Here is a 67088-nt window from a genome sequence, read left to right on the forward strand (position 1 = left end):
CTATATCTACGTAGTCCTTTTAATATTAATTCCTAGTTCTTTTTAAAATTATCGGTTACTAGTAGCTATTAGTCTATTAATTTTTATCTATACTATTAATATAAATATCTATATTATATCGTATACTATATCGTCGAGTCGCTACGCCTAGGTATCCTAAAATACCTTTAATATAATAAGTTATTAGTATCTATATATTTAATTTATATCGATTAATAAGTTTAAAGGGAAAAAGAAGCTATCGTAAGGTCGGTTAAGGTATAATTACTATTAGCCTTTATCCGCCCTTAGTATTAATAAGGAAGTAGCGGGTCGTATAGGTTATCGCAATTTATATTAAGGCGCTCGTACGTCCTTTATATAGTAGGTAGATAATTATAAGGGGGCTATCCTAATCGCTGCGAGCTTTGTTTACTCGTACGAAATATACTATATTATTAGCGGTTCGAGGGAGCGGTTAATATCGAGGGTTAAATACTATCTCTAGTAGCGGTAGTATTACGACGATAGTTTCCTAGGCTTACGGGTACCTTCCTATAGGTAGGTAAATAACGATACGAAGGATATCCTAATCGGTATAAACGCGGTTTAGTCGTCGTATTATATCGTAGTATCGATAGCTTATTAGCGTTATAAGTATTAAGGGCTAGGTAGCATCCTAACGACTATAGTATCGTAGTAAAGGTTCCCGGGCTTATACGTATCTCCCTATAGTAAATAAATAACCATAAGGCGGGATACTTTATTTAACGTAAAACGCGGGTTACTTCGCGGGTTAAATAGCGGCGCCGACGGCGATCGGTATCCTTTAAATCTTAATAGCGTAATAAAAACTCCGTAAATTAAAGGTTAACGGGTCGAAAAAGTTATAAGGTAGTCGCTATTAAGGAGGAATAAAGCATACGCGATACTAAAGACCCGGATAGGTTTACTCGAAAGTATATTCTATCGAAGACTATAGTACGTACGATAGTCTAAGATAAATAAAACTAATATCGCTATATTAATCGAAAGATAAGGAATTTAATGTAGTTATCGTATCTTAGCTATGCCCCTTAGTCGTAAAGATATAGTAGTCGCTAGCCCGAAGGTATAAGAAGTAATGGGAGAAAAGGAGTAAAACGCAAAAGTTACTTATTCGGTTATAACGGTACGACGAAGTAACTTAAGCGCCTATAACTAAAATAAATATACTAATCGGAAAACGACGAATCTAATAGCGAAAACGAATCTTTAATTAAGGTAAAAATAATAAAGATAGTAATCTGGCTAGGTAATGATTTAAATAATAAGCATGGCATATCCCGTACTTACGGGAGCTATGGTTATTATATATAGGCATAAGGCCTATCGTAGCGTGTTACGTAATGCATTAAGAGGGCATGTTTTACCGTACTACTATAGTACTTATATTTTCATTAGCTAGACTTAGACCTATAGATATTACGACCTATAGCTATTTACTCGTTTCTTGCTATACCTTTCTAGCTATCCTCGTCTTTGCCTTTCTAGTCTTCTCTTTCCTAGCTGCCGTTTTTAGCTGGCCGATTAACCGATTATAGCTATTTATAGCTGTAATCTTAGTTGATCGGTACTGGGCTAGTTGTTGGCAGTTAGGCAGTCCTTGTTTCGTGCCTCCGTTAGCGTGCCTACGCTGCTTCTGTTTACTATATACGTTAATTCGAGTAACCCCTTCGGAAGGAGATTTCCTCGCGTAACTAAGCGCGATTTATATTTATCGAAATAATTATCTTTATCGAATTTATAATCGAAAACCTACTTTAACGGTATTAGTTTAATTTAAACTTAGTCGCGATTAATAACTTTCCAAACCCTAACGCTTAGGAAAGTATCTATTTCCGACTTAGCGTTTTCTTTAAAACGATCCCTTAAAGGGTAGTTATTAAGCTCTTTTTACGTTTTTAAGAGCTTAATTAGTTTATCGCGATAGATTATTATCTTACCGGGCGTTACGCCTAATCGCTCGGCTTATATTTATATAAAGGTAGTTATAATAACTAAATATAGCGTAATAAAAGATTAATCGTCTTACGTTCCGTCGAATTAATTAAGTAAGAATATAGAAGTAAATTCGTATTAGTTACGGTCGCTCGTTAGGTTAATTAGCCTATTCGAAGCTATACCCGATATAAAGGCGCCGGTATTAGCCTATCTTTTATTTAATTCCTTTCCTTCGGGACTTTTTCTTCGCTTCCTCCGGCTATAGCGCGTAGCTAGGAGATATACTTTACGGTTATATTTCCTCCGTTCTTTTTTAGATAATAAGGATAGACTTAATAGCTCGCTAAGCTCGGATTAAGCAGATTACTTTCGATTCCGAAGGATACTAAGCTCTTTATTAGCCGTCGCTCCGTTAAGATAATATATTATCCGATCGGTATTAGTTTCTACGCGATTCTTCGTTACGATGTCTCGCTTTAGTCGCGAAGGGCTTCCCGTAGGAGTCCTTTAGCCGCTAAACGGTCCCGAAAAAGACTCTAGTATTAACCGAAGGCTTAAAAGCTTACTAGGTTAATCCGAATTTTCCTTACTCCCCCGCTTCGTTAGCTCTAAGGTTTAGAATTCCGCCTCTAGTTATTCTTATATCTCTTTTTCCTAATCGAATAATTCCGGGGATTCCTTTATAGATTAAATCGGAGTATTTAAAGGCGTTTACGATCGATCGTTTAAAAGTTAATCGTTTATAAATCTAACTTTCTTCTGGATTAAAGTAACGGATTCTCCTTCTTCTGGAGCTTTCTCCGGTTTAGGTTGACCTACCCCCGAGTTCGGGTTAATAAACTAAGTTATATCTAAACTATCGCTCGGAATAAGCTCGTTACTCCCGAGTTAGAGTAATTCGTTAATAGACTCTATAATAAAGGAAGCTTACGAATCTTAGATATCTAAAGCTTCGATAATAGCTTCCGTTATATTATTAATAACTTTACCCGTAAGGTCGATTCGGTCTAGCTTCTCTTAAGTAAGCTTTTCGGTTTATAGCTCTTCGGATTTATCGTAAAACGTTTCTTTATTAAAAACGACGTCTTTAATTAGTATTACTCTCCTTAGTTTAGGAACCTATACTCGGTATAAGTTAAATATATAATATCTAACTAAATAACCGACGTAAGCTCTCGGTTTAACTTTAAACCCTCTTTTATTAAGATCTTAAACGCGTTCTCCTAATAAAGGGTACGCGCGATACCCGTACGTATAAATTCCGTATTAATCTAGCCTTAGGTCGCTCGTTAGCTCCCTTATAAGCGTAGGTATATATTATTTAAAGTAAACAATAAACTAGGTATTAAATAATTTATAAGACGAGCGAAGATAGTATGCATAGCTCGGGCTTATATTTATTAGGTATGCCGTAGCCTTTACGTACTTAGGCTATAGCTTTTTTAAGAGCTTTATTCCTATCCTTATTTTAATCGATTTAACGATAATAAATTATCTAGTTCTCTTACTCCTACTAATTAGCTCTTTAATATTCGCCGATAATAGCTCGAGATTAATGCCTTCTTCTTAAGCCTAGATTTTATATCCGGTTAAGCCTTTAATCCCGATTATTACTCGTTCGTTATCGTATCGGAGCTTATAGATCGAGAAGCGGAACTATCGTCGTATCTATCTTTTAAAGAATCGAATAGTCTTCGTAACTAAGTAACCTTATTTACTTTTAAGGGTTTTTACTTAAAGTATTCCGTTATATTTATTTCTAATAACGAGTATTTATTTAAAGCCGTCGTATTCTTCCAGAAAGTTGAATAAATCCTAATATATGCGTTAAAAAAAACGTAGTAAGCGATATAATAATAGTCGGCGTAAGATTACTCTCTTACTTATCGTAAGCCTATAATATTCGTACTTAAGCGTAAGTATACCGTTAATTTCGATATTCTAGGTATGCTTTACGAATACTCTAAGCGCCTCCGGGCCTAGGTACCTAGCTCTAAGGTACTAGAGTTATTCGGAGCCTTTTCTCGGTTTTATTTAATTTCTCGATTTTCTTTATCGGGTTTCTCTTCCTTTAATCGTCGGAATAATAACGAGCGATATTACGCTATATGGAATTATTATAGGCGTACGTAGCGGTATTACAAGAAGAACTTACGAATAAACGAAAGACTACTTAAATTTAAAGAATATTAAGTTATAACGACGTTCGAGCTTTCTTATAATAAACTAGTTCTTAATTAATCCTCGGCGAAGAGAATAATTAAGACTATAATACTAGATATTAATAGCAAAAAGCTTTACTTCGGAAATAATATTAATATAGAAATCTTTAATAAAAATAACGTCTTTAAGCGTAAGGTCGATCGTAAGCTTACCCGATTTATTCTAAAGGTAGTTCTTAATAATGCGTATACTAATACCGGTAATAGGAAAGCTCGTAATATTAGCTTCGATAATCTACCCGTTTCTAGCGGGAGCGAAGGAGCCTTCGACTAATAGATCCCGGTTATTAATAAGGTAGATAGCTCCGTAGTTATTAAAGATAGTACTTTCAGAAAGGGGATATCGTACTAAATTTATAATAGAAAATACCCCTACGCTAGAGGTTATATAAATAATACGTAGGTCGATTACCGTTACGTTAATATTATCGGACTACTTATTATTTTTATTACGCTTATTCCGACGTAGGTTAATTCCGGAGGAGCTACTTTAATTAAGAGCGGTAACTTTCTATTCGTCGCTCTTAATAAGAGCTCGGAATAAGATAAAGTCGCTTAAGTTATACCGTTATTTAATAGTTAGTTTTACGTCGTCGGGTATATATAAGATTTATCGTAGCGTTTTACCGGTAATAACGAATTATAGGTTAACGTATACCTCCGGAACCTAACGGTATTATTTATTATATAGATACTTATTAGCTTTAGCGTTATTAGTCGAGCTATTAAAACTACTAAAGCTATTAACGTTAATCGCTCCGGCTTTATATCCTACAGTAACTCTTTAATACGTAATTAAGATATAAAGGCCTGATTTACCTATCTTCTTATCCTCGGAAATAAAAGCTCTAAGTATTTTACCTAGCTTTATAAGGGAAAGTAGCTATCGTTTAAGCCGATCCGCCGTAATTAATTTAATAATCGCGCGTATAGCTTAATTTAAAGCGATCTTAGCTGTAATAGTTTCGAGGAAGTCCTTCGCTCCGAATACGCCTCGGATCTCGTTAATGTCGTAAGCGAAAGCTCGGTAGTAAGCGTTATTTTAAGCAGTAAAGAATTACTCGCCGTAAAGGATACCCGCCTTTACCTTTTATAGGACCTCGCGGTACTCCTAACGAACGAACGTTTAGGTAATAATAAAAGTAAGAGCGAAGTAGTCGCGAAATAGTCTTACGGTATTTTAAACGTTCGGCTTAAATCCCTAAGCTTTAAGTTATATACCGACGAGTTCGAGGTAGTTTATAAAGACCGAGGATATAATCTAATAATAAAAAGCTCGGTAACTTTTACCGGCGATAGTAGCTTAAGACTCCTAAGAGCGACTTTATTCGAATAATTACTTATATTCTTCGATAAAGAGATAGCGCGGGTTTTCGGTTAAAGCTTTTCGGTTCCTCCTTACGAGTTTTAAGATCTTTCTTAACCTATTCGTAAAGAGCTTATAGGTACTCCTTCCTTACTCGCTTTTTTTCCTAAGTAATAAATTCTTCGAGCGATAGAAGTATCGCCGAGCTTAGCTTATAGTCGTTCGTATTAGGATTAATATCCTTTTAAATATCGAATTACTCGGCGTAATTCTAGAAAGTAATAAACTATCGTAAATATTCGTCGAAGTTACGTAGGTTAATATTAATAGGTAGCTTCTTAATAAAGAAGTTTCCGTTAGTACCTATTATTGCTATAGATATATTACTCGAGAGGAAGACGAAAGTAATATTTAAGAGAAAACGATTAATCGAGAGATTAAAGAAATAGAAATAAATAATAAGATTACTCGGAAGCTTATATGTTAAGACCTTAATTAACTTAGCTCCTTAGAAGGGCTATTAGGCTTATAATTAATACGTAGATCGGGAGAGCTACGTAGGTATTAAGGTTGCTTCTTAAGAGGAATAAAAAGTAGGAAGAAGAAGGTAAATTAACTAACTATTTAAAAAGGAAGGAGATTAATAAAGGAAATACGAGCTACCTATATATAGACGATAAGGAGCTACGAGCTATATTATATAAGCGAGCTAGGGGTTATGTTAGGTAAGCGAGTAACTCGAGAAGGAATAGGGAGCCATATATAGGTGGCTCTTTATGTGATATCTTATCTATGCTATTAATATTAATATCTATATTATATCGTATACTATATCGTCGAATCGCTACGCCTAGGTATCCTAAAATACCTCTAGCATAATAAGTTATTAATATCTATATATTTAATCTATATCGATTAATAGGTTTAGAGGGAAAAAGAAGTTATCGTAAGGTCGGTTAAAGCATAGTTATTATTAGCCTTTATCCGTTCTTAGTGTTAATAAGGAAGTAGCGGGTCGTATAAGTTATCGTAATTTATACTAAGGCGTTCGTACGTCCTTTATATAGTAAATAAATAACTATAAGGAGGCTGCCTTAATCGCTATAAGCTTTATTTAATCGCACGAGATATACTATGTTATTAGCGGTTCGGGAAAGCGGTTAATATCGAAGGTTAAGTACTATCCCTAGTAGCGGTAGTATTACGACGAAAGTTGTCCCGGGTTTTACGGGTTCCTCCGTATAATAAATAAATAACTATACGAGGGATGTCCTAATCGGTATAAACGCGGTTTAATCGTCGTATTATATCGTAGTATCGATAGCTTAATAGCGTTATAAGTATTAAGGGCTAGGGAGTATCCTAGTAGCTATAATATCGTAAAAGTTCCTAGGCTTATACGTACCTCCTTATAGTAAATAAATAACTATAAGGCGGAATACCTTATTTAACGTAAAACGTAGACTACTTCGCGGGTTAAATAACGGCGCCGACGGCGATTAATATCCTTTAAATCTTAATAGCGTAATAAAAACTACGTAAACTAAAGGTTAAAAAGTCGAAAAAGTTATAGGATAATCGCTACTAAGAAGGAGTAAAGCGTACGCGATACTAAAAACCCGGATAAGTTTACTCAAAAGTATACTCTATCGAAGATTATAATACGTACGATATTCTAAGATAAGTAGAATTAATACTACTATATTAATCGAGAGGCAAGGAATCTAATGTAGTTATCGTATCTTAGCTATGCCCCTTAGTCGTAGAGATATAATAGTCGCTAACCCGAAGGCATAAGAAATAAGGGGAGAAAAGGGGTAAAACGCAAAAGTTACTTATTCGGCTATAGCGGTACGACGAAATAACTTAAGCGCCTATAATTAAAATAAATATATTAATCGGAAAACGACGAATCTAATAATAAAAACGAATCTTTAATTAAGGTAAAAATAATAAAGATAGTAATCTAGCTAAGTAATAAACTAAATAATAAGCATAGTATAGCCCGTACTTACGGGAGCTATAGTTACTCTATATAGGCATAAGGCCTATCGTAACGTATTACGTAATGTATTAAGAAGGCATGTCTTACCGTACTACTATAATAGTTATAACTTAAGCCTTAATTATTATTTATTAAGAGACGAGCTTATTATACGTAGCCGTTTATTACTTTCGAATTCGTACCTTAAGCTTTAATAGCTAATCTCCTCGGTCTTTGGTTAGGGTTAACGCCTACTGAGGAGGAGTAGAGCGTACGCGATACTAGAGACCCGGATAGGTTTACTCGTAAGTATACTCTATCGAAGACTATAATACGTACGATAGTCCAAGATAGATGAAATTAATATCGCTATATTAATCGAGAGGCAAGGAATTTAATGTAGTTATCGTATCTTAGTTATATCCCTTAGTCGTAGAGATATAGTAGTCGCTAGCCCGAAGGTATAAGAGGTAAGGAGAGAAAAGGGGTAAAACGTAAAAGTTACTTATTCGGCTATAGCGGTACGACGAAGTAACTTAAGCGCTTATAACTAAGATAAATGCATTAATCGGAGAACGACGAATCTAATGGTAAAAACGAATCTTTAATTAAGGTAAAAATAATAAAGATAGTAATCTAACTAAGTCGTAAACGGGACAATAGGTATAGTATATCCCGTACTTACGGGAGCTATGGTTACTCTATATAGGTATAAGGCCTATCGTAGCGTATTACGTAATATATTAAGAGAGTATATCTTATCGTATTATTATAGCCTCCTTAGTTTAATTATACCGTAAGGGATAATTAAATTAAAAAGGGTAGTACGGTATATGCCGATTAATATCTCCCCTTAAAAACTACCGCGAAACTTTATTTTATCGGCTATTATTTAATTATTACCGTCGTGCCTTTAGCTTTTCGTTTAATATTATAAGGGGGCCCTTTTATTACTTTACGGCTAACTTAACCCGGTTTACCTTCGCCGATCTAGCTCGATCGGCGTTCTCCTTCTTTATTTCGTCTACATTCTTCTTAGTTTCGTCCTAACCCTCCTAATTAAGAGGATAGTAGGAAAGCGGGCGCGTCCCGAGGATTAACTAGGTATTTTCCCTTTATTTATACGGTATAAAGGTCTCCCCCGACTAGAAAGCCTTAATCCTTTCTAGTTTAAAGGAAGGAAGGAAACGCGTTATAACCTTAACGAGGTTATTATAACGGAGGTTTACGTCCGCCGATACGAAGGAGTAAGGGGGATTTAGTACTAAAGCTATAAAGAAACGACGGACTTCGGCTTATGCGATAAACCGAACGGAGGATTTACGGTTAGGGGGCTAGCCGATCGGCGTACTTTAGGCGGATATTATAGCGTTAATAAGGTTAATTCGCTTTTAGTAATCTACGGCTTACCGAAGGCGCTTAATAATACTTATCCTTTCCTTTAAAACTCGAACGTTATAAAATTACTCTATTACTTCGGCGTATTTTCTTATGGTATTAAAGGAATCGAGCCCCTTATTTTCTTAGGCCTAACGCGCGACTTCGATCGGTCGTTTAAAGATAAGATCCGGTAAAATGCTATTTTAAAAACCGTAACTAAAGTTATTTTATTAATTTATTAGCGCGACGTAATAAGTAGATTAAGGGGTTATATTAAGCTCGAGATTATCGTTTTTCTATACTTACCGTAGCTAACCGAACGCGTACGCCGCCCGATCGAAGGCGCCGTCTTTAACTATATTAAAGCTAAATAATCTTCGGAGCTTAGGGAGGTATAATAGTACGGCGAAGTAGGCTTAGGAGAACTTTAAGGGGTCGGTAATAATTCGTTCGGGATTTATTAGATCCGTATGGATCGTAAAAACCAAAGTAAAGATAAGGTTATCGAAGAGGTATTAGCGGGTTAGGAAGTTAAACGATTCTACCGATCGGTAGCTTATTATTTAATACGGGTTTACTTCGAAGGCCGCCTTTCGGCTTTCGGGGTCGTAGCTAATTATGGTATAGAAAGCGCGGATATCTTCGTTAGTAAAGTAGTTATAACGGGCGAGGCATACGAAAGAGTTAGCTAGGGTTACTTTCGTTTATTCCTATAGCTATTAGTTTATGGTTCGGGGTCGATTAATAAATAGCCGGAAGGCCTAGGTTATATCGGATCCTAGCTCGATCGGACCCTTTCCCGAATCGTAATTATTTAGAATATTAAATTAATACTTCTTTATATTACTTTAGTTATCTTTACTACCGTAAATCTTCCGTAGGAGTTTAATTAAGTCGGCTAAATCGGCGCGACGTACGTCTTTATAAACGGAGGGAAGGGAAAAGGAGGAGGGAATTCCGGCGGAGCGGGGGAAAGATATAATAAAAATAAAAAAAAAGAATTAAGGAAAGGGAAAGAAAAGATAATAAGTTAAAGGTAAAAATAAGAATTTAAATTAATAATAAGAAAGGTAGGCTAGAGATTAATAAGAATATAATAATTATAGAAGGGGAGTTTTTAAAATAAGATACCTAAAAAGGAAAAAGAAAGGGAGGAAGGGAGACGTATTAACGATATAGTTAGATATACCTTTACGGTTAACGCTTTAGGAAAGCGCGTTCCCCCGTATACGTATAGAGTTATAATAGAAAACGCGTTAGCTTATAACTTCCTATTATATATTCTTAGTAAAGTAATAAGTACGTACGTTCGTAAACTCGTAATTAAACGTAGGCTAGGATAGGTATTATCGAGACTCTCCTAAGTACGGTACTTACGACCTAAGTAACGTATTCGACTCTCTCGTTCTCGTCCGACCTTTCCTCTTATTTCTCGTTATTTTACGGTTCCGATTTACTTCCTTTCTTCCATTCCTTAAGTCCTTTATTTTCGTTTTAATTCGTTTTTCGATTTTTCTTAATTCTAGATTTATAATTTCGTCGTTCCTATCTCTCTTTCTCTTATATATATATATATAATAAACCCTACTATCTAGAAATAACTCCTTAAATTAAACCGGGCGACCGTCCTTAAGTTACTCGAGTAATTAAAGGCTACGGGGATTACCGACGAAGAGATTACCGGGGCGTTTAAAAAGGCTAAGAAGGATAAGAAGAAGGCCGTAACGCATTAACGGATTAAGTCGATACCGCCGCCGGTAAACTTAATAAATAAATAGCCCGACGAATCCTTTCGCCGCTTATCCTTTACCGAGAAGTTCCGGAACGTTAATCGGTTAATCCCTAAGCCTTAGTAGATACCGTACGCCCCGTACTTCCGCCCGCTAGACTAAAGCCCGAAAGTAATCATCGGCCGGTAGCTCCGAAATATCGAAAGGATTCGGGTAATAAATTAATAACGTTAAGTATATAGCTCTTAATATTAATAGGATCTATTAATCGAAGGCTATATTAATTAATGGTAAGATAATTTATAACGTCCGGTTTTATTTTCTAGATAGGCCGGCGGCCGGCCGGTATATCGCATAGAAGATTATAAGTAAGGACTTTTAAGAGGTTACTTATTTCTAGAGCTATATTATATCCTTTACTTATTACGTTTAATCCTTTCGCCGCCGGACGTTATTTATAAAGATTAATAATAAGGGCCCGGTTAGCGAGTATTTCCGTCGGCTAGGAACGGATCTTCGTTACGTCGTTAATTTATTCGTTTAATAATATAAGGTACTTAATGAAATACCTTATTAATATTACGAACGCCGGCTTACCTCTTCCGATACCGCTAAATACGCGGGTATATAGCCCTTCTTTTCCTACCGATCCTTAGTTCCCGATCGTATCTTTAGGTACTCTTACGATATCTACCTCTTTTCTATTAATAAGGTACGTTATAAATTTCGGGACGAGCGGTTTACCTACCTACGGGCGAGGATAGATCGTAACCCTCCTCTAGTAAAGGATCTAAGCTAAGCCGTATGCCCGCTTATGATACGGGTAACGAAGGAGGAGTTATTATTTATAATAAACTCGAAGATCGCTACTTTCCGGGGGTCGGGAAGTAAGTAAGTTTTTAGTTTTCTTAGTAACTAATAAGTAAAGGATAAGGTAAGAGGGCAAAGAGAAAAAGAGAGGTATTAATCGGCGGGTATACGTTACTTCTGGTTTATTTTAAAACGCGTATTCCTTTCCTTTCCTTTTCTTTTTCTTTTACTTTTATTAATATAAATTACTTTCCTTACTTTCCCTTTAAATATTAAAATATACCTATGTTAAAATGTAATAGTTACGTAATATTAGGATATTAATATCCCGGATTCTTAACGATAAACGCAAAGGATAACTTATTTAAGTATAGGAACGCGTTAATCGGCGTTAATAATCTATGGAAACATACTTTCTTTTAAGGTAAGAAATAGGGGAGGGCGTATTTATTAGTATTATAATTTAAGGTATTAATTTCGTATATAGGCTATCGGTTTAATAATTATATAGTAATAACTTCTTTCCTCTCTTACTTAAGAGAGCGACTATATGTTAATCTCCTAGGCTTTATTACTCTTCGATCGGTATAGGTAGGTTATTTTAAGGTACTATAGCCTTATCGCATTATGGTAGGAGGGTTATTTATTAAGTCGGGTCGATCTTTTTAGTCCGGGTTTATCGTTAGGTATAACTTCGTATCCTTTAAGCTTCTTATTTAGTATTTTTACTATAATTCGTACCTTATCGTTCGGGGCTAATTATTCTTTTTCTTCGTCGTCGATTACCGAGGGTATAGGCTCTAAGCCCTCTTTAGCTTAGGGGTCGTTAGTAATCGTCGATTCTTAGTCCTTATATTTAATCGGTAGTAGGCGTATAATTCATTCGTCTTCTTTCGGGTTTTCTAGTTCTTAAAACCCGTTAGTATCTTAGATAAATTTCCGTAGTTTTTAGCTTAAAACTAGGTATAATAGCGTAACTTTATCCGGTTCTTTAAGCTTATAACGACTATAGCCTAGATCTTCGGCGATTAGGTACGGTTCCTTTTAGTAGTACTTTAGTTTTACGGCTATCGACTTATCTATATATCGTAACGTATCGTATAATAGTACGAGGTCGTCGGCTTTTAGGGGCTCTTTCCGTATCCGGTAAGCGTTCTTTTCGTCCTAGTACCGGGTAGCTTCCTTATATTTAATCGCTAGAACCTTAACTACGGCTAATATATCTTCCTAGCGTCTTTCGATTAATCGTACGCGTATAGCTAAAAGCGATTCTCGGTCCGGGATATTCTTTTAGTTTATAATACGCTAGGTTAGGATAACGGTTTCTATCGGGATAATAGCCTTACGCTTATATATTAATTCGTATAGCGATATTTCGTATAAGCGCGTCGAGGTCTTATTTACTTATATAATTATCTTTAATAGATTCGTTTATCCCCGATCGCTACCGTTTATACCTTTTATAAGGCCTCCGCGAATTACTTTATGCCTAACCTCGATTATACCTTAGGATTACGGGAAATAAGTAATACAGACTTTAACTCTAGTACCGACTCGCTTTATTACTTTACGGACCTTCTTTTTATTTTCGGAATTATTATTATACTTAATTACTAGGGGTACGCCGTACTATAGGAATATCTACTCTTAGAGGAACTTAGCGATCGTCTTAGAATTTATCTTTTTAATAACTCGGGCTTCGAGGAAACCGGATAATTCGTTTCGTACTTCGATTATTACGATAAATCCGTTATTTATTAGTATATTAATACGTAGATTAGGAGAGTTACGTAGGTACTGAGGTTATTTCTTAGGAGTAACGGAAGGTAGGAAGAAGAAGGTAAATTAACCGACCATTTAAGAAGGAAGGAGATTAATAAAGGAGATACGAGCTACCTATATATAAACGATAGGGAGCTACGAGCTATATTACATACGCGAGTTAAGAGCTATGTTAGGTAAGCGAGTAACTCGAGAAGGAGTAGGGAGCTATATATAAGTAGCTTTTTATATAATATATCCCCTAGCTAGGCTTACGATAGCGAGCTTAGCTAAATAATAATAGTAGCTTAGCCGAAGGGCTCGCGATAGTTAGCTTAGCTATCCTCTTAATTAAAGTCTTAGGTTAGCTCGAGCCTTACTCGCCTTATTAGCTTTCCGGGGTAATATATTCGTCGCTTTAATTACTTACGCCTTCATTTAATACTCCTAATAGCTTAAAGTATCCTTCTAATTAGCTATTATATTAGCTCTTCTTAATATCCTAATAAAAGAGATATATCGTAGCTCTTAATTAAGTATATCTACCGTATTCGTTATACGCTCGCGAAGGCTCCTATTACTTCGCTTTATATTATTATTATCGTATGCGAACCCTCTCGTAGCTTTACTAGGTTAGTACCCGGTAACGCTCCTCCCTATACTTAAGCTCTTATACTATAAGAGAAAAATCTCCTACTCTTTCGTAATAGCTTTCTCTTTCTCCTCTTTTCTTTTATAAAGGCATATCTAAAGCTAATCCGATACGCTTCTTTTTAATTCCTTATCGCTTTCGGTTACGTATATAACCTATATATTATTTTATTCGCGCGTATTTCATTTAAGTAAGTTATTTCTTAATTACGGTACTCCTTTACTATCGCTCGTTATCGTAACGAGCTTATGATAGTATATTAACGTAAGATATATATTAATATAATAGGCGCGAGGAATAAAATAAGCTTACGCTTTAGTAATATTAATACGGGTATAAGTAATTAAAAGCTAATAGTTCGATACAATATCCGATCGTCCTAGCTTTTACGAAATCCTTACTAGTATCGATGGCGCGGCTAAGATATTAAGCGATGGAATAAATTAATTCCGTAACTACGCTTAAATATTCGTCGAGGAACGAGCTTAAGGCCTCGTTATATCCGACTAAGGTCCGGCCGAATACGTAGAGCTAGTTACTTAATTTACCGTAGTAAAGGAAGCTACCGTTATTCTAGATATTCCCGCGGCTATTAAAACTACTTTAGTTATTATTTCTAGCGCCGCCGAAGAGCGACGTAATATATTTCTCGACGTTACTATCGATCGCTTAAATAGCTTTACCTACGATATCGCGGTTAATATATATATCTCGGTAGTTATTATAAGTAGCTTTCCTTTTAATACCGGTATTAATAATCTCTTTATATACCGCGATAAAGGAGAGTAATTTATTTACCGATATATAAGTTAATTCTTATATTATAATTACTATAAGTTATAAGCCTTTAATTAATTATTTACTTTAGATTTCCGACCGAGGTTTAGTTATAGTATAAAATATTATAGAACTACGCTCCCTCGAGCGTCGTATAACCCGCCGTATTCCTTCGTTCCCTAGAGCCCTCCTTATTATACTAAAGCCTAAAGCCGTATCTCGTAAGCGGGCTCGTAAGGATAATAGCTTTAAAGGTAAGGCCCGTAAATAACGAGCCCGTTATATTAAACGGAAATAAGTACGTAAAAATCTAAAGCGAGAAAAGGTCCGTCGCGTTATTCGTAAGTACGGAGCTATAGAGTTAAATAATAATAGTAATACTTCCGAGTTTATACCTCGGGACGTAGAAACTACGAATAGCTTTATAAAAGGCGACTCCGGAAGCGATTTAAAGGTAGTTATTTAAGCTATCCCGGGATCTCGTTAAGCGCTTATTATTATAACCGAATAAAAGCTAGTAATCGCTTTTATTTCGAAAGCTTAAGCCGCCGTCGTATTAATAACTTCTAAGGGAATTATCGGCGAATACCGAATACTTATTAAGCCGTCGCTATATATACTAGGTATTTTTACGGAAGCTCGGGGCGGGAAGGATAATTCCCCTGCTATTATTACCGCCATCGCGCCGACGCTTATTCGCTTAACGAAAGCCGGCGGCCTCCTTTTTCTTCTAAGTTACGGATAGCTTAATAATCGCTCGTTTATCGTTAACGATATTATACCGAGTCTAAGGAAGCGCTATCGCGCTAACGCTACCGCCGTTTTTATTCTTATTCCTAGCTCGGTTCCTTTTTCTATATTCGCGCTTAAAAAATAAGCTTCTAGTAAAGGTAACTCTTTTAAATTCGAAACGGCTTTTATCGTTACTCCTATTATTATCCGTTAATTAATCGAGCTAAGCTTTATTCTTATTACTCGCGTTCCTCGAAAGCTTTTAATACGATTTAGCTCCTAGGAAGCTACCGAATTATCGCTTACGTTTAAAGGAATCGATCGAGCTACCCGAATTAATAATAATATAGCCTCGTTATTTCCCGCTATTACCGAGGAGTACGGCCCGCGTAACGATATCCCTTATTATCGGTATATTAATAGCGCTATATAATATCGCTCGACGGGAGAATATTTTTAATCTTTAGCTTTTATTAATCGTTACTTACGTTATTCGCGTAGTTACTTTTACGTAGCTTTATAAGTATCCCTTAAAGCTATATAAGGTTTCGTCGAAAGCTAATTAATTATAGTTACCCTCGCGTTATACGTCTTACTTAACGGCTTATCGCCGCCTAAATAACCGACCTTAATACTAAGGTAGTAAGTTCCGAACTTCCTTTATCGTAAATTACTTTTTTAATTATATTATTCTAAACTACCGCTCTTCGCGAAGAAATTAAAGAGCTACTTCGTTAATATTATCCTAAATAATAACGTTAGCCTATATTACCGCTTATTACCGAATCGTTACGCGGATAAGTAACTACGGATACTTTCGCTTAGGACGATAGCTCTCCTACTAAACGTAAATAAGTCTTAACTCCGACCCGTTCCCCTCGTAGCTTTCGTACTCGCGATAGTCGCGTCCGTAATAAGGTTAGCCGATAACGCGCTACCCGTACTCCTCGCCGGTTCGCTCGTCTCCGTTAAAATATATAAGTTAGTATTAAACGAAGAACTACTTCCGCCTAGAGCGTTATTTCCGTTACTACTAACCCGGATATTATTAGATTAAGTTTCGAATAATTATATACGGTTTAATAATAATAAAACTAATAATATCCTAGCTCCGGCTAGGTTAAGTAATCTAAAAAATAAATATAACCTTAAAGTAGGTACTAGAGCCGGTAGCTCTAAAGGTCGTTAGGTTTTCGGGAGCTTTAAAAGTATTATACTAGCTTTATTACATAAGTTAACTCTTTCGTTAAAGGGAGAAGTCTTATTACGCGTAGATTCTTTTTAGATTAATACCCCTACGTCGCTCTTCGAATAAAGTATATTATTTTAAGTTAGTTCTTCTTATAGTTAAATTAAAATCCTACGTTACTTTCGCATTATTTAAAAGCTTTAATATCGTTATCTCTCCTCTTATATCTTAAAGATTAAATAACGATTTAAAATATTCGAATAATTAACGAAGAAGAGCTTTAGTTAATTCATCCGCCGGTATTTACCTTATAAGTAAATAAAGTACCTCGAAGGAGCCCTTTTATCGCTTTTATCGGAGCTATAAGTATTATATATCTATATAACGAAGCCTTATATTAACTCTTTCCTTATCTTCTACGATTAGTTTAATGGTTTATTAATTATCGCTATAGATTATCTATAGCTCTTCTAGATTTAAGGTAATATCCTTAAAGAAGCGTTTAAGAGCTATCGTTTCCTTAACTATATATTCTAATCCTAAGAGCTTAGCTTCGGTTATCGACGTCGAGACTATAGCTTAGCGAGCTACCTTCTATATTATCGGGCCTCTAAAGAGCGATATAATATAGCCTTATAACGATTTTCTAATTTTTAGATCGTCTACGAAAGAAGCGTCGCTAGCGATTAATAGCGCATATATATCATTACTCTTATCCTTATACCTAATATTAAAGTAACGCGTAATATAAAGGTATTTAATCGCTTAGTTAACGGCTTTTATATATTAAGGTTCCGGATTAATAAGGAAGTAGGAAAGTTATAACGTAGTAAAGGCTACGTCCGGGCGGATTATAATTACGCTATAGAATAACGACCCTACTTTTTCCTAATATTCTTTGATTTATTACTTCGACGCGACGCCTATAAATTTTATAAGCTCGATAATCGGTAGTAATATTATAGGGAATTAACTATTATTCGTTAAGTTAAAGCGACCTACGATCTTCTCGACGTAGGCGTCGTATATTAAGGTTATCGTCCGGTTTTCGCGATTACGTATTACCTAAATTCCTAAATATTAGCTTACTAATCCTAGCTCTTTTATTATATAGGTAGTTTTTAATCCTTAAGCTACCTTTTAAGCTATGGAATCGTTACTTTTATCGTATATAAGTAATAAGTCGTCGACGTATATTAGTACGAATACTTCCCTGATTAATATATAAAATATATATAGCTCTTCCGGAGAGCTCTAGAGTCCTAGACGGGTAAGGGTACTTTCGAGTTCCCTAAACTAAAGTAGAGGTAAGTCTCGGAATCCGTATACTACTCTTATAGTAAGCGCGTATTTCCCCTTTTATTTAAATCCGTTTAATAGTTCGATTAATATTAAGTCGTCTTCCGGTCGAGCTACGTTAAGAAAAGCGTTTTTAATATTAAATTAATCTACCTTAAGATTAAAATAAGCCGCGACTACTATTATTATTCGGAAAGATTTTATTACGAGTATTACTATATACGTTAATTCGAATAACCCCTTCGGAAGGAAATCTCCTCGCGTAACTAAGCGCGATTTATATTTATCGAAATAATTATCTTTATCGAATTTATAATCGAAAACCTATTTTAACGGTATTAATTTAATTTAAGCTTAGTCGCGATTAATAACTTTCTAAATCCTAACGCTTAGGAAAGTATTTATTTCCGACCTAGCGTTTTCCTTAAAACGATTCCCTAAGGGATAACTATTAAGCTCTTTTTACGTTTTTAAAAGCTTAGTTAGTTTATCGCGATAGATTATTATCTTACCGGGCGTTACGCCTAATCGCTCGGCTTATACCTATTTAAAGGTAGCTATAATAATTAAATATAACGTAATAAAAGATTAATCGTTTTACGTTCCGTCGAGCTAATTAGGTAAGAGTATAAAAGTAAATTCGTATTAGTTACGGTCGCTCGATAGGTTAATTAACTTACTCGAAGCTATACCCGATATAAAGGCGCCGGTACTAGCCTATCCTTTATTTAAGCCCTTTCCTTCGGGACTTTTTCTTCGTTTCCTCCGGCTATAGCGCGTAACTAGGGAATATATTTTACTATTATATTTCCTCCGCTCTTTTCTAGATAATAAGGATAGACTTATTAACTCGTTAAGCTCGGATTAAGCGGATTACTTTCGATTCCGAGGGATACTAAGCTCTTTATTAATCGTCGCTCCGTTAGGATAATATATTACCCGATCGGTATTAGTTTCTACGCGATTCTTCGTTACGATACCTCGCATTAGTCGCGAAAGGCTTCCCGTAAAAGCCCTCTAACCTTTAAACGGTCCCGAAGGAGACTTTAATATTAACTTAAGACTTAAGAGCCTACTAGGTTAATCCGATTTCTCCTTACTCCCCCGCTTCGTTAGGTCTAAGGCTTAGGATTCCGCCTTTAATTATTCTTATATCTCTTTTTCCTAATCGAATGATTCTAAGGATTCCTCTATGGATTAAATCGAAGCGTCTAAAGGCATTTACGGTCGATCGTTTAAAGGTTAATCGTTTATAAATTTAACTTTCTTTTGGATTAAAGTAACGGATTCTCCTTCTTCTGGAGCTTTCTCCGGTTTAGGTTTACCTATCCCCGAATTCGGATTAATAAACTAAGTTATATCTAAACTATCGCTCGGGATAAGCTCGTTACCCCTAAGTTAAGGTAACTCGTTAATGGACTTTATAATAAAGGAAGCTTACGAATCCTAAATATTTAAAGCTTTAATAATAGCTTCCGTTACATTATTAATAACTTTACCCGTAAGGTCGATTTAATCTAGCTCTTCTTAAGCGAGCTCTTCGGTTTATAGCTCTTCGGACTTATCGTAAAATGTTTCTTTATTAAAAACGACGTCTTTAGTTAGCATTACTTTCCTTAGTTTAAGAACCTATACTCGGTATAGGTTAAATATATAATATCTAACTAGATAACCGACGTAAGCTCTCGGTTTAACTTTAAACCCTCTTCTATCGAGATCTTAAGCGCGTTTTTCTAATAAAGGATACGCGCGATACCCGTACGTATAAATTCCGTACTAGTCTAGCCTTAGGTCGCTCGTTAGCTCCCTATTAAGCGTAGGTATATACCATTTAAAGTAAACGATAAACTAGGTATTAAGTAATTTATAAAGCGAGCGAAGATAATATGCATAGCTCGGGCTTATATTTATTAGGTATACCGTAGCCTTTACGTATTTAGGCCATAGCTTTTCTAGAAGCCCTATTCCTATCTTTATTTTAATCGATTTAACGATAATAAACTATCTAGCTCTCTTACCTTTACTAGTTAGCTCTTTAATATTCGCCGGTAATAACTCGAGATTAATGCCTTCTTCCCGAGCCTAGATTTTATATCCGGTTAGGCTTTTAATCCCGATTATTACTCGTTCGTTATCGTATCGGAGCTTATAAATCGAAAGGCGGAACTATCGTCGTACCTATCTTTTAAAGAATCGAATAGTCTTCGTAATTAAGTAACCTTATTTATTCTTAAAGGTCTTTACCTAAAGTATTCTATTATATTTATCTCTAATAACGAATATCTATTTAAAGCCGTCGTATCCTTCCGGAAAGTTAAATAAATCCTAATATATACGCTAAAAAGGGCGTAACGAGCGATGTAATAATAGTCGGCGTAAGATTACTTTCTTATCTATCGTAAGCCTATAATACTCGTACTTAAGCGTAGGTATACCGTTAATTTCGATATTCTAGGCATACTTTATAAGTACTTTAAGCGCTTCCGGGCTTAGGTACCTAGCTTTAAGGTACTAGAGTTACTCGGAACCTTTTTTCGGTTTTATTTAATCTTTCGATTTTCTTTATTAGGTCTCTTTCCCCTTAATCGTCGGAATAGTAACGAGCGATGCTACGCTATATGGTATTATTATAAGCGTACGTATCGGTATTATAGGAAGAACTTACGAGTAAACGGAAAACTACTTAAATTTAAAGAATATTAGGTTATAACGACGTTTAAGCTTTCTTATAATAAACCCGTTCTTAATTAACCCCCGGCGAAGGAAGTAATTAAAACCATAGTACTAGATATTAATAATAAAAAGCTTTACTTCGGAAATAATATTAACATAAAAATCTTTAACGAAAATAACGTCTTTAAGCGTAAGGTCGATCGTAAGCTTACCCGATTTATCCTAAAGGTAGTTCTTAATAACGCGTATATTAATACCGGTAATAGAAAAGCTCGTAGTATTAGCTTCGATAATCTATCCGTCTCTAGCGAAAGCGAAGGAGCCTTCGACTAATAGATTCCGGTTATTAATAAGATAAATAGCTCCGTAATTATCGAAGATAGTACTTTCGGAAAGGGGATATCGTATTAAATCTATAGTAGAAAATATCCCTACGTTAAAGGTTATATAAATAATACGTATGTTTATTACCGTTACGTTAATATTACCGGATTACTTGCTATTTTTATTACGCTTATTCCGAGGTAGATTAATTCCGGATGAGTTACTTTAACTAGGAGCGGTAACCTTCCATCCGTCGCTTTTAATAAAGGCTCGGAATAAGATAAAGTCGCTTAAGTTATACCGTTATTTAGTAATTAGTTTTACGTCGTCGGGTATATATAAGATTTATCGTAGCGTTTTACCGGTAATAGCGAATTAAAGGTTAACGTATATTTCCGGAGCCTAACGATATTATTTATTATATAGATATTTATTAGCTCTAGCGTTATCGGTTAAACTATTAAAGCTATTAAAGTTACTAGCGTTAATCGCTTCGGCTTTATATCCTAAAGTAGCTCTTTAATGCGTAGCTAAGATATAAAGGCCCGATTTACTTATCTTCTTATCCTCGGAAATAAAAGCTCCGAATACTTTGCCTAGCTTTATAAAGGAAAGTAGCTATCGTTTAAGCCGGTCCGCCGTAATTAGTTTAATAGTTACGCGAGTAACTTAATCTAAAGCGATCTTAACTTTAATAGCTTCGAAGAAGTCCTTCGCTTCGAGTACGCTTCGGATCTCGTTAATATCGTAAGCGAGAGCTTAATAGTAAACGTTATTCTAAGTAATAAAGAATTACTTTCCGTAGAAAGTACCCGCCTTTACCTTTTATAAGACCTCGTAATATTCCTAGCGAACGAGCGTTTACGTAATAGTAAAGGTAGGAGCGAGGTAGTCGCGGAATAATCTTACGGTATTCTAAACGTTCGGCTTAAGTCCCTAAGCTTTAAGTTATATACCGACGAATTCGAGATAATTAATAAAAACCGAGGATATAATTTAATAATAGAAAGCTCGGTAGCTTTTACCGGCGATAATAACTTAAGACTCCTAAGAGCGACTCTACTCGAGTAGTTATTTATATTCTTCGATAAAGAGGTAGCGCGGGTTTTCGGTTAAAGCTTTCGGCTCCTCCTTACGAGTCTTAGGATCTTTCTCGACTTATTCATAGAAAGCTTAAAGGTATTACTTCCTCGCTCGCTCCTTTTCCTAAGTAATAAATTCTTCGAGCGATAAAAGTATCGCCGAGCTTAGCTTATAGTCGTTTACATTAGGATTAATATCCTTTTAAATATCGAATTATTCGGCGTAGTTTTAGAAAGTAATAAACCATCGTAAATATTCGTCGAAGTTACGTAAGTTAATATTAATAGGTAGCTTCTTAATAAAGAAATCTCCGCTAGTATCCGTTATTATAATAAATATATTACTCGAGAGAAAGACGAGAGAGATATTTAAGAGAAAACGATTAATCGAAAGATTAAAGAGATAGAGATAAATAATAAGATTACTCGGAAGCTTATATAATAAAACCTTAATTAACTTAGCTCCTTGGAAGGGCTACCGGGCTTATAATTAATACGTAGATTAGGAGAGCTACGTAGGTACTAAGGTTACTTCTTAGGAGTAACGGAAGGTAGGAAGAAGAAGGTAAATTAACCGACCATTTAAGGAGGAAGGAGATTAATAAAGGAGATACGAGTTACCTATATATAGACGATAGAGAGCTACGAGCTATATTATATAAGCGAGTTAGGAGCTATATTAGGTAAGCGAGTAACTCGAGAAGGAGTAGGGAGCCATCTATAAGTGGCTCTTTATGTGACATATATATTATACGTTTATTACCTAGTAAGTAAGAACGTTAACTAGCTCGTTATATAAAGCGGGATCGACTTTCCGGGTATTATTTCCTTTTTAATATTTAGGATACGATTTAACCTTTCGGGCGACGTATTCGAATATGTCGCGCTAGTAATATAGTTTAATTATCCGATCGTAGGTCGAAGTACGTCCCCTATAGCCGAAATCTTCGTAGTAATTCTTAATTATAGCTTTACGTAGTCTTTCCTAGTCGATAATTCGTCGTATGCCCTTATATTTCTCGGGCTTCCTCCATAGGATACCTTCCGAAACGACGTATTTAAGCGTTTCCTTCTTAAACCGGGTTTACCGCTTCTAGTACCCTATTAATCGGTTATCCCTTAATCGGCTAGGTAGTTAAAATCGCGTAAAAAACGTTGCTATTTCTTACGACTTTATCGACTATTCTTTCGGTAGTTATAACGATAGGGCTTTATCGCTAGATTTTTCGACGACGTTAAGTAATACGACTATATTTACGTATATTATATTAAGCTATATATTAATGAAGTCCTTTATATCGCTTTCCTATTAATCGTCGTCGTCGTTGCTTAGGCCGCTAGGTTTACGTAAGAAACCGTCCGTAGCGGAATATCTCTTACCGGGTATATATTAAATATCGAAGCTAAATATCTTAATATAAGCTATCTACTTAATAAGGATTATACCTAGGAAACTAGAGAATCCGTCGTTAAGCTAGGCGATTAATACTTTAGCGTCGGTTTTAAGTACGAAGTAGATACCGTAAAGGTAGTTTCGAAGCCTTCGTAAGGACTTAACGACTCCTAGATACTCTCGTTTCGTAGCGTCGTAATTTAATTCCGCCCTTCTTTAAATCCCTAACTCGTATCTCGAGGGTTTAAAGTTACCTTTATCGTTATCCTAACCTAGTACGTAGCCCTAACCGTTTCTTAATACGTCGACTTTTACGCGGATTAATTATTCGATAATATAATTTAAAATAATTAATACCGGTACGTTAATAAGAATAGTTTTAAGCGAATCCATAGCATATTATTAATTGATACCTTAAATGAAATATACTTTCTTACGTATTAATATTAGGAAAGGTTTAGCGACTATAGCGTAGTAATCGATCCATATTCTAAAGAAAACCGTAATATCGATAAAAGACCTTACTTCGTTTATATTCTTATATAACTTCTACTCTAAGATCTTAACTATCTTCGCTTCCGAGGGCTTCCTATCGTTTATACCGTATAAATAGCCGACGATTACCGCACTACCTTTATACTAAGTAGACTTAACGGCGCTAGTAGTAATACCGGCTAATTCGAAGTTTAGGAAAACGGCGTCGATATTCTCTAAGTACTTTAGGATAAAGCGTCGTATTCCCGGAAAAGCCTTTTAGTTATCGTATTTCGATACTAGTCCTTTAATACTAACGTCGTCGAAGAAAGGCTCGTATTTAATAGGAATTAAATCGTAAAGAATTCGTATAACGGCTCGGAGAAAAGCGGTAACTAAGTTCGTCGCGCCTTATAGTAGAGTCGTTATACGTAAAGGGTTAATAGAAGTAACGAACGTAATTAACTTACGGTTCGTTTCCGTTAGCGTTACCTAGTCGTACCTAGAGAAAAAGTCGACGATTATAAGGATTAAATATATAACGAATTCTTAGGCAAAGGAGTTTCCGTTTCGGAATAGGAAGGCGTCGCGAATAATCTAGGCGTTAGGTTTTATCGCAGAGTTAATAAGTCGTAAACTACTATCTTTTTTCTCGATTACGAACTACGTATTTCGATAAGGACCGTAACTTTCTTCTAGGATTCCGTTCTTTAGTCGTATACGTAAGACTTCGATTACTCGTTCCTTAAGGAATACTAAGATAAGGATACCCTTAGCTTATTAAGCGTTATATAGTACCGTCTTAATCTTATAATCGGGGTAAACCTTAGGTCGGACTTTTCCGATTTTAGAGAAATCCTAGGCTAAGGCTATCTCTTTTCGGTATAGGATCTTAATAAGTACGTCTTTCTCTTCATCGGTTAATTCCGTATCTAATAAACCTACTTTAATAACGTTAAGTTTTTCCGTTATTAATTTAATACCTCGGGAGTTACTAGCAAATCTTAATATGATATTCTCATAAGGTTTATCGCGCTATAATATATTTAGTAGCTCGTACTTCGACTTAACCTCCCTTATTACCTAATCCTTTTAATCGAATATTCCTAGCGGTATTTAACCGTTTAACGGTACGTTAGTTACGGGCTAAACTTTACGCGACTTAAGTTTATATATAGTATTAATTAAAAACGTACGTTTAGCTTAGTAAGTTAATTCCGAAATAAAGGCTAGGTTTCGCTTATGTTATTTCGATTCTTACGTCGTATATCGAATTACCTTCGTAACGGCTTTACTAAAGACGTAAAGGAATTCTTTATCGCTTAATCTAGCGATCGCTTTATTTCCCTTATTTAAACTAAGTTCGAAGGCCGACGAATTCTTAGCTTCGGAGATAAGTATTGCTTTTATATCGTTATTATAAAGGCGGGTATAATTAATTTTAGCTTAGAGGCTAACGTCGGTTTCTAGGTACTCGGCTAGGAACGCGTTTTTAGGCCTATATACGCCATTAAAGCGGCTTAGGATATTAATGGCATTTAGTTTTCCTAATCGCCGAATATAAGGCTTAGTAACGTATCGCTTCTTAAGTTAATAACGAAAGGGATTATTATCCGGGCCGAGCTAAAGTTAACGGTTCTTATAAAGGTACTTCCGTCGAATTCGAGTTTTATACGGAACTAAAAAATAAAGTTTATACTAAGTAATAAAGGATAACTAACGAACCTATCTTTAACGACGTAAATCGATAAGCGAAGGTAATAATCGGTAAGTTAGATAAGACCGTCGATTATTCTTATATATAAGGTCTCTATAAAGGATCTAAATCCTCGCTATATCGCCTTAGTACCGGTTATAAGGAAACGCTACTTCTTTATATAGCTTTCTACGATTATATTAAACTACGCCTTTATATCGATTACCGTAAATACGAGAGCTTCGTTCCTATTAGGTCCTACGTTAACTACTAGCTTAGGGAAAAGCCGGATATAGTTTTTAATATCCTTCGCGATAATAGAATTTACCGTTATTTTATTCGAAGGGTTAGTAAACGAGGCGGTAGTTTACGGTACGCTAGGTATTTTAACGCTTTCTTCCCGATCCTTTTATACCTATTCCTTTATAATCTTAATAACCTTAGGCTAACCTTTGTTAATTTCTATAGCGCGTATCGTAAGGTACTTAATTACTTATTCCGAAAACCCGGGTATAAACTTAATTAGATCGTCCTACGAAACTTCGAAGCGTTTTCTATTATTTTTATTAATCTTATTTAGCTAAAACTCTCTTAATAACTCGTTAATAATCTTCGCCTTTCTAATTAGGTCGTTCGTATTTAAAATAATATTCTTACCGGCTTTAGTTAGTTTACGCTTAAGTTATAACGATAGGACTTTTATATCCTCTTAATCGGGTACTTCTCTTTCTATATATTCGCCGTTAAAACCTTTAGCTTACTTAACTACGTTAACTTCGACTAGGTCCGTCTTAATAATACCCTTATAATAATAAATACCTTCGTCGTCGATAAAACCCTTAGTTTAATTATAACTTAAGATTCCCGTTTCGTATAATTCGTAGCTATATTTACGTTCGACTATCTAAATAACGTTAATCTCCGATATAGCTCTTAATATCTCTTCCTACTTTAGTATTACTTCCTCGTTCTTAGAATATCGTAGGTTAAGGGATATAAGCTTTAGCTTTCCGGCTAGGTAGTAGTATGTTATCCTACGTACCTACTCTAAAGATTCCTTACTTTAATATACGTAAAATAAGATATAATAAGCGATCGGTTCTCCTTTACGCTTAGCTTAGGTAATAATCGATCTTAGGATTAGCGTTAACTCTAGCTTATCCGGGTCTTCGTTCTCGAGGTAATATAATCGCTTATTACTCCTATAGTAGAACCGATTCTACGTTATATCTATTAGTAACGGATAGCGGCTATAGTTATAAAGCCGATCGAAAGTATTATAAAACTAACATTCGAATTCCCTATAGTTATTCGTTTAGGTTAATAAAATCCTATTACGTATGCCTCGGTAATTTAATATAGTATTACGTTTAGAACCTATTAAGATCCTCTCGCTAGTTTATAGGTTATAAAGACTTAGGTTCTAAACCGCGTTTACTAGGAACGGGTTTTCCTATTAATATTATTAATCGGCGCCGTACGTATCCCTAGGGCTATAAGACCTATTTTCTTAACGGTAGTTCTACGAAGTTATCTTTATTTCTAAAGCGTTAAGTCGGTCGTAAAAGGCTTATATACTAACTTCTTAACTAGTACTTAGGTAGCCGTAAGAGGGTCTAAGCTACGAAGGAAGCGATAATAAAGGCATTTAAAGGCTAGGAGTCGCTAATCGTTAAACTATTTATATCATAAGCTTCTCGGGTTCTTCGAAAGTTACCGTTTTTTATTATCGTCGTTCTTCGGCTTAAGCCTTATCGGTAATTTATATTACTATACGACGTTCCGCCTACTTATAAAGCTAGGTATAAAGAGTCCGGTAGTCGATATTTCCGATCCTATTATAGTTATAATCTTCCGTTTTATAAAACTTTATAATTAGGGATATCCGGAGTTTATCGGTTAGGTATTCTACTTTTTAGGGAAGCTTTCCGTTATCGTTTACGAGCTTAGAAAGGCGTTTATAGTTTATAAGATACGTAAAGATCGCCTTAGGATCGTTAATTACGTTACCTCGTTCTAGCTATACGAGTTTACGTTTAACTTTAGCTTAGCTTAGTTTATCGGTAATCCTAAAACGGTACTTCAGGGCTATAACGATAACTCTTTAGATCGTTTAATCCTTCGTAACGTCGTTAATACGCTCCCTAATAGTTTTAGTCGTAATTTATTCGCCGATTTCCTTAATCTTATCGTCGTCGTTTATACGGTAGCGGTTAAATAATCGATTTACCCTTTCTAGTTATTAAGTTATATTATATTTATTAAACTTAAGCCTAAGGTAATCGGTAAGGTTAAGAAACCTAATGACTAGCATTACGATAATCGGGGTAACTACCGGTATATTTTAGCTACTAAAGGCCCCGTTATTATTATTCTAAAATAATGCCATAGGAATTAGCGGGATAAGTATAGAGCCGCGGGTAAGGGATAATTAAATAGGAGTTTTATCGTCGTCCTTTTCCTCTTCGGGCGGATATAAAGGCGGAAAGCTAGTATCGACTCTTAAGGTCTTTATTAATAATTTAATCTTTATTACTTCGGGTCCTAACGGCGATTTATTCCGTTTCTTAGCTACGGATTCCGTCTAGTTTATCGGTACGAGGTATAAAGTAAAAAGGAAGGTAATAAGGGTTTTATTATCTAACATAAAAGTAAAGGTATAATAACTATTATTTATATCCTAATACTTTTCCTTTGGTATAGGTATATTATTATTTATTATACTATCCCGATTAATAAGGTCCGGATATTATACGAGCTTTTCTAATTAACTAACGCCTAATTAAAGTACGATACGTATTTCCTAAATTAATAGTTTAATTATTATAAATAAATCGACGATAATCCCTCTTATTAAGGTTTAGAACTCCTAACGTATAACCTTCGTTAAAGTAATACGTATAAAGGATAAATCCCGAGTAAAGAATCGCGTTAAAAACGATACCGGTTATAGCTATAAGCCGGTCTCGATCTAACGGGAGTTATTTAATAATATTAACGGTATTACCGCTAGGCGTCGTTTTACGCCTATATTAATACTTCTCGCTATGCTAGTTATTAATTAGTAATATAAGGCTAGCTTATATATAAGTATACCTATTAGCTCGACTTTAGTTCCGTTTCCTTAATCCTTTATATTTACGTAGTTTTATTAATATTAATTCCTAGTTCTTTTTAAAACTATCGGTTATTAATAGCTATTAGTTTATTAATTCCTATTTATGCTATTAATATAAATATCCATATCATATCGTATACTATATCGTCGAATCGCTACGCCTAGGTATCCTAAAATGCCTCTAGTATAATAAGTTATTAGTATCTATATATTTAGTCTATATCGATTAATAGGTTTAAAGAGAAAAAGAAGCTATCGTAAGGTCGGTTAAGGTATAATTACTATTAGTCTTTATCCGCCCTTAGTATTAATAAAGGAGTAGCGGGTCGTATAAGTTATCGTAATTTATATTAAGGCATTCGTACGTCCTTTATATAGTAAATAAATAACTATAAGGGGGCTACCTTAATCGCTATAAGCTTTATTTATTCGTACGAAATATACTATGCTAGTAGCGGTTTAAGGAAGCGGTTAATATCGAGGGCTAAATATTATCCCTAATAGCGGTAGTATTACGACGAAAGTTCTTCCGGGTTTTACGGATTCTTCCGTATAGTAGATAAATAACCATACGAGGGATGTCCTAATCGGTATAAACGCGGTTTAGTCGTCGTATTATATCGTAGTATCGATAGCTTATTAGCGTTATAGGTATTAAGGGCTAAGCGCTATCCTAGTAGTTATAATATCGTTATAAAAGTTCCCGGGTTTATACGTACCTTCCTATAGTAAATAAATAACCATAAGGCGGGATACTTTATTTAACGTAAAACGCAGGCTGCTTCGCGGGTTAAATAGCGGCGCCGACGGCGATCGGTATCCTTTAAATCCTAATAGCGTAATAAAAACTCCGTAGACTAAAGGTTAAGGAATCGAAAAAGTTATAGGGTAATCGCTATTAAGGAGGAATAAAGCGTACGCGATATTAAAAACCCGGATAGGTTTATTCGTAAGTATACTTTATCGAAGATTATAGTACGTACGATAGTCTAAGATAGATAAAACTAATATCGCTATATTAATCGAAAGGCAAGGAATCTAATGTAGTTATCGTATCTTAGCTATGCCCCTTAGTCGTAAAGATATAATAATCGCTAGCCCGAAGGTATAAGAAATAAGGGGAGAAAAGAAGCAAAACGTAAAAGTTACTTATTCGGTTATAGCGGTACGACGAAGTAACTTAAGCGCTTATAACTAAAATAAATATATAAATCGGAAAACGACGAATCTAATAATAAAAACGAATCTTTAATTAAAGTAAAAATAGCAAAGATAATAATCTAACTAGGTCGTAAACGGAATAATAGGCATAGCATATCCCGCACTTACGGAAGCTATAGTTACTCTATATAGGCATAAGGCCTATCGTAGCGTATCACGTAATGCATCAAGAGGGCATGTCTTACCGCACCACTACACTACTCGTAAACCGCTTTCTTATAGTTTTCTTTAAAGAGTTCGTTTTCTTAAGTAATATACTCCTTAAAAATACCTACTACGACTCGAGTAGCGTTAAACTTAGCTCCATTTAAATTAACGTCCTTCTAAATACCGAACTAAGTAGCTATCGACTTAAGCGTAAGGAATTAACGTAACTACTTATCGTAAGCTCATAGGTAAACGTTAACTAAAATCTTATCCAGGAAGAATTCGGACGTATTAATCGTTATAGTAAATAAATAAGCGACTATTTAATATTAGATACGAGAGCAAAGTACCGATATAGAAATAAGAAGGGAGTATAATCGTAAGATCTAAGAGATAAATAAATATATATTACTTACTTACGCTAAAATAACCTAAGTAATAATAGCTCCTTAGAAGTACCCTAGGCTTATGACTATTACGTAGCTAGCGAGAGCTACGTTTAGGTTAATAAGTTACGCGTAAAGGGAGTAATAAAATACGGGTAAGAAGGTATATATTAACTTACTAGAAAAGAAGGAAAGCTACTAGAGAGTATAAAGCAATCTACGGATACATATAGTAGTACTTAACCAGCTTAGGTAAGCTAGGTGGTTCCCACTAGGGGTGCATGCCTACGGAACAGGATAAAAATAGTAAAGATAGCAATCTAGCTAGATAATAAACTCGATAATAAGTATAGCATGGCCCGTACTTACGAGAGCTATGGTTACTTTATATAGGTATAAGGCCTATCGTAACGTATTACGTAATACATTAAGAGGGCATATCCTACCGCACTACTATACTATATATAGATAATAAGGAGCTACGAGCTATATTATATAAGCGAGCTAAGAGCTATATTAAGTAAGCGAGTAACTAGAGGAGAAGTAGGGAGCCATATACAGGTAGCTCTCTACGTAACATAAGTATAGCACGGTTATCATAGTAACGTAATACGTAATATATTCAGAGGGTATGTCTTACCGTACTACTATAGTATTAACATTACGAAAAAGATAATATGGCTTTTTATTACGATTTTAAAAGCTATTTGCTAAGTAAAAGGGTATAAATTAAAGGAATAAAGCTATACGAGGAGGAAAAGAAAAGAAGGTACGCTTTACTAAAGCCGTGCTTCCAAGAGCTAGCTATATACAGGAGGAACGGTTACGTACCCTGGTGCTATGCTAACCAGAGTTCTCTAACTAGGCGTAGCTTATTATAGCGTCCACGTTAAAAATAACTCCAAATTATTCTATTCGTAGAATAATTCGAGCATTATTTTATTTCTTAGCTCTTTAATGATAGCATTTCCATTTCATTAATCACGCAGGCTTTTAAAATGGTAGAAGTGGCCTCAATATGTTATTTGTCTTAGGTAAGTCGTTAATCCAGAGTTCTGAGAATCCCTTTCACCCGTAAGCTACTGCTCCTCGGCTCTAAATGTGCGCCTTCAGGGCCCGGAAGGCATCCTCTCGGGACCCGACATATCTTGCCTCAGCCGTCTTCCAGTTGATGACCTTCCAGATGTTATCAACATAAGCTGCCTTTCCATTGAGGTACTGGAGGTAATACGCGTGCTCCCACATGTCAACGCCGAAGAGAGGAGTATCGCCGACAACAACAGCCTCTTGATTCGCCAACGTCACGATTCGCAGCTGTCCGGTGACAGCTTCCTTCACGAGCCACTGTATTATTAACAGTCAGCCATCGTCCACCGGGAAGATCTCCAGGATCTGTGGCAGGACCAAGCGACGGGCGCAATTGAGGCACAGAGAGCACTTACACCCCATCCGCTGCCCTGGATGCCCAGCAGAGCTGCGCCGAAAACCTCTTGGAATTTTTCCAAGCTGCCCCAGGTAGATTTGATAGCGCCGATCAGTTTGGGAGCGGCTGCTATGCTGGAATCCGGGGAGGAGGAGGGCGCCAAGTTCTCCCAGAACAGCGAGTGGTTGATGTGACCTCCACCGTTGAAGCGGATGGCAGACAACTGGGCAGCCGAGTCCTGCAGCTTTCCCTGGGCCAAGGCGTTGCTAGACGCCTCAAGGGCCTTGTTGAGATTGGTGACATATGCCTGGTGGTGCTTGGTGTGATGCAGCTCCATAATCTGCTTGGAGATGCTGGGCTCGAGAGCCTGTGTCGAGGACGCCGCAATCAGAACTTCATCCCCCGCTATCTTCCTGGAAAGGAGAGAGACAAGCCATCAGGTCGTTCCGTCCACTTACATCGTACGGGTAGGGAAGGGGAGGCAGGGCGTATATGTTAACGGACATTTTGGCTCAAGTTCTTGAGGAATACTTGGTTAGCACAGTTGACCACGAATGCTGTGTGCATACACGGGAGAACGAGAATCGTACGACTAGGACCTACAGTTGCGACCGGGCAGCTATTTGGGTTGACGCGACCTAAGGAGACAGTGTCGTTAAGGTAGGTGATGGGTTTGATGAGGGACTAGTGGTGATGCTTTGGGGGGAGAGGGAAGAGACGGGAGAGGTTGGGGACAGGATGTAGGAGGAGGTAGGAGAGGCCAGGAGAAGGCGGAAGGGTGTCGATTACAAACCTGACAACCACCTCGCACCCTACGGCAAGACGGCTACTGGGCAAGCATTACGCGTTAGCCATCAAGGTCCTCTTTCTCCGCGTCTACGGGGCAGAGAAGCTAATGCGGTCCTTCACCCCTATTGCACCATTTTCACTCTCGTCAGCTGCCTTGCGCTGTTTTGGGAAGACTCCCTACACGCTATCCTGTAGGTATTCTTTGTTGCCGCATATGTTCGTGTAGGTATAACCTAGGTACCTATCTCCTACCCAGACCTAACCTCAGTACCTAAGAACTACCCCATAGTGCGCACAAAGACGTGCTTAAGAAGGCTGGCTCGCAGGCAGGTAGAGATATCGCGTCAGCACCTGGTGTCCACCTCCGGGAGCCCCGTAGCGCCGGGCCACGCAGCCGGAAGCGGGCCGCGAAACGGCCTCAAAAGACGCAAACTTGCTCACCCTCACGCGAGGGTCAGGTACACATCGACACCATATTACGGTCGAGCGCTGTGCCTGTACCTCTCTACCTCCCTGTATACATTAGCCAACATAGCCGCCTCGTGCTCAGGATCCGATGTGCCTGTAATTGAATGTAGCTTACTCGGTGCAAGGACCTAGGATACCAGGTACCCTCCTCGGAGACCGCACAGGCTAAGTACCCAATGCCGGTAGGTACATCCTGTAGGGTCAGGGGCATGTATCTCGGCACCGAGTACCCATGTTTACATACATCGTAGTAAGTATCTCCTACATCTATATACTCAGCTCTACCCGACGCAGGGGTATCAGCAAGAGCTACCAAAGATCATACCTCTCCTATACGCCACCATTTCTAGTATTGTTTTCAAGGGGTAGACACTTCAGTTGAATCTCACGAATACATCCCCCTTGAAAACAGATACGTGCGATGTGTACCTACCTAGATAAGTAGGTAGCCGACCTAATTGTGCCGTCTACGCGGTTGTATGTGCCCAGGTTGAATCAGCATGAATTGATAGAATCTTAAAACCTTGACGACCATCGAATCAACTTTTCACTCGCCAGTTCCCGGATTCTCACAAGTTCTATGTTTATACACCGAACGCACCCCTCGCTCGCTCATTTTAACACATAGGTTAGTGACCTACCTACGTCGACTTTCTACTAGGGGAAATACCCTCGACTTCGTCCTAGCTCATTAGCGCACGTGTGCTCGACACGGTGAACACCTCCGACAACTTCCTCCGACAACGTCTCGTCCCACGGCTCATCCTCCACGTCGATCGCGTTATTGTCCTAGATCCCGCACCGACATAGCCCTATACCCTCTTGTCGGATCGCTACGTCCGAAGACCATGTGTGGCGACCAATGCCGGCAATCCTGCGGCGGCGCTCTCGCCGTGCTCACCCGTCCTGCAAGAAGATACTGCCCATTGTCGATGGCGATGGCAGGCCGCCTGGCTTTCCACGACAAAGGCAATGGTGGCTCGACGGCCACCCACGTTACGTACACGCCAGGGGAGGATGCCAGGAGTAGCCTGGGTGACATAGACGCATGTGTCGTGATTATTCAGTAAGTAGGCCACTCCGTTTCCTCCCCGGTATAGCCATAGCGGAGGAAACGATCGAGAGAGGATATGTGCTAATAGGTTCACCGAGCAGCGAAACTGGCGACCTGACGACGTCCGCCATCATTAGCCCGGTGTTGTGTCGGTTCAGCCTGGCCCGAGGCCGGTGGATCCTGTCCGAGGACGATAGAGAAAGGTCGATAGAAGTGCCTCTCAGCCACCCGATGAGGATCGAGGTTGGCGGCGAGGGAATCATCGGCCGAAGGGTCACCCTGTGGTCAGAACAGAGCTCCAGTCCCGCTGCGGAAGGGATCATAGGATACAATTGAGCCGGATACGGGTCGTAGCACAATTAGGAGCTCAGCGTGTAGGCACGCCCGAGCGGACATGTTAGTGTCGTGTCGCTCATGCATTGTGCGCATCGCTTCTTGAACCAAGCGGGCGCCTCGGCCCGGCCTAGAAGTGCCACCTCGACCCGAATCTCGGGTGCGTTGGAGGTGATCAGTGGCTTGACGCCAACATTTCTGTTGTTGTTCCTTTACCGGCACGCAATAGGAGGGAAAGATGGCAGTTGAAGTCAGGGCAACGTATAACCTTAGGCTGGATAAAGGACCAGGTATCTCATAGGCCAAGGGATTTACCGAAATAGAGATCACGGATTAGCGCATAGCTTTTTCTAAAGGTACGCATACAAGAATGACTCCCCAGTGCGCGTTTTGGCTAAGTTCGCTCCTGTTGCTTCGCTGTCTCAAGCAATAAGGCATGCAAAACGTTAGAAGCTGAACCTGAACTGTTGATCAATTAGGTAGATGAAATGACTAGGCGTCAAAACAACTGATTCAACAGCTCTAAATACGGTTGCTTTTCGTCAATTAGCTCGCGAACGCCTGTTGCGTTGCGTTTTATGTCCTTGCCTAAATCAGCCAATCATAGGACTCTATTTGTAAGGATCCCTGGGTGTCATACCAGTGATTGTGATAGGTATATTAACAGGGTGTTTCCGGTATCGAGTCCCCAGGTGCTGTCGTTGTGTTGAGTTGTGGAATGTTTCTGGAACAGCTGAACTAGATTCCTTCATCAGCAATCCATCCTCAGGCAGTCCTTGAAGGGCAAATCGACCCATCAGCCCTAACAGCCCCTGTATACCTATCTACATACCCACCAACTTCTGTAAAGGATCAATTCGACCCGTTCGCCAAGCACCCTATCAAGGAACCCGTCACGCTATTTATTTTATATATGTGTATACACTATATCTGCCGGCTGGACCCCAGAACTCAAGATACGAGATTGCTGCTCAGCCCGGAGGGATAAATGAGGGAATACTTCAGTCGGTGATTATGCCGCGATTCAACTCCGTGCTCGACTCCAAGTATGGGTATTTTGCAGGACTTCTAGCGCTTCGCTCTGAAGATATCAGGTTACCTTAGAAAGGGAGGGACGTTCTTCTTTCTACCTGCGTATATGTTACGAGATGACGAATAGGAGGCGCGAAAAGCGAGAAGATGGGCTTCTCAGAGATGCCATCCGGCACCTCATGTCTTGACAAGCCCGGATAGGGCCAGAATCATGTACTTGGCAGAAATAGGCGACGAGAGCGGCCAGACCAATCCACGCCCGTCCCTGTCGAGCTCATATCCGCTTACCCTCGAATCCGCTGTAGCGCTCGCGCCAAGAGGGCCGGCAACAGGAGGAGACCAAATTCCACTCCACACACGTAGAAATGTAGGTAATACCTAATACCTTTCTCAATGTGTGCAAGTTCGTCATCGGCGCCCTCTCTCGTTCCTCCAGCGCGTTATAGTGCCGCATCTACAGACACATGCAGTCAGCGCGCCGGGGGCAGCGTACTTCGAGAGAAGAACACAGCCCCGCGTTAGAATACATCTGGCCTAGTACCAATGCGACTGTTGTCTTCTGTAGCGAGCAGGGGCTGAGCCCCATGCCATGCATCCATTGGGGAGGAGTGAGTATCGACAGCAAGGTCATGTATGCGAGTCTAGCATGTAAGTAAGACTACGAGACCTTTTTTGTCTAGGTATATAGAGACAGACATGCTCACCCATATGTCCTGCACTTGAGGATTTCTACTACTCAATCACCTACCCGTCGGGAATCTTGTATGCGCATGTCTTTTCCGCGACGTCTAGACCCTGCTCCTTGCCGTGAAAGTCCCGAGGAAAGACTCGTTATAATATCGGCCGACGATGTCGTATCAATTGCGCCCAACACAGCAGTGGTCACTGGACGGGGGTTATGGCACGTACGAATATGGCTACGATCAGGAGTGTGGCCACGGTTACGGTCCACAGCAAGGAGACTATAACAACCCGCTACTGTCTCCGCCGATGGTGTCGGTGCCGCCTTCGGCAGCGACGTTTTCACACTATTGTAACACCAGCCTCGCGCGCACGCAGACGTGGGTCGCCGACCAGCCGCCGTTCCCGTCGCCGCCTCCAACAGCGAAGCTGCCCCTCGGCGAATGGGCCAGCCCAAACAGCGATACCACGTTCGACCGCCACATGCTGGGAGGCCGCTCGGCGGCTATCCCGTCACGCCCATCCTCCAAGCGCGACGAGAGAATCTGCGGCGTGGAGCGAACCCCCTTCTTTGTCGTCTTAGCCATCGGGCTGTTCCTGCTGGTCGTCGCCATCGCCGCCGGCCTCGGCGTAGGTTTGGGCACGAGGAGACACTATAGCGGCACTCCTCTGGCGACTCCGTCGAGATAGGATGCGAAGTGTTCCCGAAACAAAGACACATGGTACTCCGTATTTGTTACCGAGACATCACGGTTGTGGCACTTAGGCGTAAGTGTGCCTCGACACAGTCGCGCGGTGTCCGGCATCTCCCGTGTACGGAGCGGCGTAATATGTGCGGGAGAATATCACGCGCCGAGCTGTACTATGGGCGGAAAGGAACAGCGTTTGGGGTGCGCGCCAGCAGCGAATAGGCGACGTCTAGCATCCGGACTCAGCAAGACAAATACAATCTAAGCAGGTGGCGTGTCTCCTGTCGGCAAACCCAACGCCTTCTCGTCAGCTCGTCGTCCTATGCAAACGCGCCGATACCCTCGCCAGGTTTCGCCGGCACAAACACCCACGACCAAGGCTGACAAAAGCCTCGCCGCCGGTCCGCGAAGCAATCATATAGGATACATACCGTGGAACAGCTTTAGTCGCCCAGCAGGCAGTGCGCATGGTGCAGGCGGTATAACAATCAGGCAGACAGCGGCTGCGATCAGGTATAGACTAGAAGTCGATATCCACTACGATTCCTTGAATTACCTTGCGCCACAGCTATTACGACTCCACCCGTGTCGACGTTGGCAGTGACTACGGGGAGGGCCTGGAACGCTGGGTGGAGCAACGAGACTACGCAGAATACTCGGTGATGTCTCGCAGCTTCAAGATCGAAATGATACCCTATGTGTGGCCATGAGGCCAAGGGTCGAGTTTCAAGATTGGGTCACCCATAGGTACGCTTGTATCGGCACCTGTCATGCAAGAAGGGTGCTCGCCAAGTAACAGGTCTTCGAAGAATCGAAGAAGAAAAGATATAGGGGTAAGGGGTTCGGGTTATCATACCTGCGTTTAGGTAGGTCGCCTAGTATTACATGGGATCGAAGGATATGTAGAGATAATAAGGTCATCTGAATCATTAGGACTGCTGGGGCTGTATGCGTAGCACCTATAGAATTTGTCATGCGTGTGCTACGTGGGTGGCACGTCTGCGTATGGGGAGGTGATAATAGCCTTAATAGCATACAACCGTAATACTGGCGGGCCCTTGAGGTAGAGTGGTGTGTGTCCGCGAAGGCCGCGTCCAAGGACTTGGTTCGTGGTAATTATACCTGGCTATGAGGATAATCTCCTTCGGTGGCCAACATCGGCCGTGAACCATGGCACAGTTTACTGATGTACTACCCAGTAGACCGTAACCCGAGCGAGCGGTCAGTGTTTGTATTCACAAATGCAACGTTCAACTGGCACCTCCTCGCCTTCTTCGCCCCCTAAAGTCTCTGTTTATCTACCAGGCACAAATTTCATTATGTAGTGCTACGAAAACCTCAATCCGCTTCGAAGTGCATTTTGTGTAGGCCGACTTTAAGCTCCCCCCCCCCCCCGTGGCTCACGGCGTCCTTCTATTCGATCGCCGGTGGTAACTGACGAGATAGGGTCATGGATGTCGCTTGCGGGAATGGTGCTAGACGTCTGCGTGTCATTCCGGGCCGAATCGTGCCCCCCTCGGGGAAAGCAGACTTCAAGGATGCCGTATCTAAAACATACGGAAAATCCAAGGGGATCGACGAGATTCCAAGACAAACATCAAGCAGTTGCTCTTGCTGTAACGATCGGTGACATCGGAGAGTCCATGCGTCGGCGTCTAGTCCGTACGGGGATCGAGCATGGCACAGATATTAACCCGAAAGCGCTCCAATTTGCCGCAATATTAGACTCTATCTGCTTTGATTGCTGTACGCACCTTCACCGCCTCACGATCTCACCGCCCCTTCCGACCTCTAAGTAGTGTTCGGCGGCACGGAGCTTGTTGGGAGGACGCGGCTAAGGGGAGAGTGATTGGATGGAGAGTCAGCATAGAAGGAAAACTGCGCCTCTTACCAGTACATAGACGGCGAAGTGGCTCTAGTGTGACCAGATTCTTGTTGTTGTTGTCATCATACGTTGCTCTGCTTCTAGGTACCCAAGCTGCCGGGTGGTTCTACGACGGATTGGTCGGTCGGGGCCGGAGACGGGCATTCATCGCTGGCGACGTTGAAGATGAAGGGATGCCAGGGAACAGTTGACTAGATACGAGGCCGGCCAGAAATATTGCCGAAGCTCATTACTGCATCTGTGTTGCAGTGGTGCGATACCCCAACGCACCCTGTTCTGGGCAAAGAATGGTCGCCGTCCTCATAGTAGTCCCCGAGCAACCTCCCCGACACTGGCCGTCCTCCCTGGACATATATGGGGCGGGATTCAAAGGGGAAAAAAAGAGAAGGAATAGGACGCCAATGCTAAACTAATTCCTGTTTTAGACTCGCAATGATAACCCAAAACGTAGATACGTCGGGCCGGTGAGCGCGGGCGCGTAACTATTTCGCCCGTATTAAGTGTTCAATGAATGTACGTACAATGCATTGTAGGCTGGTTACATGTCGGGATACTTCCTGAAAGGGCTATGAGCCTAGCATTCGGCGATGTTCCCAAGCATTGGGTGCTCAGAGAACCTAAATATAAAGGACAATGAGCTTTGCATGATCAGGCACTAGATCGAGGCTTGGGACGCCGCATCGGCGATCTTGGGACTTAGCGCTGGTCGTATTAGGTCAATGCAAGACATATCAACCAAATGCTCCCCTCGTCGATGCAGCGAGGATGCTGGAATCAAGGCAATGTCTTGCTCTAGGATAGCTAGCAGGATGGGCGAGCAGGGAGGGTCACGGATTCTAGTGGACGGGATGAGACTTCGACGGGGCCATCTTAGGTCGCCGATGCGTACCGACCCCCAGGCGTCTCCGCCTCGCCTCCGTCCAGAAGCCCGCCAATGACGGCGGCGTCTGCGGGTAGCTCATTAGCCTGACCATAACACACAAACTTAGAAGTTGACAAGGAATGAGAGACCTTCTGGTCCCGCCGTTCCGGTGCCCAAGCGATCGGGCCTCTTAACGGCCCTTTTGATCGGCCAGGGCAGGCTAGCGTCCACACCATCGTCGCGCGCGCGCCGGTGTTGTGGGATCGTGACCAGAGATGAGAGCTCGCCCGGCCGTAAGGTAGAATAGGGCCCGACAGTATGGCACCCAGCTAACCAGTTGCTTGGTGCGTAGGGCGGTGAGGGAGAGGATGTAGCTAGTGGGGTTCTATTTTGCTTCCGTTCATTCATTCTATGCCCGAGCCAAGATCGCCGTTCCAATGGATCCCCCCCGTTACAGCCACGGCGCGGCGAGGCGACCTGGTGGATCTACCAGGTAAGTAGCGCCGCAGGCCGGCATCTTATTAAGGAGTTGGGATCCCACCACCATAAAAGGGTTTCGCTCCTCGTATATCCTTAACCAGAGACGCCGACTTCTGGTCTGGGTTGTGTAATAGAGGTTGCTGGTCAGCCCTAACATTACCGTCCCCGCTGAGTCGCCAGGCCGATTGTGGTTAGGACGTGGGCATCGGCGATATTAAGCTCGTGCGTGTCTGACCTACCGACAGCTGGGCACCGGGTGGGTGGTGGGTGCTCCCCCTAAACTAGGTTGTGTTGTTGTGTCGGTGTTACTTATACCAACCGCGCGTATCGACACTACATATGAATACCGACTCGTCCCGCTGTCATATAAGTAATGGAACTTATACGCCGACTGCTAACCATACCCGCCCTCTCATCTCGAAGTTGGCGTCGATGGCTGAATCGTGGCCGGGACTATCGGACCAGCACAAACGAGCTGCAACTATGCTACACCGTACGGCACCATAAAGGATCACCAGCGGCAGCCGTCTAACGCGAGTGAGGTCGTCTTCGAACACCTCGCTGCTAGGATTAAACAATTTGCGATAGCACGACAGCAGATAGGTAGGAGAACAAAGGAATGTAAGAGGGGGGTAGAGAGGGACTCATAAGCTTATTTACAGGCAATTCGTCATCGACCAACCAACAAACCAACTAAGCCAGACGTTGTTTTGGTATTCCACCCGCCTGCCGTCCTAAATTCCTCCTCCTCAGCTCAGCCATCGAGGCGTATTCCAACTTGGCCTCATCTAATTACCAGACGTCGCCTACGATTAAACATGCCAGGCACTCCGGCCCACACCCGATCCGAACCCTGAGCCCGAAAGGAGGGAAGGAATGCCGTGAAAACGCTAAGAATCCACCTCATCGATCTCGCTCAAGAATCGTGCCGATAATCGACCCCCCCCCCGGGCCTGCAAGCACCACGGGCATAGGGGCCAAGCCGGCCCAACAGAGACTCAAGGCGCACTGGTGAGCATGGTATTGATTTCGGACATGATGCCCTCGTCGGCCGCCATGCTGCTGATAATCTCTTCCTGTGTGAACCCAACCCAGAACTGAGGGTTCGTCTGTTGGGCCTTCTTAGCCCGGTAGATCTCCTGCGCAACACCTCTGACCTGGCCCGAGGCCGTGTTGGCGGCCTTCCAGACGTTGCTGAGCTTGTTGAGGGCCCCAATGTTCAGCCGGACCTGTTGTCTCAAATCATCCTCGTCGTGGATGAAGTACAAGGCCCACTTGCTCAGGTGAACGATCGAAGATAGCGTCAGGACACAAGTGAAGAAGTGCGTGTGGCTCGTGATCGGTACGTTATACGTCACCATCTTGCTAATCTCGCACGCAGCTTTGATGATGTGCCTCGTGTGTATGTTGAAATTGTCGCCGCTCTGTACGGCTCGGTGCGGCGCGCAGGCCGTCACATCGCGCGCTGGCGACGAGTCTAGCTGCGAAAGGGGCTGATGTAGGATTATCGAGCAGCTGGGGAAGACCCGGTTGTTAGTTTGGTCATTTCGCGATTTGGGGTTTGCGAGGGGCTTACGCGTGGTTGATCATGTGTGCTTGAAACATCATCTCATCCAGCTGGCAGTCTTTGTTCAAACTATCTATCTTGGTCGGCGGCAGATGCATTCTCCAGTTTGATAACAGCGACTCGATTCGGCTAACGTTCTCCTCACTGGGAAAGCCATTATTCGGCAGCCGCATCATGCGTCCGAGGTTTCTGATGGAAGCAACACGATAGGCGAAGGAAGAAAATTCTCTCTCCTCGCCGGAGAATACCTGGTCATCGAAATCTTCCAGATACATCGGGCGCGGAATATTCTACTCGGCAGGTCAGTCGGTTCCGTGCAGTAGGAGCGGGCGCGGGCGGACCCGAGAGGGCGAGAGAAGGGAAGCGACCTACCCCGGACGTGTATTCGTGCTCCTCGCACGGCAAGCCTACGTCCGCCACGATATCGAAAAGCAGAAAGTTGGTCTGCCGGTGCACCCCAGCAACCATACCGTCCACGACGAACAGGTCCCACCACGTGCGGCGCCAGCTCTCCTCTACCCGCGGCACGCCACCCCCGTGAAGGGTGGCGAAGGCCCTCGTATACAGGCCAATCTCTATGGCGATCCGCTCGACGTGGGAGAGAATCTCGCGTGCCTTCTCCTGCTGGCAGCTTCCGTCGAGGCCTATGAGCAGGATGACCATAGCCTGGACCAGATATCCATCCCGGACGACGTCTTGGGCATAGACCAAACGCATGGCCTCCTCGAAATAGGTAGCGCGCGCGGGCCCGACATCTATGTACAGCGATCCGACCCATCTCATGGCGGCGAGCAGGTGGGCGAGATCCTTCTCTTTGGCCATCTTGAGCAGATGCTCCTTTGGCAGAACGGACGGATGGCCGGGGTAGAAATAGTAGTAAAACGAATTGAGGCAGCGCTCGGGGATTGTCTGCTGTGGTTGGGTATCGGGTCCGACTAGAGCTCCGCCGCCGTTCAGGTACTGGCTCCTGTACAGCTGGAGACCATTCACGCCGGAAGCCGTGAAAGGTGTCGCTGGTGACTCAGCCACTACCACAGCCGGATTGAAGGTCGACACGCTCGGCGCCGTAGCCATCGGACGGGTCACGCTTGCGATCAGTGAGCAGGTATCGCCATTAGCCGACGGCGGAGAGTCGGAAGCAGGACGCTTTCCCGGGTTTGGGGGGTTCCGTCGCGGTCCCTTATAACCGCGACGCGAAGCGACGTAGATGCATTCGGTCTCGTGGATCTGACAACGTCCGCACGGAGTATTTCCGTCGCACTTGAGATGTTTCCCCCTCTATATTCATCGTAACGGGGGAGTCTTAGTTAGCACAGGAGCGGGCTCATTCCAGGTACGTGTCCGTCAGGGGGTCGTTCGAGACTCACACAAGCCAGGCAAGCCGCTTGCACGGTGTTCGGAGGCGTCCGCGAGTCGCCATTACCCGAGGTCGAGGACATCGGCGTCGAGTGGGGTGGCTGGTTAGGCACGTCCGGGCCTAGGCTAGTCAACAGTTCAGTTGGAGACCTGCTCGCCATCGGCAGCGTCATGCTGGGCGGGTGCGAGTAGGAATTCATGGTGAGTAGAGGGAGCTCAACTGGTCGCAGGAACTCGGGGGGGCCGGGCGGGAGTGGATGGAGAACGAGCGAGTCTGGCGAATTTGATTATTATCGGTATTGAATTTTTTTAAAAGAAAATCGGGCCTGGAATCCTCAAAAGGCAAGAAGTGATAACAATCGCGGAGAGAGCATCGAAAGGTCGATGGCGACAATGCCAATTGGATGTGAGTGGTCACTGCTACCACAGCCCGCCTAGGATACACGACAATGGCGGTTCTCGCTTCTGTTTTTTTTTTTTTTCTTTCTTTACCAGTGGCCTCGAAAAGGTGTATCGGGTGGGTAGACGTATGTGCCAGGATTCTTCCTTGGGATACCGGGATCAGAGATGATACCTCAAAGGCCAAGTCAAAGCTTCACGCCGGCCGCTCACCAGGCCTCGTCCTACATATGTATACTATGTATATGCGTAAATGGGCGAGTGGGCGAGTGGGTGTGGGTGGCAGTGTGTGCTGATGGGTGTATATCGAACGCGGACGTGTAGGGAGGGCGCGGCTGTGGTGGTGGAGGAAAGGAAACGAGAGATGAAAGTGACGATGAGACCACGGCCACGGACGTGTCTGGTCGCGAGCAGCACCCGTCGGTGTAGGTTAATAGTAGGCGTGAATGATTCCTCGTATTATCAGGCGCGGTGGACGGCAGTAGATGGGGGGCTTGGGACGATCCGCAGATGCAGAGTCGAAGGAGAGCGCACTGGCAGCAGCTGTGAACTACCTGAGGTAAATGCTCTAGGAGCAGTGAGGCGGGAGTTACGCGGGCGAGCTCAGGTGAAGATGGGATATTCTGGTAACAGTAGCTTACCACCTACTGACGGCGGAGAGGGAATTTGAGGCGGTCGTGGTAATGTGAGGCAACAAGACCCGCATATGTAGCATTGTACCTGAGGTATTCCGCCCCCTTAACTGACAGGTATTTCGCAGTACACAGCCAGCACAATAGGTACATTATTACGTCCGAGGGGGTGCCCGGGCAGGTACCTTATAGTCAAGATCAAGCTACGTTAGGTACACAGATACCTACTTAGCTAGGTAGTATCGTGATAGACGAACGGCTGATGCATACGCCCATCCATTAGGTAGGTACATAATATATATATAGGAGGTAGGTAGGTATGTATTATATCTATATACCTGCATACCTACATGTTCTCATTTCTTTTCGTTTTCTTTTTCTCTTCCCTTCTCGCCAGCCAATCGATGGGCAGAACGGGCTCCTGTTGTTCGATCGAGCCAGGTGAGGGGTCGAGCTTTCGCGATGGCGATTCAGGATTGCGAATACACCATATAGGTGCTTTAGAGGTAGGAGGAAGTCCATCCCGGCGCCGACCAGCCGGACGCACCCCATCTGCCCAATGTATCGACACGCATCCGCGCGCAGGTGTCCAAGTCCCGCAACACAAAAAAAGCCTCGGCTCTGTTTGATCCAGCGTTATAGCGCGCTTCTCTGCTGACTCCTCTGATTCACGGCCTCTACGTCTTTCCGTGAGGGATGACGACGCTCGATTGGCCACCGATCAAGGGAATCCCCACGAAGATCCACAGGCACGAGTAGGGCTGTTCCCAGCAGATGGGCCGGCTTTTTCTTCTTCCTCTCTTCTTTCGTCCGCATACATGCGTCCACCTGTGGGAAGGTCATTACGTCCGTAGCACAATTGCAGGCCGTGCCAATCTAGCCCCGACGTGGTTGTCCACAGTCCGCTGCGACGGAAGCAGGCTGAGGGACACGTCGAGGTGACTGGCTACACACCCGCACACCCTCACAATGTGTGTGTGTGTGTAGGGATGTATCTGAGCGTACGCGTATGGGTGTAGGGAGTGCCTACTATCTCGGCGTGGGGCAATGGGGGCGCCATTCCCAGCCGTAGCCATGTGATGGTCGAGAAGAACTGCGCAGACAGACCCAGAACCGGCTGGGCAGGCCGGTAGAGGGACGGCGGACCTCGTTAGCAGGCCTGCTCTGCTTCCTCGGCAACACGACGTCGATTTCCGCGCCCGAGGGCATCGCACAGTGTGTGTCGCGCGAGCTTGGATAGAAACATTTGCCAAATGCTCCGAAGAATGCTCACGTCGGCAACTGGTAACATGGGCGAGGAGGGCGTAGATGGCGTGAACGGATTGTTACCTGTCATATTTCAATCTTGAGATTGCATGCTTCCACTTGTGTATTGTTATAATAGGGGCTGGCTTATGAGGTAGGTAGCTCCTCCTACTTTAGGTCTAGGAAGGTACTTCTTACGGTACCTACAGATAGGTACTACGCAGCACACCTACAGGTACACGATCGCGTTGGCCAGAGGTACCTAATGTCGCCATACCTATAGTATAGGCGGAGCTACGACAACTGGCGGCGGGCTCGACAGCCGTCTTCGTCACAGCGACCAACCGTCATATCCCGATTAGGTAGGCGGCTCGTCTGCCCTCGAGACCTCTGGACGCCGACATTGGAATTCATTTCCGCGTACACTTCCATAGGTTAGGTGCATATAGGTACCTTAGATCTCTCATGCCTTTCATAGGCTGAGGTAGGTACCTACCTGTGGGTAAGCAGGTAGGAGATCAGTAGGTTAGGTACTTAATGATCGATTCCTAACAGCGCTACTTGGTAGTCTTCGTTATTTAGCTCATCTGTAGGTACCTTGTCTCAGGTACCTCTCTTATAATCTCCCCGCTCCCCCGCCCTCCACCTTCGGGCGGCACTACGGGTAGTAGCGTACAGCACATGGATGTTTTAACGTATAGGCCTTTCGTAGGAGGAGGTCAAGCACATTATAGATAGACTTAATAATAGAGACTACTAAGTAGCGCTGTTAGGAATCGAACCTATCCTTTATTATTAAACCTACGGAGCTCGACCTATATAATAGGTACGCGCCCCTACGCGTTATTATAATACTACCTACTCTAGTAAACGTCGGAATATAAGATCTTATAAGGATAAGATACGCTTTATTACTATCGTATAGCCTATATTAATATTTACGTATTACCTAAAAGGACCTTATTATAAAGGCAGTACTCTGGCTCGAACTAATAGCTTCTGGAGTTTAAAGTACGTAGTACCTACTGCCTAAACGAAGTTACCAGATAGACTTAATAATAGAAACTACTAAGTAGCGCTATTAGGAATCGAACCTATCCTTTATTATTAAACCTACGGAGCTATTACGTACCTAAATACCTACCCGGGAGGTAGAGGCAGGTACCTACCTCTACCTCCCGACCTACCTAGGTACCTATATAATACATCGAGTTGGGTAGCAGAACCTGACACGGGTAACGCTCAATCAGGCACTATCCGTAGGTACCCTCACGGTACTGCAGGGTACCCTAGGGACCTACCTACCTCTACCTAGATAGGCACCTCCTGACGGGCATGTACTTTCTCAAGTGCCTCCTCCTATGGTGGCATGTAGGATCCATGTAGGGTACCTATGTAAGCCGTCTCGTCCCGTCTCGTCCTATCCCGCCGTCTGTAGTCACTCCCACATCCGTAGATACGCCCCCTACGGTTTCCTTTCCGCCTCTCGCCCATATCTTCACGCTGCTACACCCCCGCCCGACCAGTCCATCCCCCCCCCCTCGCTTGTCGACAAGTCCGAGGACAGTAACATGCGCGCTTCTCCGACCGCAAGCCACGAGCCTTGTAGATAGGCACCTGCCTATGCTATGGTTACCATTATTACCATCGCGCCAGTCTTTTCCTCCATCTTCACATGCCTCTACAGGTATAGCATAGATGATCATTTAACCGCGCAGCTTCGCCGCCTACTGACGAGTCGTTTATTCTTCAGTCACAGCTACGTCCTGGAGAATCATACTTGACTTATCGCTCTCTGCAAGTCTCCGTGGTATTCTCTAGTAGACTGTCAGCTAAACCTACGATAAGCCGGACGATATAACGACTTCTTTCCGAGCACGCAATTGGATTATAGATATTCTGTTACGTGAAAAGCATTGACATCCGCGTTTCCCCTTCTGGATACGTAGTGTAGGTAGGTAATAGGTTTTGCTTCGTGACATATCCTCGGTATAAATGGTACCCTCCAATTTACAGGCATCACAGTTAACCTTTGAACCGCCTGTTATTCGCATAGCAGTTTTCGAAAACAAAAGAAAGCAATACCAAATATCAGGACAACAACATAAACTAGATCAGCCTTAGAGGTTACCCTGGTAATAGTTTAGAATAAGACTATTGATAGTTTATTTAAAGGAAATATGGCTTAGTGTAGGCGCGTAAGCACGTAATCGGTTACGTATAGCTATAGGATAAGCCCTGCCCTAGCGAGGGCTAATCGGGATATAAAAGGCACGTAAAACGGCTCTAAAAGGCTACGTAAATAACTATGATTTAATTAATTATTTACCCGTTCCTTAAATAGCTATATAGTAATACTTTATACGTTTCGTAAGCTTATTATTATATTATTTTATTATTATCTAACTACTTACGCTACGGAGGTAATTAAGTAACGAAAGCTCCGATAAACGAGCGGCCCGGGGTAACCGTATAATTACGATTAACGGTAAAGAGAGGTTATCGATAAGTTAAACGATTAAATCGCGAGGATAGCTACGAGGATAACTACGAGATTATAAGATAAGGCGGCCGAAGAAGGAACCGAATAAGAGATTACGTAGGATATCGCGTTAAAGGACCTCCGTAAGGAGATACGTGGAAAACTATAGGAAGGCTTACGTAAAACGACCGAGTATATTAACTAACGTATAAATACCGTAAAGTATCTCCTTAAGGAAATAATAATTAAACTAGAAATAATAAGCAAATAACGGTAAGGAAGTTATCGCTAATCCTAATAAAACGTCGCCGATTTAATAAAAGAAGGCGACTTTACCGACGCTAACGAAAATAAGGATAAACCTTATATTAAAGACCTAGAGATTATAAGGAAACTAAATAAGTTAGCTATAAAGACTTAACGAATCTACGGTAAGAACTACCGTAAAAGCCGCGAAGATAGCCGCTATTATCGTACCTCGCGCTTAACCCGGCGTAAGAACTACCGCCGCCGGGGCCGTAACTTAAGTAGCCTATTAGGAAGCTCTTCTAATAGTAACTCCGATTACGGTAAACGACGTAGCCGGAAGGTACGAAGTAAGAGTAAAGGTACCGCGTTTAAAAAAGACGGTAAGATTAATTAAAAGAAGTTCGTCTTTAACCTAGATAAAGACGCCTATCTTGAGGGAATCTCGAACTAAAGCTTATATCGGGATATACTTATATTTTTTATAAAGAAGGTAAGGTATAAAAAAGAAGTAGAACTCGATAAATAAAACGAGATATTCCTAGCGAAAGTAATCGCCGGAACCTACCGGGGCTAACCTTTATAATTAATAACGGGCGTACGTTTAGGTACGAGGATATTAAAGATATTCGATTAAACCTATGCCTCTATAAGAAAGGCTCGTTAATAAAAGCTATAAGAGTAATTTATTAAGATAAAATACGACGGTAAGGACCCGGTAGAGTTTACGTTTAAGTAGTAATTAGCCGTTCGCTAGTATATAAATACCGGCCTCGTAATTAATAAAAAGTAATAAATTACGATATTCCTTAGCTATATATAAGATAAGGTAGCTACCTAGGTTAAGATCGTAAATACTATAATTAAAACGAGACCTATGGATCTATTAAACGTACTTAATAGCTTCCGCGGAAAGTTCCGTAATAAGATTAATAATGTAGTGGTGCGGTAAGACATGCCCTCTTGATGCATTACGTGACACGCTACGATAGGCCTTATGCCTATATAGAATAACTATAGCTCCCGTAAGTACGGGAGATGCCATGCTTATTATTAAGTTTATTACCTAATTAGATTACTATCTTTGCTATTTTTACTTTAATTAAAGATTCGTTTTTATTATTAGATTCGTCGTTCTTCGATTAGTATATCTATTTTAATTATAGGCGCTTAAGTTACTTCGTCGTACCGCTATAACCGAATAAGTAACTTTTACGTTTTACCCCTTTTCTTTTCTTACCTCTTATACCTTCGGGCTAGCGATTATTATATCTCTACGACTAAGGGGCATAGCTAAGATACGATAACTACATTAAATTCCTTACCTCTCGATTAATATAGCGATATTAATTTTATCTATCTTAAACTATCGTACGTATTATAGTCTTCGATAAAGTATACTTTCGAGTAAACTTATCCGGGTTTTTAATATCGCGTACGCTTTACTCCTCCTTAGTAGCGATTACCTTATAACTTTTTCGACCCTTTAACCTTTAATTTACGGAGTTTTTATTACGCTACTAGGATTTAGAGGATACCGATCGCCGTCGGCGCCGCTATTTAACCCGCGAAGTAACCCGCGTTTTACGTTAAATAAAGTATCCCGTTTTATAGTTATTTATCTATTATAAAGAGGTACGTATAAGCCCGGGAACTTTTATAACGATACTATAGTTACTAAGATAACGCTTAGCCCTTAATACTTATAACGTTAATAAGCTATCGATACTACGATATAATACGACGATTAAATCGCGTTTATACCGATTAAGATATCTCTCGTATCGTTATTTACCTACCTATACGAAGGAACCCGTAAAACCCGGGAGAACTTTCGTCGTAATACTACCGCTACTAAGGATAGTACTTAGCCCTCGATACTAACCGCTTCCTCGAACCGCTAATAATATAGTATATCTCGTACGAATAAATAAAGCTTATAGCGATTAAGGCAGCCCCCTTATAATTATCTATTTACTATATAAATTAAACGTACGAACGCCTTAGTATAAATTACAATAATTCATACGACCCGCTACTTCCTTACTAATACTAAAGGCGGATAAAGGCTAATAATAATTATACCCCTAACCGACCTTACGATAGCTTCTTTTTCCTTTAAACCTATTAATCGATATAGATTAAATATATAGATACTAATAATTTATTATACTAGAGGCATTTTAGGATACCTAAGCGTAGCGATTCGACGATATAATATACGATATAATATAGATATTTATATTAATAATATAGATAAAAATTAATAAACTAATAGCTATTAATAACCGATAGTTTTAAAAAGAATTAAGAATTAATATTAATAGGACTACGTAGATATAAAGGATTAAGGAAACGGAACTAAAGTCGAGCTAATAGGTATACCTATATATAGGCTAGCCTTATATTACTAATTAATAGCTAGTATAGCGAGAAGTATTAATATAGGCGTAAAACAGCGCCTAGCGGTAATACCGCTAATATTATTAAATAGCCCCCGTTAAATCGAAACCTGCCTATGGCTATAACCGGTATCGTATTTAGCGCGATTTTCTACTCGGGATCTATCCCTTATACGTATTACCTTAACGAAGGTTATACGTTAAGAATTTTAAACCTTAATAAGAGGAATTATCGTCGATTTATTTATAATAATTAAACTATTAATCTAGGGAATACGTATCGTACTTTAATTAGGCGTTAGCCGACTAAAGAAGCTCGTATAATATCCGGATCCTATCGATCGGGATAGTATAATAAATAATAACATATCTATATTAGAGGAAAAGTATTAGGATATAAATAATAATTATTATACCTTTACTCCTATGTTAGATAATAAGACTCCTACTACCTCCCTTTCCATTTTATACCTCGTACCGATAGATTAAACGGAATCCATAGCTAGGAAACGGAATAGATCGCCGTTAGGACCCGAAGTAATAAAGACTAAACTATTAATAAAGACCTTAAGAGTCGATACTAGCTTTCCGCCCTTATATCCGCCCGAAGAAGAGGAGGACGACGATAAAACTCCTACTTAGCTACCCCTTACCCGCGGCTTTATACTTATTCCGCTAATCGACCCCGAACCATGGACTAGTAGCTATAGGAGTAGACGAGGGTAGCCCTAGCTAACTCTTTCGTATACCTCGCCCGCTACGACTACCTTACTAACGAAGATATCCGCGCCCTCTATATCATAACTAATTACGACCTTAAAGGCCGAAAGGCGGCCTTCGAAGTAGACCCGTATTAGACGATAGGCTACCGATCGGTAGAATCGTTTAACTTCCTAATCCGTTAATACCTTCTCGATAACCCTACCTTTATTTTAGTCTTTACGATCTATACGGATCTAATAAACCCCGAACGAGTTATTACCGACCCCTTAAAGTTCTCCTAAGCCTATTTCGCCGTAGTATTATACCTCCCTAAGTCCCGGAAACTATTTAGCTTTAATATAGTTAAAAACGGCGCCTTCGATCGGGCGGCGTACGCGCTCGGCTAATTACGGTAAGTATAGAAAGACGGTAATCTCGAGCTTAATATAACCTCTTAGTTTATTTATTACGTTACGCTAGTAAACTAATAAGATAACTTTAACTACGGGTTTTAAAGCGGTATTCTACCGTATCTTATCTTTAAACGATCGATCGAAGTCGCCCGCTAAGCCTAAGAAAATAAAGGACTTAATCCCCTTAATACCATAAGAAAATACGCCGAAGTAATAAAGTAATTTTATAGCGTTCGAGTTTTAAAGGAAAGAATAGGTATCGTTAAGCGTCTTCGGTAAGCCGTAAATTACTAAAAGCGAATTAACCTTATTAACGCTATAATATCCGTTTAAAGTACGCCGATCGGCGAGCTTCTTAGCCGTAAATCCTTCGTTCGGTTTATCGCATAAGCCGAAGTCCGCCGTTTTTCTATAGCCTTAGTACTTAATCCCCCTTACTTTCTCGTATTAACGGACGTAAACCTCTGCTACGATAACCTCGTTAAGGTTATAACGCGTTCCCTTCCTTCCCCTAAACTAAAAAGGATTAAGGCTTTTTAATCGGGAAAGACCTCTATACCGTATAGGTAAAGGAAAAATACCTAATTAACCCTCGGAACGCGTCCGCTTCCCTGCTATTCCCCTAACTAAAAGGGCTAGGACGAAACTAAGAAGAAGGTAGCCGAAATAAAGAAGGAAAACGCCGATCGGGCTAGATCGGCGAAGGTAAACCGGGCTAAGTTAGCCGTAAAGTAATAAAGGAGCTTCCTTATAATATTAAACGAAAAGCTAAAGATACGACGGTAGTAGTTAAATAATAGCTAGTAGAATAGAGTTTCGCGGTAGTTTTTAAGGGGAAATATTAATCGGGATATACCGTACTACCCTTTTTAATTTAATTATCCCTTACGGTATAATTAAACTAAGGAGGCTATAGTAATACGGTAAGACATACCCTTTTAATATATTACGTAATACGCTACGATAGGCCTTATACCTATATAAAGTAACTATAACTCCCGTAAGTACGGGAGATACTATATTTATTATTTAGTTCATTACCTAGCTAGATTATTATCTTTATTATTTTTACCTTAATTAAAGATTCGTTTTTATCATTAAATTCGTCGTTCTCCGATTAATATATCTATCTTAATTATAGGCGCTTAAGTTACTTCGTCGTACCGCTATAGCCGAATAAATAACTTTTACGTTTTACTCCTTTTCTCCCCTTACTTCTTATACCTTCGGGCTAGCGACTATTATATCTCTACGACTAAGGGGCATAGCTAAAATACGATAACTACATTAGATTCCTTACCTTTCGATTAATATAGCGATATTAGTTTTATCTATCTTAGACTATCGTACGTACTATAGTCTTCGATAGAGTACACTTTCGAATGAACCTATCCGGGTTTCCAGCATCGCGTACGCTCTACTCCTCCTCAATAAGTATAAGGGTAATAAAAGTAACGGCGGTAATAATAACTAGGTTAATAACGCCTAAGGTAAGGAAAAGGGTAAGAAGAAAAAGCCCTCGTAAAATTAATAAAGAGAGTCCCTTTACTTTAATTATAAGGAATATAGGTATAAGGCTAAGAATTACCCGAAACCGCTAAAGGAACGAAAAGGTAAGGGTAACGATAGCGGTAATAGTAACGGTAATAGCGCTTCCGGCGGATTAAGAGGCGGTTCGAAATAACTATCGACGTAATATATTACGTACGTACCGTATACGTTACCTTAATTCGGTTATTACGATAACGGAGGCGGGGTATATCGAACGAGGATAAATACGGTAGAGCTTTCTAGGCTAGTAAGCGCTTATAACGAACTACGCCGTAAGAAGGACCTTAAATAGAAGCTTATCCTTATTAATCCCGGTAGTAACCTAATTATAGCTAACCCGCTAGAGGGCGAGCGGCCCGTAAAGCCTTTAAGAATTAACTACGAAGCGGGGGTTAACGCTTATAAGGATTACCTACTCTTCGATATAGGAACTAACGTTTACGTTACGAACGATTTAAAAGATCTGGACCTAAGAACGGTAGTAACGTTATTATCGGGTTACGTTATTAATACGAAAGGAGGCCTTATAAACGTTACGAAGATAAATAAGGCTATTTATTACCTTACCGGCGACGACGAAGGATATAACTAAACGTAGTTAAATTATACGTTATTTATTAGCTCCTTCTCAATTAAGATCTTCTCAGGAGAGTTATTTTATCGTAACGGAGGCTAGCTAAATAAGAATAACATTATAAACCTTAACGGGACCGTCCTAACGACCTTAAACCTTAAGAAACGAGGTTTCTTATTATAGGAATATAAGAAAGAGAAGCCGAAACTTCTTCCCTTTAAACGGTATTAAGGGGACGCGCTAGGGTATTAACTCGGTAAGCTTAGCGAGATATTATAAGCGATATTAATATAGCTAGACGATAATACTATAACGTAGCTAATACTATAGTATCGCCGCCTTTATTACCCTAATACGAAAAGACTTATATAAACTATTAAAAGGTCGATAGGGATCGACCTAGATCTAGTACTTATAAAAACGGTGCCTTATTACGCGTATAATCGGATAAAAATTACTAGGATATTCTCGAAGGATCCTTAGGAGCGTACCTAGATTCCTAGGAAGATTACTTAATACGACCTCGGAAAGTTATAGCCTCTATCGATCGAAAACTACCGTTATTTCATATTAATCGTAAACGACGATAGCCGAAATAAAGAGTTTACCTAGCATAAGTCTAAAGAAGAGGCTTAATAAGTACTAATAACTTACCTTACCCGAGTTTATTAGTTACTCGAGGTATTACCGAACGCCTCGGATAAAAGCCGGCGACGGATAAGAATATTACGCCTTAACGGCGGCCGAGAGATCGGCATAAGCGCTATTAAGTAATTTTATAACGAGAGAGGTATTACGTTAGATACCTTTACGCTAAATAATTAATATTAAAACGACGTAGCGGAAAGGAGTATACGCTTCTTATAGGACGATGTTAGAGTAGTTTACGTTTAAATAAAGATCCTTACTTATTTCTAGGACTACGTCCTCGTAGTAACGGCGTATACGATTAATAGGACTAGCGTTTCGTCCGTAAAGGAACTTACGCTATACGAGAGATTTATAAACGGTATAGAGCTAAAAAAGAACCATAAACCTAATAACGCGTATTTACGTATTGTAGTGGTGCGGTAAGACATGCCCTCTTAATGTATTACGTAACACGCTACGATAGGCCTTATGCCTATATAAAGTGACTATAGCTCCCGTAAGTACGGAATATACTATATTTATTATCTAGTTTATTACCTAGCTAGATTGCTATCTTTACTATTTTTACCTTAATTAAAGATTCGTTTTTATTATTAGATTCGTCGTTTTCCGATTAGTATATCTATCTTAATTATAGGCGCTTAAGTTACTTCGTCGTACCGCTATAGCCGAATAAGTAACTTTTACGTTTTGCTCCTTTTCTTCCCTTACCTCTTATGCCTTCGGGCTAACGACTACTATATTTCTACGACTAAAGGGTATAGCTAAAGTACGATAACTACATTAGATCCCTTACCTTCTGATTAATATAACGATATTAGTTTTATTTATCTTAGATTATCGTACGTACTATAGTCTTCGATAGAGTATACTTTCGAGTAAACCTATCCGGGTCTTTAATATCGCGTACGCTTTACTCCTTCTTAATAGCGACTACCCTATAACTTTTTCGACCCCTTAACCTTTAGTTTACGGAGTTTTTATTACGTTACTAGGATTTAAAGGATACCGATCGCTATCGGCGCCGCTATTTAACCCGCGAAGTAGCCCGCGTTTTACGTTAAATAAAGTATCCCGCCTTATGGTTATTTATTTATTATAGGGAGGTACGTATAAGCCCGGGAACTTTTATAACGATATTATTATTACTAGGATAATACCTAGCCCTTAATACTTATAACGTTATTAAGCTATCGATACTACGATATAATACGACGATTAAACCGCGTTTATACCGATTAAGATATCCTTCGTATCGTTATTTACCTACCTATACGGAGGAACCCGTAAGCCTAGGAAACTATCGTCGTAATACTACCGCTATTAGGGATAGTACTTAGCCTTCGATACTAACCGCTCCCTCGAACCGCTAGTAATATAAGTATATTTTACGCGAGTAAATAACGCTCTTAACGATTAAGGTAGCCCCCTTATAGTTACCTACCTACTATATAAAGGACGTACGAGCGCCTTAACATAAATTACGATAACTTATACGACCCGCTACTCCTTTATTAATACTAAGGGCGGATAAAGGCTAATAGTAATTATACCTTAGCCGACCTTACGATAGCTTCTTTTTCCTTCTAAATCTAATAATCGATATAGATTAAATATATGAATATTAATAACTTATTATGCTAGAGGTATTTTAGGATACCTAGGCGTAGCGATTCGACGATATAGTATACGATATAATATAGATATTTATATTAATAATATAAATAAGAATTAATAAACTAATAGCTACTAATAACCGATAGTTTTAAAAAGAACTAGGAATTAATATTAATAGGATTACGTAAATATAAAGGATTAAGGAAACGGAATTAGAATCGAGTTAATAGGTATACCTATATATAAGCTGGCCTTATATTATTAATTAATAACTAGTATAGCGAAAAGTACTAACATAGGCGTAAAACGGCGCCTAGCGGTAATACCGCTAATATTATTAAATAACCCCCGTTAGATCGAAACCGGCTTATAGCTATAACCGGTATCGTATTTAACGCGATTCTTTACTCGGGATTTATCCCCTATACGTATTACTTTAACGAAGGTTATACGTTAGGAGTTCTAAACCTTAATAGGAGGGATTATCGTCGATTTATTTATAATAGTTAAATTATTAGTTTAGGAAATACGTATCGTATTTTAATTAGGCGTTAGCCGACTAAAGAAGCTCGTATAATATCCGGACCCTATCGATCGGGATAATATAATAAATAATAATATACCTATACTAAAGGAAAAGTATTAGGATATAGATAATAGTTATTATACCTTTACCCTTATGTTAGATAATAAGACCCTTACTACTCCTCTTTTTACTTTATACCTCGTACCGTTAAACTAAACGGAGTTTATAGCTAGGAAACGGAATAGATCGTTATTAGGACCCGAAGTAATAAAGATTAAACTATTAATAAAGACCTTAAGAGTCGATATTAATTCTCCGTCCTTATATCCGCCCGAAGAGGAAGAGGACGACGATAAAACTCCTACTTAGCTACCTCTTACCCGCGGCTTTATACTTATCCCGCTAATCCCTATGGTATTATCTTAGAATAGTAATAACAGGACCTCTAGTAGTTAGAATATACCGGTAGTTACCCCGATTATCGTAATATTAGTTATTAGATTTCCTAACTCTACCGATTACCCTGGACTTAAGTTTAATAAATATAATATAACCTAATAACTAAAGAGGGTAGATCGATTATTTAACCGCTACCGTATAAGCGACGACGATAAGATTAAGGAAATCGGCGAATAAATTACGACTAAGATTATTAGGAAGCGTATTAACGACGTTACGAAGGATTAAACGATCTAAAGAGTTATCGTTATAGCCTTAAAGTATCGTTTTAAGATTACCGATAAACTAGGCTAAGCTAACGTTAAACGTAAACTCGTATAGCTAGAACGAAGTAACGTAATTAACGATCCTAAGGCGATCTTTACGTATCTTATGAACTATAAACGCCTCTTTAAGCTCGTAAACGATAACGGAAAGCTTCCCTAGAAGGTAGGATACCTAACCGATAAACTCCGGATATCCTTAATTATAAAGTTCTATAAAACGGGAGATTATAACCATAATAAGATCGGAAATATCGACTACCGGATTCTTTATACTAAGGAGGAGCAGAGCGTACGCGATGCTAGAGACCCGGATATGTTCATTCGAAAGTGCACTCTATCGAAGACTATAGTACGTACGATAATCTAAGATAAATAAAACTAGTATCGCTATACTAATCGAGAGGCAAGGAATCTAATATAGTTATCGTATCTTAGCTATGCCCCTTAGTCGTAGAGATATAGTAATCGCTAGCCCGAAGGTATAAGAGGTAAGAAGAGAAAAGGGGTAAAACGTAAAAGTTACTTATTCGGCTATAGCGGTACGACGAAGTAACTTAAGCGCCTATAACTAAAATAGATATATTAATCGGAGAACGACGAATCTAATAATAAAAACGAATCTTTAATTAAAGTAAAAATAATAAAGATAGTAATCTAATTAAGTAATAAATTAAATAATAAGCATAGTATATCCCGTACTTACGGAAGCTATGGTTATTCTATATAAGTATAAGGCCTATCGTAACGTATTACGTAATATATTAAAAGGATATATCTTACCGTATTACTATAGCCTTTTTAATTTAATTATACCGGAAGGAATAATTAAATTAAAAAGAATAGTACGGTAAGTCCCGATTAATATCTCCCATTAAAAATTACCGCGAAACTCTATTCCTCCGGCTATTATCTAATTATTACGGCCGCGCCTTTAACTTTTCGTTTAATATTATAAGGGGGCTTTTTTATTACTTTACGGCTAACTTAACCTAGTTTACCTTCGCCGATCTAACCCGATCGGCGTTCTCCTTCTTTATTTCGGCTACCTTCTTCTTAGTTTCGTTTTAGCCCTCTTAGTTAAGGAAATAATAAGAAAGCGGGAGCGTTTTAAAGGTTAATTAGGTATTTTCCTTTTACCTATACGGTATAAAGGTTTCCCCCGACTAAAAAGCCTTAATCCTTTCTAATTCGGAGGAAGGGAGGGAGCGCGTTATAACCTTAACGAAGTTATTATAACGGAGGTTTACGTCCGCCGATACGAGGAAGTAAAAGGGATTAAATATTAAAGCTATAAAGAAACGACGGACTTCGGCTTATGCGATAAACCGAACGGAGGATTTACGGCTAGGAGGCTTGCCGATCGGCGTACTTTAAGGGGACGCTATAGCGTTAATAAGGTTAATTCGCTTTTAATGATTTACGGCTTACCGAAAACGCTTAACGATACCTATCCCTCCTTTTAAAACTCGAACGCTATAAAATTATTCTACTACCTCGGCGTATTTTCTTATAATATTAAGGGAATCGAGCCTCTTATTCTCTTAGGCCTAGCGCGCGACCTCGATCGGTCGTTTAAAGATAAGATACGGTAAAATGCCGCTTTAAAAACCGTAACTAAAGCTATCTTATTAATTTACTAACGCGACGTAATAAGTAAACTAAGGGATTATATTAAGCTCGAGATTACCGTCTTTCTATACTCGCCGTAGCTAGCCGAGCGCGTATACCGCCCGATCGAAGGCGCCGTTCCTAACTATATTAAAGCTAAATAATCTTCGGGACTTAAGAAGGTATAGTACTACGGCGAAATAAGCTTAGGAGAACTTTAAGGAGTCGGTAATAACTCGTTTAGGATTTATTAGATCCGTATAAATCGTAAAGATTAAAATAAAGATAGGATTATCGCGGAGATATTAACGGGTTAGGAAGTTAAACGATCCTACCGATCGATAGTTTATCATTTAATACGGATCTACTTTAAAGGCCGCCTTTTTACTTTCGAGGTCGTAACTAGTTATAGTATAAAAGGCGCGGATATCTTCGTTAGTAAGGTAGTCGTAACGGGCGACGTAAACGAAAGAGTTAACTAAGGCTACCTTCGTTTATTCTTATAGCTATTAATCTATAGTTCGGGATCGATTAACGGATAGCCGGAAAGCCTAGGCTATATCGGATCCTAACTCGATCGAACCCTTCCTTAAATCGTAATTATCCAGAGTATTAAATTAATACTTCTTTATATTACTTTAGTTATCTTTATTACTATAAATTTCCCGTAGGAGTTCTATTAAGTCGGTTAAATCGGTACGACGTACGTTTCTATAAACGGAAGGAAGGAAGAAGGAGGGGGGGATTCCGGCGGAACGGAAGAAAGACATAATAAAAATAAAAAAAAAGAATTAAGGAAAAAGAGAGAAAAGATAATAAGTTAAAGGTAAAAATAAGAATTTAAATTAATAATAAAAAAGCAGGCTAGAAATTAATAAGAATATAATAATTATGGGGAGAGGGGTTTTCGAAATAAGATACCTAAAGAGAAAAAAGAAAGGAAAAGAAGGAGACGTATTAACGATATAATTAGATATACCTTTACGGCTAACGCTTTAAAAAAGCGCGTTCCCCCGTATACGTATAGAGCTATAACAGGAAACGCGTTAGCTTAAAATAAGGCCCGAATTATTCTGCTTCGTAGAATAATTCGGGCTTATTTTTAACGTAAACGCTAAAAATAATAACCTATCCGGAGGATAGAGAGATATAGAAAGTATACTTAGTTTATTTAATAACGATTTTTAGAGCTACGAACTTTATTTATTATAGAAAACTTAGAAAACGTAAGAAATTATATATAGAAAACTTATAGTTCATACGAAACTATCTTTTATAAATTCGAAACTAGTTTAAATTTTTACGTTAACGCATATTATATTAAATAAAGCGTATATTATTTACGATAAAAAACGTATATAGTAAAACGAATTTAAGAAGAATAAAACATAAAAGAAATCTAGTATAGAAAAATTTTTTTAAAGTTAAAATTACGTAGGTACGTAATTTCTATATTAAAAAAGGGCGCTATACCTAATAAAATTACGAACCCCTTAAACTTATATCTTTATTACTTCTTTTTACGTTTCTTTTCTACTTTTTTCTACGTACCCGTATTTTTTTCTCGTAATATACGTAGGATTTTTCGCAATAATTCGTTACTAGAAAGAGCGTTAATATCTAATCCTTATTACTTTATAACCCGCTCTTCCGCCTTCCGGATTGCCTTTCTAGTTTTCTTATAGACTTTATTAAAAGCCTACTTTAAATTAGAATTTTTACGCTAACGTACTTTATTACGTATTAACGTACCTTTTTATTAATTTTTTTAGAATCGAAAGCTTTTTTTAATTCCATAAATTTAACGAGCTTTAGCTCGGCTTTCCGGGGTATCTTAGCGTAGGCGTAATAGCCCTTATAGTAATAATAGTAGCGATTATTTTTTATACTTATTAGTTATCGCGTATACGTAACTTTCCGCGTTTTCTACGTTATTTTATATACCGGTTCTTTTTACGTAGGCGTTCGCCTATAATCGATTAATTCGCTTAAAGTATACCTTATAAGGTAACGCTCTTTCCTCGTCGCCGTCGTCGTCGCTATCGTCGTCGCTACCGTCGTCGTTACCGTCGTCGTCGTCGCCGTCGTCGCTACTAGCAAGGAAGCGGACTCGGTCTATAGGTAGATTCTATATAATAAAATTAACGCCTACGTATATTATTACTTAATCGCGTACTTTTTTTTATACCATAAAGTTCGTAAAGCATAACTTACTTTATAGGATATACTAGGAAAGGGAGGGTCGCTACCGCCGCCGGCGGCCGCTAGGCCGCTAATACTACCTATCGTAATACTAATACTAGCTACGTAGCGGGCGTCGCTAGCCGATAGCTAATCGAGGCCTAGGTTAACGAGCTCGGTAGTCGAAATCCTAAATATTACTCTAATTAATTAAATCTATCGCGCGCGTATTAAATTTCTTACTTTTTTTAATTACTTTAATCTTATTTCATTAAATAAAAAACTACGAAATATCGTTAGCGTTCGTTTTAAGCTTAATTAATTATATACAAAGGTTTAAACTTACGTAATTATAGAAAGGATAGGAAGCGTAAGGAAAAAGAAAAAGAAATAGTAAAAGTAATTAATAATAGGAAATAGGTTATTTTATTTCGTAAATAAGGAAGCGTTATAGGAAGTCGCGATTAAAGGAAGGTACGGCGCTAGTTACTAAGGAAGTCGCGATATCTTTATACGTTAGGAAGGAGCGGCGTACTTTAAGAAACGCTCCGTAATTAAAGCAAGAAAAACGTACTCCTATATAAAAAATGGTATATCTACGTTACTTTTATACCCGTATTCTTTACTTTTACGCGGTCTAGCTATATAGAGATTAATTAAAGTATTATAAACTATACTCGCTCGATAGAATTAACGTATATACGCTACTCCTATTCGTTATTTATAGCGCTAGAGTACGTTATTTATAAGGGTATCGTAATAAGTATAAAGGTTAAGTAAATAGCTATATATATAAACGGAGATCTTTATTTTCTAGCTTAGCTTTTATACCTACGAAATATATATTAGCTTAAATATTAACGAACGTAAAAAGAAACTTACCATTTATTAACTCCTTATATACCGCATTTCTATAAAACGGCTCGTCGAATATTAGGCCTTATAACGAGGTAACCCTAAAGTAGGCGACGTAATTTAACCCTAACGCGAATTCCTTCTCTATAATTCTAACGATAGCGTAAAGAATAATAATATCCTACGCTTTATAAACGGTTATTACGTATAAGATAATTAAGGGAAATTATTCTCGTATATAAAAGATACCCTTATAGTCGAACTCCTAGCGCTCGCGTAATATTAGTACTACCTTTTTCCCTCGAGAATCGCGTAGCTTATTTCCTTAAGTATCTTTAAACCCGGGTCCGTCGTAATCGTCGAAAGCTATTATAATTACTATTAGCGGCTCGCGTTTAGGATTAACGCCTTACGCCTAACTTATATCGTAAATAAAGCCTTAGGAGTTATTTATAAGCCGTATTTCGGAAAAGATATTACGTAATAACATTACTCGAGCGCTTATATAAAGTAATAGCTTAGAGGAGAGGTTACCGGCTAAGTCGCTAGGCGCGTTTAGCGCTCCTCGGCCGTAATAAATAACGTACGTTTAAATAACTAACGAATTAAGCGTTACGAGATAATTAAAATTATATTAAAGTACCTTTTTACGCGTAGAGTATATACGTACCGCTTCTTTAAAGCCGAAACGATCCTACTTAGTTAGTACCGCGGTTATTTTCGTAGATAGGAACTAAAACGATTCGGCAGAGACTTACGCTAAGCGTAATTCGTTTAGCGCTTTTCGAAAAGGCGCCTAATCCTCGCCTACCTAGCGCTAAACTACCGATAGAAATACCGACTTAGAAAAAGCTCTATACGTATTATAACCGACGAATTCGTCTACCGAAAGATACGTCGAATTAAGAGTATAGATAGGCTTTAATAATACTAGGGGTAATTAAAAGAAGTCGCCGATTAAGATTATATTTACGTTATTAAAAACCCGCGAGCTACGCGGGAATATCTACCGTAAACGGCGGTTAATAAACCTAAGTATACGTAGCCTTAATATACTTTTCTCGTCGATAATTAAATAACAAAGGTTAATAAGGCGTCGTTATACCTTAACGAAAACGTTATTAGAAAGCGGCTTAAAGCTACGCTCTACGGATAAACGAAGGAAAGAATGTATCGTCCTCCTACGAATGTTATTACTCGTAGCGCTAATTAAAGTAGTAAGGGCTACCGAGTCCTAAGTAAGAGCTTAGCGAACGTAAGAAGTTAAAATCTTAATTAGATACGATTTTCTAGTACCGCTACTACCGTCGATCTAAAATAAGAGCTAGTTTTAGTTACGACTTTATACGTAGCCGAGAACGGTATCGTAAATTAGCCTTTGTTCCGGATTTAACGTATTACGGATATTTAGGGAAACGATTTCCTACTCCGGCGTATCCGTAGTACTTATTATCTCGCGTTAATAAATAGAATCGTAAAAGTAAGGATACTTATATCGGGCTACGTATATAGCTTAATCGTAGTTTACGTCGATATCTCTATTCTTAAATACGTTAAATATTTCCTACGTAAGCGCTTAATTCGGGAGTAAACGCGTTAGTTTAACCTAGTCTTCCTCGTTTAAAGCCTATTCTTCTTCCTCTAGGAGCTCGAACTCCTCTTCGTCGGGTCCGGAAAGATCGCCGTAGTAATTATCCTCGTATTAATAGGTTACTTAATATCGCGCATACGTTAATATATACGTTAGAAATTAAGTACCGTTAATTAAAAGTAGCTCGTTTGCGTTAATATACGGATGGTTTAATATAAGCTTAACGCGGTAAAACGACTCTAGTTCGTTAGGGCCTTTATTTATGCGGTAGATAAGGTAATAATTAAGCATACGTTCTTCTACGTTACGTTAGAAAGGGCGCTAATCGCGAACGTATAGCTTATTAAAATTCTAAATCGATACGAAGCGAAAGAAGCTTAATTTAATAACCTTTAGTACCTTTAAATCGCGCTAGAGATACTTTTTATAAGTATTACGCCCGCTAGAAACGTCGCTAGAGCCGAGCTCGAGGCTATAGTCTTACTCCGTTAAAGGCCGGTAATCTACGTTACGTATAATATGCGAATTAACTTATAAGGATAGCCTATATAATATATAGTAGACCTTCTACGTAAAGTAATCTCGCTTCTCGATTAGTTTATTTATTAACTTCGATATAAAAAAAAGAAAAGGATTTACGCTAAAGACCTTTAGGAGGATTTACTTAATAAGGACGCTATAATTATCGGTCTTAATTTCCGCTTTAGAGTAATACTTCGCTACGTAATTTATAATAGCTTCTACGCTAATATAAAGCGAAATATCGATATTAACTAACTAAGTAAAGGTAATTATTCGATTATATTAATTTAATTATTCGTCGTTACGCTACGCTTTAAATAACTACTAGGTTTTATACGGCCGTATAATAATCTCGGCGTAGGCGCGGTACGGCCGCGGGAAAAGAAATCGGCATTCTAAAGGTAATAGAACGCTATTACCCTATCCCGCTTCTCGCGTTTTACGCTTATTAATACGGAGGTAATATACGGGGGAGTATTTATAGCGTTAATAATAATTAATAATCTAAGAGAGCTAACGAAACGACGGCCGCGCGTTTAAAGGCCGTAGTACGAGCGAATTATCCTTATTTTAATCTAAGCGCCGGCGCGGCTTTAGGTTAACCGTAAAGGCGTAGTAGCTCTAAATGCGAGCGTAGTTTTGGCGCTATTCGAAAGAGGTTATATTAGGTAACGGATTACCTTCGAATTAAAATAACCCGTAGTAATACGTACTTCTACGTCCTTAAAATTCGTATCGATACTAATAATCGCGTAAGCCGAACTTCTTAATTAAGACGATATTACGGAAGAGCTAATTCCGAGCGTGAAAATGCTACGCGATAATATAGGGATTAGTTTTTAATAGCTCGCGGAATAAGCGCATGCGTTAGATTTTAAGGGAGGAGAGTTATTCTTAAAAGCGTAGTATGTATTAAAAAAGGCTCCGCTAGTAGAGATTAATAAGGCTTAAGGTAAGAAAAGCGTTAGGAACCCCGAGGCATTTAATAAAAGTAACGTATTTACGTTTTCGTTTAAATTAAAAAGGCCGCGTATCCTTTAAATGAACTATAACGCGCGTAATACTTCTTAATAACGTATTAACCTCGGTACTCTTAAGGTTTTCTAACGCTTACTCGAGATCTTACTACGTAATCTATTACTACTAGGCGCCTTTTCTCCTTACGAAATATTTGTTTACTACTATCGCTTACTAGCGCATAAGTATATTAAGCGCGATAAAGCGGAAAGTAGGGTATTACGCGAATCGATTATCGCGTTAACGCATAGCGTACTATACCTAATCGTCGAAATCGATCTTACGCTACCTTAGATATATAAATTTAGCTTCTTTACGCGGAAATAAGGTAGGAAACGCTAGTAAAAATAACGTAGTTAAACGTATAAACTCGTTAATGGAGGTCTAGCGAATAAAAGGCATAGATAAATAATAGGTACTTATAAGCTTAACGGAATAACCTTTAGAAATAAACGCCCCCTTTAATTCTAACTCTAAACGCTTTATCTTAATTTATTCTAACGTAACGTCTAGCATAATAAATTTATCGTATTAAGCCTTTAACCCTTTTAGGTCGCCCTTCGTAACTAAGCTAGTTTAAAGCGCTTAACCGTTATCGACGAAGTTTTAAATATTAAGCTATTTAAAAACATTACCGTCGTTAGGTAGCTCTTCTAGCGCGGCGCGATTCCATTTAAAGTCTCTATAACCCGGGTAGTTATATTTTAGATACTTAAGCTATACCTCGATAACGCGCCGGCGTACTCTAAACTTAATTCGAAACTAGGTTATCTACTTAGGATTCTACGCTAGCTCGCGTAGGCGTAATAAGACGATGTTAAGATACTAAAGGAGAAGGGAAAGATAGTCGTATACTTTATTAACGTTACGTATAAAGTATACGATATAGCCGCGATATTTATACTACTAGCCGCGGATTATAAGTATATTTATTACTACGTAAACCCGCGTAATAAGTAGTTTTTCGATTATTATTAGCTCTAGTAGTAAATTAAAAAAAGGAAGGATATTAAAGTTAAGATAGTTACCTGCGTTAAAAAAAAAGGGCTTATTTACGCGCCTTTTTTAATCTTTATTACGATAACGCTTATAAATACCCGCGGTATTTAAATCCATATTAAATTAATATTCCCCGTAACGATTATAGTATTTACGTCGTTCCTACTTTAGCGCTAACTAGAACCGTATTAGAATCGCGTAATCGGTATCGCTAACCGCGCTAGCGTCGAGGTCTCCCTCCTACCGTAGCGGCTTAATTATAAACGAATTTTAACGATTAAAAACGCTACTAAGTTCCTAAGAGCGAGCGGTACTTAGGGGGAAGGTTTAATTAAAAGGTCGGCCTAGGCGCGGTTATTCTCGCGCTAGTTCTAACGTAAACGCGCGTAGAGGTCGGCCTCGACGAACTAGCTCTTGCGTTTATTCTAAGGCAGGCGTACGTAAAGGTCGGCCTCGACGAGCTAACTCTCGCGTAGGTACTCGAAAAGGTCGTCCTCGGGGCGCTAGTTCTAGCGCTATCGCTAAATCCGCTAGTTATAATTATATTATTAACGAAGAAAGTAAAGGAATAGGAAAAGGGTTACCGCTATTACGTCGGGTTACCCTATACCGTTTTCGAATTTACTATCGTAATACGTTACCTACGCGTAAAGCTACCTCTTTAGCGCTTAAACTATATACCCGAGGCTACGCGGTAGTAAAATATAATCGATAATAAGTAATATTTAATCGCGGAGTCGGTTAAAGCGTCTTAAGCGTAAGATAGGATCGGAAATCCTATATAGAATTAGCGGTAGAGTATAAACTACTAATAAAGAATACTAACCTAAGTAAGACGGCGTATGTTTTCGCGGCAAGAGAGATAATTTTTTATAAATATAGCGTAATTTCGTAGATTAGTAAATTACTTAATGGCTTGAATTCTTCCGCATATACGACATTCTTTAACTTAAAGCGATTCTATCTTAATTAAACTAAGAATAAATTATAAGAATGGATTATAAGATACGGAAAAGAATAGGAATTATATAAATAAGAGTAGAAACGTATAAATAAACGCGTTAGTAAATATACGTAAGGATCTTAAGGGGTAATAGGGATATGCTAAATGAAAAAAACTCCATTTATTCCGCCGTTTTTATTAGGTATACGCATTTTTAGGGACCTATAGCGCGTTTTTTAGCCAGTAAAAATAGAGTTTCCCCTAAATAAC

General features: G+C 39.8%; 5 protein-coding genes across 5 annotated transcripts; 3 read left to right on the forward strand and 2 right to left on the reverse strand.

Moving 5' to 3' along the window:
• Nucleotides 1-31326: 31326 nt before the first annotated feature.
• On the reverse strand, nt 31327-32513 carry GGS23DRAFT_566218 (superoxide dismutase). Its single transcript, XM_051516260.1, has 4 exons — nt 32345-32513; nt 32200-32260; nt 31761-32108; nt 31327-31662 (listed from the first exon to the last, which is right to left on the reverse strand). Exons 2-4 carry the CDS (start codon nt 32245-32247, stop codon nt 31414-31416), a joined length of 645 nt encoding a protein of 214 aa, XP_051372003.1. The 5' UTR covers nt 32248-32260; nt 32345-32513; the 3' UTR covers nt 31327-31413.
• Nucleotides 32514-33614: 1101 nt separating this feature from the next.
• Nucleotides 33615-34653, forward strand: GGS23DRAFT_525465 (uncharacterized protein). Its single transcript, XM_051514683.1, has 3 exons — nt 33615-33626; nt 33694-34064; nt 34154-34653. The coding sequence occupies exons 2-3, from the start codon at nt 33847-33849 to the stop codon at nt 34386-34388; spliced, it is 453 nt and encodes a 150-aa protein (XP_051372004.1). The 5' UTR covers nt 33615-33626; nt 33694-33846; the 3' UTR covers nt 34389-34653.
• A 1378-nt stretch (nt 34654-36031) lies between these two features.
• On the forward strand, nt 36032-36949 carry GGS23DRAFT_525627 (uncharacterized protein). Its single transcript, XM_051514684.1, has 2 exons — nt 36032-36065; nt 36142-36949. The coding sequence occupies exon 2, from the start codon at nt 36267-36269 to the stop codon at nt 36786-36788; it is 522 nt and encodes a 173-aa protein (XP_051372005.1). The 5' UTR covers nt 36032-36065; nt 36142-36266; the 3' UTR covers nt 36789-36949.
• Nucleotides 36950-41012: 4063 nt separating this feature from the next.
• On the reverse strand, nt 41013-43098 carry GGS23DRAFT_604915 (uncharacterized protein; the record flags this gene model as incomplete). Its single annotated transcript, XM_051519679.1, has 4 exons — nt 41013-41529; nt 41591-41871; nt 41993-42859; nt 42949-43098. 4 exons carry the CDS (start codon nt 43096-43098, stop codon nt 41013-41015), a joined length of 1815 nt encoding a protein of 604 aa, XP_051372006.1.
• Nucleotides 43099-44271: 1173 nt separating this feature from the next.
• Nucleotides 44272-45298, forward strand: GGS23DRAFT_566248 (uncharacterized protein). The gene is made up of 2 exons (XM_051516261.1): nt 44272-44794; nt 44972-45298. Exon 1 carries the CDS (start codon nt 44319-44321, stop codon nt 44595-44597), a length of 279 nt encoding a protein of 92 aa, XP_051372007.1. The 5' UTR covers nt 44272-44318; the 3' UTR covers nt 44598-44794; nt 44972-45298.
• The last annotated feature ends 21790 nt before the right edge of the window (nt 45299-67088 follow it).

Source organism: Durotheca rogersii (assembly GCF_024521655.1).
Source record: "Durotheca rogersii strain YMJ 92031201 chromosome Unknown GGS23scaffold_9, whole genome shotgun sequence".
Taxonomy (NCBI): Eukaryota; Fungi; Ascomycota; class Sordariomycetes; order Xylariales; family Xylariaceae; genus Durotheca; species Durotheca rogersii.

Bases quoted from the DNA above. Each gene is read 5' to 3' on its own strand.
- GGS23DRAFT_525627 (XM_051514684.1), top strand. From the start codon at position 36,267: ATGTCGTATCAATTGCGCCCAACACAGCAGTGGTCACTGGACGGGGGT.
- GGS23DRAFT_525465 (XM_051514683.1), top strand. From the start codon at position 33,847: ATGTGTGGCGACCAATGCCGGCAATCCTGCGGCGGCGCTCTCGCCGTG. The intron at 34,065-34,153 runs GTAAGTAGGCCA...TTCACCGAGCAG, and splicing joins GCATGTGTCGTGATTATTCA to CGAAACTGGCGACCTGACGA.
- GGS23DRAFT_566248 (XM_051516261.1), top strand. From the start codon at position 44,319: ATGTTCTCATTTCTTTTCGTTTTCTTTTTCTCTTCCCTTCTCGCCAGC.
- GGS23DRAFT_566218 (XM_051516260.1), bottom strand. From the start codon at position 32,247: ATGTCCGTTAACATATACGCCCTGCCTCCCCTTCCCTACCCGTACGAT. The intron at 32,109-32,199 runs GTAAGTGGACGG...TCCTCGACACAG, and splicing joins CCCTTCCCTACCCGTACGAT to GCTCTCGAGCCCAGCATCTC. The intron at 31,663-31,760 runs GTAAGTGCTCTC...TTAATAATACAG, and splicing joins TCCAGGGCAGCGGATGGGGT to TGGCTCGTGAAGGAAGCTGT.